We start from the raw sequence: 51,885 nt of genomic DNA, 5'->3' as shown, positions 1-51,885 counted from the left end.
GCCGAGGGGGGTGGGTATTGATTCAGGGGAGAACCTCATTACCTGCTGAATCAACATATTATTGCCTGGTTGCACCCGGGCGAATTGTTTACAAGTGTCTTTAGCGCGGGCAAAAGCCTGATCTGGCGGAGCCGCGGCCGCATTCATTAGTCCCTGACCCCGGTGGTTATGTGTTATCCGATACGCTGCTAGCCGGCTTGGCCGCCTGACCAGGGGCCACTGGCCCGCGTTCGCCCGGGCCCATTACAATCCCTCCTTGTTTCTCCGTGCCTGCCCGCCATCCCTCGATCCCTTGCTCTCTATGAATCTATCCATTAGCCTGCCGATGTGTAAATTGTTTTCACCTGCACTGCGGGCAGATGGGGAGCCGTGTCTCTGACGTGATTTCCTATGCATGAGCTTTCTAATCAGTCGGAGGGTAACACGACTCCCCTGCTCCTTGCAGAGGGGAGGGGGAAAGACAGGCTTTCTTGAACGCGCTATACACACACACACACACACACATACACACACACACACACACACACGCACACACACACACACACACACACAAATACACATATGCAGGCTTGGGAGTGCACAATCTGCAATCAATATGCATGCTGTGTTGCAGGGATATTGGTGCAGTGGCGGCAGTGGCAGGGTTCATTATATCAGCCTGCCTCACATCACTATGATGGCTTAATACAGAGGAGAGAGATGGGGCTCACACTGATCCTTGCCTCCGCCATTCTCTATGCCGGGCCAAATTGAAGGATAATTTGACCTGAAAGACTAAACTCACATAAGCACGGCGACATCACAGAAAAGGTGTCAACCGGGCGTGACCCAGCGAGGATGCCCCCGCGTGCAAACAAATAAAGCGCTCCCTAATGCCCCAATGTGGATGAGACAGGTGCCCTGTGGGTCTCCAGTCGATGAGGTCAAATGGCCCATCCATGGCTGGATTGGCCCTTTGGATGTGGGGAGTGGTGTCCGTAATACATCGTCTACTGCTCTGTTAACAGGCAGACATAGGGCTGCTAGGCTCCCCTGGACATGCCACGAAATGATAGAGCCTAGGACTTTTAACACAGTTTGTATATATATATGGTAATTGTATTTCCATGTAAATGGAACAATATTACAATCGGAATAACAATACATCCCGTTGATCTCAAAATCCATAGTCACAGAAACATCTTCTCACTAAGGTGACATCTGCAAAATATAGCCTATTATAGCCCATTTGTTAGAGCTTATATATAAGTATTCCAGAGCTTGGACTTCTTCGAAGCTAAGATCCTACACGCTTACTGCGGATGTATTACCAGCACCAGTCTTGTGCTGTGACCCACTGCATGGTGAGCGAGAGGAGGTTTGTCCCTGTGCTAACGGGGGCCAGGGATAAGTCTGGCCGACATGACCCAACAGCGAGCGATCAGGTGTCAAATCATAACTGCCAACGCGCACATGATCCAAACACACTGCCAATCAGGGGACAACCCGACACACGCGGCTGTAATCCGCACTGCGCCGCATGGCGCCACACCGAAGCCGCTATCAGCCGTCACTCAAACTCCCAGGCGCACAGCCTCTTGTCAGTCTGCTAGTTGATACCGCTGTCCCACTGCCACCAACCAGAGCGTGGCGGCCAGACCGCGAGTCAACAAGATGGGTACGAATCTGGATGACACCAGTTGGGTCCGGTCGAAAGCGGAAGAGTCACATTTTAGAATGCTAATGTGGAACAAAGGATAAGGATGTGAATGAGTCCCACTTAGAACAGTGTGACATCGCAGGGGTCTGAGGGGGCAGACAAACGGACACTGTGCTCCCATCCCCTGTGGGCCGTTTGTTCGCGGGCGCCACACTGGGCCTTTGTCCGCTCAGACGGCACTCGAGACTGCCCTGATGTTTTTGCAGAACAAACAACAACAAGTGCAACCTCACAGTGCATCGGGTCTCTGATGGCCACTGATACTGGTACGCAATGGATAACAGGATACACAGTCATTCTGAACCCTTGGCCTCTGGAGAGATAACCTATAGCCTATGAATGAAACTACATTGGTTGATTTTTCACAATAGCGTTCCAGATGGTTTGGCATTCCGCAGAGCGTATGCCTTTAGAACATCCAATCTTATCCTAATAAGCTACAGGGACATGCATTTCAAAGTAAGGCTCTCAAATTGTCTTGAGGCAATGCGCCATAGTGTCTAGGGTTGCCCCTCCCTATATTTTAGTATGACGTTTTTGGTCGTCATCAGGAACTCAATCATGTATACCGTATCAGTCCATTCTTTTAAACCCGAAAGGCAAACACTGGAAACTAGCTTTCCCTCTATCCAATTTTACTTTGTCAGCTTTCTTTCCCATGAAATTATAAATTGGATTTTGTTGCACATTTTTATCCACTTGACAGCACTTAACTAATTGCGATTATCTTGACTGATAATCGCACATTTCCGAAATTAGACTCGGAAATGTGCATTAAGTGCCAACATTTGGGAACATGGATGCAAATGTATCGAATCCAGAAATCCCAGTCACAATGGTGTATCCCTCAGTTATAGTCTACCAACACTAACGTACATTGTGAGCTCAAACATTTTATATTGCTGACATCCATTTGAGAGAGCGAGTGGGTAGCTGATGAAATGGAGAAACAAGCGTGGTCGAAAATCTTTCCCTGCCAGTATCAGACAATTAGAAACAAGTGACCATTAAAATAATGCAAAGAACTTCAAAGCTTTTACACTCTGATGTCCAATGCACTCTGGGATCATAATGTCATAGCATGATTTGCATGAATACACTGCCTGGAATCTATGCAAACAATATTACAATACTGCTACTAAATGCAATATTGTGTGGTTGAAAAGCCTTTATGTACATGTGAATGGAAAATAAAGGCTTGAAAAATAAAGGCAACAGACCACCTTCCTATGCCTGGTTTTATTTTGACTCATACTTCTAGATGGATGTCAAGAATTTGAATTAACCTTAATGAACCTTTTCACTTTTGGGTGAAAAGAGTATGAAAGGTATAAAAACACAGAAAAAACGAGACTTATTAAAAGGAAGAAACCCTGATAACCCATCATGTTGGTCACCGTTAAGCCCAATGCTTGATTCTCCTCTGAAAATGGGGAAATTGGGTTTCTATCAGGGTAAATTGCTATTTTTGTGTAAGCTATTTAACAAATTATCAACTGCACAGATGTTTCCGACTAGCTTGCGGGAGAGAACAGGATCTGCAGGGCAGGCGAAGAAAGGTCTGAGGGATGCAAGGGAGATGTGCACTGAATATCAATTTAATTGACTAGCTGTTAATTCTCATGCAAATCATGACCTCTGTTAAAGTGCATCAAGAGCTGTGTGTGTGGGTGGGTGCAGTGTATGATTGTGTGTGTGTGTGTGTGTGTGTGTGTGTGTGTGTGTGTGTGTGTGTGTGTGTGTGTGTGTGTGTGTGTGTGTGTGTGTGTGTGTGTGTGTGTGTGTGTGTGTGTGTGTGCGCGTGTGTGTGCGTGTGTGTGTGAGAGTTTGAACACTCACAATTTGTCTCTATTCAGAAGGAAGATGAAACAAAACAATATTGCTGTATTCTGAAAAGAGGTTACGTATTTTAAAACCACCATCTCCCTGTATAATTCGAAAAATAGAAAGTATCATAGGTTAGTGAAGCTAATTTTTGGGGGAAATTGTCTAGCTGGGATTTAGGGGACCACAACTATTATACTCTGTGGTTTCGATACTCATTCCTAATGAAAGCCATTACCAATCTAATTGTGAGAGTGCCTAGTATTATGACCAATGATGTTGAACACTTAAAAAAATCTTCTTTGAGCGCATGCAGAATGACATATTTCCTTCATTAACTCAATGCACTGCCTATCAGCCCTCTGCTGAACAAAGAACCCTGCGACAATATCAATTATACTTGTAGGATGCAAAAAGGGGGATTTATTTCACAACAAATAGCCTCACAGAGAGATTCTGAATAGGCTACATTAGCATGACAAATGGACAACAAAACTCCCCAGTTCAACAGCTAAAGAGCTTTATGATGGGAATTGAATTGAGGAAATTGCTTGATTAGGGTCTGCATTCTGAGGACATGCCAATTACAGCACCCTGGCAAAAAGATAGAGCAATGACAAGTCGACAAACTGCCGTAAGAAGGACAAAAAATTACATTGAAAGAGCTGTCAGTAGTGAACTTTGGAAAATAAGATAAGCTAACCGAAACAGGAAATCGAATCGGAAAATGTGCCTGATAAAGTTGTGGCATAACAGACCAATAAGCGTACAAAACTTGAAGACAAGTAGCGTACAGTAGGTTTGCATTTAGCAAGAAATCTGTAATCCTAGGTCAAACTAATCATGGGGTTGTGTGCCCTTTTCATCGATATAGTTATTATAGCCTACTTACGAACGGAGATGTCATATGCAGATCAAATATTCAGGTAAAAGGCTTCAGGCTGAGGGCTAATTACAACAACTGTATGCTAAAACTTCTAGATTCAGCTTATCAGTTATTACATTTAAACAGCAAAATTATTAGAAAAATTGGCAAAGTTGTGCTTTGGAGATAACATTCGAGAACTCTCCCACGTGGTCCGTTTGTTTACCACTAGGGACTTCTGGGTAGTCGTTCTCATGGTAACCAGTGTAAACACATTCTGCCGCCTCAACGTAACACGGAGCATGAATTTAGAAAACAGCACGCACAATGAGAATCGGTATTATGCAAAGATTGGATCTATTCAGCAAAGTATGCACGAAAGGTACGTTTTTACGTTATTATTCGCTTAAATGCACGGGTCCATAACACATTCTTAGATTGTCCACCAGCCTTCTGAAGTGCGTTCAGTTAGCAAGGGGATATGGGTGGGTGCTGGCTAGTTAGCAAGCTAGATTAGCACAGACAAGTTGCTGCAACTCTGGCGCTGTGCAGCACAGCTAAACGTTAGCTCTCTCTAGAAGCAATCATCTTTACTAGGGGAAATGATTACAACATTGCATGCACGTAAAATGAATACGCAAGCATATATGCTTACATAACGTATGTATTCTACGGAAACACAGTTTACCTTAAAATAGCCAACGCATAGCTAATGACAGTTACATTAGTTAGAGCTATTACCTCTCGACTAGGGTTTTGTTTTATGATAAGCCTCGACCATAACAACTTCAAAGAGTCAAAATAAACACAAAGTGGTTTAAGGCTGTATCGTGTACTGCTTAAACAGTTCGTTTAGATGATTATCCCGCTGACTTCTCCATGCAGGGAAAAGCGGAGGCTGGAGTTGGAGAGGGAGCTGTTTGCCTACTCCCTATCTGATACAAGAATGTAAGTCAATAAAGTTATATCAACCTCAGTAATTCAAGTCAACTGTATTGCAAATTCACTCATCTAGGTCCTCTCAAGAATGATATACAAAACTGTTACTCGATTATATGCCAACATACTAGATTCTCATCTGATATTAGATATAAAATATATTTATATTTTACATATTGGTTATCTTATATATGTATCCATGCATGATGTGTTTATAGATAATGTGAGTGATACTGTACATAACTAGAAAAGTCTAGTCCTTGTTTTTGACAAAGCTCTTAGATAATGTTTCTTTTAAGTAATGGTTCTCCACCGCCCTCAGCTCACAGATAAAGTGTGCCAAACTGCGCAGCTATCTCAAAGAAATCTGTGAGAGGGAAAAGCGTGCAAAAACGAGAAACCTTGAGCTTCTGAGAGATGTGAAGTGCATAGAAATGAGCTTGAAGGAATATGGACCTTCCCGTGCCACTCTACAACAACAAAAGGTTCAACACACTCTCGCTCACTTGCAAGCGCACACACACATGCGTGCGCACACACATAAACACACCCACACAGACCCACACACATCCATAAAAACAGACACACAGAACCATACACACCTGACTGTGGCACTCTACAACGACAAAAGGTTCAACACACTCACTCATGCATACACAGCATGCAGACACACACCCACAGACACACATTCTCTCAAATGTGCATGCACACACACACACACACACACACACACACACACACACACACACACACACACACACACACACACACACACACACAAACACACACACACACACACACACACACACACACACACACACACACACACACACACACACACACACACACATACATCTACACACACGTATGCATGCAAAAAAAATTTTTTTCATTGATTGGAACTGTAGTGTGTGCAATGTGAGCCATTTGTTTGATTTGTATAGCTTATTTACAAAGGTTCAATATGAAGTTCGAACAATGTAATTGTATGCAATAGTTAAACTCAGGCATGCTTTAAAAGTTCTGTGTTTGAGGCTGGGAATGTGTAATTATCATTTGTAGTACGTAATATTGATGTTTCACATGGTTATAAATAATTGCATTGCTATCTTGGAGTAATTTTCAGTTTTCCTACACTACAGGAATATTAACCAGCTTTTGCTTAGTGTAGCATTAGCACCACTCAAATGTCTCTATTTATCACTGCAAGCAAATGAGCAAAAGAAAAAAACAATGAGCGAGTCAGCTTATCACTTAAAACTCAATGGCAGTGCTTGACAGCTTAATATCGAATTAACAAAATTGGTTAATTATGACTCAGTGAGATAATTGCCCAATATAGAGACTCTGAAGTGCTCCAGAGGTTTACTCCTCTCCCCTCAAGCAGTTGGTTTGCTTCGTCTTAATGCTTTTATGAGTAATACATTTTATTTATTTTTTCTGGTCTGGCTTTTCCTTATCCATGAAGGTGTATCTTGCAAATTTGTTTCATTTTTTGGTGTTTACATGTTTCTGTGTTTGGAATTCATGTAATTACATCCACAAAAAACACTAGTGGATGTGAATACACACACACAAACACACACTCTCACACACACTCACACACACTCACACTTACTCTCGAAAGCAAAAACAGGGTCATCATTTTGAAGGTAATTGTTGTAATTCCTTTTAATTAATGATCCATATTACTAGGGTTTGGGATGGAGGCATTCTAAATGGTTAGCCGGAATAGTTCTTTGACTGATACTGTACTAGCTATTGTCCGGAGAAATTGACACGAAAAAGGAAATCTCAGTTGAAAGGTTAGTTGGTTTGTTTGAGTTAATCTCGCCAGTGCAATTAAGACTCTTTGATTGGAATTTGGATTAGCATGGTCAGTCTGGCCTATCAGATAATTAATTAAGAGTGTTGACAGCCTCCTTCCGGGGGGGTGGGGGGGGGGGGCATTCATGAGGGAATACCGTTTCTACTGACTTGATCCCATGCCAAACGTCCCTCTGTTGGCAGATGATGTTCACCACGCAGCATTATCATGTAGACACAATCCCTGGTGTTTGCGATTGGCATGTTCAATAATGTGAGGCCCTTTTGGGAATATCGTAATCACTGCGTTACCGTTGCTAAATTGTTTAAATTATTTGGCGGCTATTTGATGTGAACAAATGGTTCGATAATGAACCGGCCGACAAAAAAAGCGGTTTTATGTGTTTTTATTTTTGTATACAGGCTGAACACTTGGATCGCATTTCCAATTTCATGGCTGGAAGGAAAAAGAAAGAACAAAAGTCAAATGAGCAAAAGGTAACCATAACCATATATACATAGCTTTAAATATAAATATGCCTCTGTTCAAGTCAAATACATTTTAAGAATTACTAACCCACAGTGAGTAGAAATATCAGCTCAAATGTATTATTTAACCACACAAACATTAATTTGTTAGTCAAGCTAAGGGCGTCCCTTTATTTATAGCTGGCTTATAATGGCTTTGTGTAAAGAGTCTTGTTGTTATTCAAATGTTCTGGTTCAAATATAGTCACAATTGAATGGAAAAATGTTCTTTGTTCTGCACAGGCCTTTTGTTGAGTGATCACACAGAAGCCGGCTTCCTGCTTTTGGTGATCAAATTTGCACTTAATACAAGGGGCAATGCAAATCTTAAACAAACTGCCGCTGTTGTCTTTGTCGCCGTTGTTGTTGTTGTTGTTTTGTCAAGGTTCAGCACAACAAAGAGACCGTATGGCATTATGCAGGAGAATGTGTAAGAAGGGGCGCATACGTCCAGGCTGTGTATCTGGTGGTGCGCAGGTGCCTAATCCTCGCCGGCGCCGCATCGGAGCCAGCAATGTAGTTCAAGCCCATAGCTGCTTCCTTTTTCTCCCTTCACTTAAAGCAGTTAAAGCTCTTTCAGATGAAATGTCTCAGGCATCTCATAATAACTTGGAGCATGCTGTCTAGAGCAGTCACTTGTAACTGTGTGCACACCGCCCCCCCCCCCCCCCCCCCCACCCGACCACCCCCCCCCCCCCCATCCCATCCCCATCCCACCCATATCCCCTTTCTCAGCCTGCCGGTATTGTAATGAGCAAAAATGGTGCCGTCGCTCCATTATGCATACAAGCCAGTGGCTGGCAGTGTGCATGTCCCTCAGGCTGCAGCATTCATTAAGGGAAGCTTACCGGGCTGAAAGCTGGAGACGGACGATAACGGGATATGATTTTCATATTTAATACATTCCTTGGAAGAGCACACGCGTGCGGCAGATTGATAGAAGAATCAATTGCTACTTTAGTGAAACACTTTCTACTTTGCCCTGCAGCTAGCGATGGAATCACTCAGCCAAGAAATTAACTTTTCCTCTTTTTTTTATTTTTTTACCTACTTTGTGGATCTGCTGGGCAAGGCTGCATTGGTTTACAGTGAATGTTATTAAGCAGCTAACTGTTTGGTATTTAAGACTCTTATCAGAAAAGAAACAGAAGCTGTGTTTTTTTATTTTTTTATGATGTTTGGAAGGGGGCTGTTTACGCCGCTCTTCCTCTCCCACGGTGACATTGCAGACACAAATCAAAACTTGCTAATAAGATTAAAAGTTAAAACATTGATCCCCAAAACAATCTTTCAAGAGAAAGGGTTAGGAGGAGTCTGACCTTGGCGCGGAAAAACCGCCCGTATTTAGGAAAAATGTGAAATGGATAGTTTGAGACACTTGAGTGGAATATCTGCTGGACTAAGCTCGTAGGTTTATATTTCAGTAGGAAATCTACAGCTGTGGATTCAATGATTTTAAAACGCTTGCTGCGTTCTTAGCCGACTTGTAGGAATGGTCTCAAGGGTTGTCAAGAAACCGACCGTTTGGTAGCAAGTACTGCGGCGCAAGCTGCCGCAGAAGACACCCTCATAGCCGTGCAGCCTTTTATGTCCGCACAGCGTTTAATGGATCTCAATGAATCCCTATTATTTTTACACACACTTTCACAGAAAATTCTCAGTGCTTAGTACCACTGCTGGATAATTGTATTAAAGTGTGTCATCCTCATTCACAGGTTGATTCTGCACACACACTAAACAAGCGATACCCTGACGCTCAGGTCACCGAAGACCTCGACCGCGTCCCACCGGGGACGTCGGCGGGACCCCTCCAGAGCTGCTCTGGCGGCGCCAAAGCTGTCGCCGCACGTGCGCCCTCACACCGAGCCTCAGCATCCTCAGCAGCGGCGGCGGCGGCGGCGGCGGCGGCGGCGGCGGCGGTGCATCACTCCCCCACTACACACGCACCCTCCCCCCAACGCCCCCCGAGTGGCCTTTTGAACGACCATAGAGTCTGCCGAGAGGCTGCCACCGTCGGACCGGCAAATTTATCAGATGACATTTATCAGGGCAACGGAGTTCACCCCGACGGCTGTGATCCAAGTGTCAGGCGTGAAAGGCCGGCGCCCGCGTCCGGCCGCAGCGTGACTAGCGAGGCTGCCGGTGGTGGGGATGAGCATTCACCGTCGCCGCCGGCAACCGCCACGCGACCTCAACCGAGTGCTTTACTCGCCGGTGACCTCAGCCCCGTTTGGTACAAGAATCCCCCCGCAGACGCTGTCGCCCTTCAATCCCCGGTCTTGGAGGAGAAAGACGTGACCCATTCAGTGGCCCACGCATTCACCGGAGAGGAATGGCAGGAAGTACCAGGTTTGCAGGGTGATTGGAGGGGTGTAATCGTTTTCCTGCCTTTCTAGGATCAGATCTATATCTGTATAAGAGTGGAGCTGCATTCATGTAGATACTGATATAGATAAAGAAATATTTATTCATGACGTTGTATATTTTTGATAGATACACTTAGCCTCTGACACTTACATGCTCATACAATAAAGATGGAGGTCCTGCGTTTACATGGGTATTTCAGGTGAAGGCGAGGGGAACCTGAGCGTGGCCAGCTCTAGCGTGTTGTCGGTGAGCAGCGCCAGCGACCTGTCCATCTCGCTGACCGAGTCGGAGCCAGAGGACGAACTGGCCGACGACGGGGGCTACCTCCACGACCGGGGGTCCATGGCCAGCCCCTCCCCCGCCAGGCGTAGCTCTTCCCCTGTAGCTCCTCCACGATCGTCCACGCCCGCATCGCGGTCGGACGCAGATTCACGACCTACAGATCGCACCGCAGAAAGGTATGGTTGAAAGGAAGAAAACACATACGCTGCGATGAGTCAGTGGAGAGATGCCTGATTGATCCTGCAAGGTCACATGCACTCACAAAAAGGTGCTTTATTCACAATATGGTTTAAGTAATTAATGTAGAGCAACTTGATTGTGACTTTTAATTGTGATTACTAAAATTTGCTGGGGGGGGGCAATGCTGTTGATGAGTCGCCTTCTTAATGGTGAAAACGAGAATAATAATTCTGCGACACGCACGGTGGTGTGTATGTATGGCAAATACCAGGAAGAGGGTTTCTATGGTAACGGACACAGTGAGGGGTTCGGCTACAGCAGCTACTGGGAAAGAAGCGCATTTTTAAATAGTGAATAAAGAGATTCAAATTAACATGATATAGTGAATATGAAATAAGACCAATTCAAATATATTTGTTATATAAAAAGATATATGACACTACAGATAAACTGAGAAATCTGCATCGGTTGCATTCATTATAACATTGAGTGTTCTCAATCTAACAGTAAATGTTGCTTTGTACCATTTGTAACTTGGTTATCGCAGCCTCAGCTTTCATTGACAAACATGCATTTGTTTTGTTTGCGCAGTGATAGATTTACTGAGTGTATCCCCTAATTGTGAAGGCATCACAAAGATGAGGGTTGAAGACCCCTACATTGAAGTTAATCTTTACCAATCCGAGCCGGGCGGAGGTGGATTAAAGGGGGAGGGCTGAACGGCCCCTCAAACACAGCAGTTTATGGCATTGATTGGAGGGCCAAGCTAATTGCCAATGAGCTGCTGACAGGTAGCAATTGTGATGGCATGACATTTCATTAATGGGCTGCAGTTTATCTTACACTTGATTGGGATAGAGAAATGGCTAATAGGGTTTTTTGTTGCCACGGCTTTGATGCTTGCTCTGTTGTACTGACTTGTAAAGAGTACAGAGCTGCTGTTACAGTTTTTTTGGAGTTAATAATTAGTGTTATTGTTGAAAATAATGACAATTCATCCTTTTACTATAATCTTCATGCCAAATCTGCATTATGAACGCCTAAGGTAGATTGATAAATCTGATGTCTATATTCAAAGGTTCATTGCCCACCTACTATGGTCAATAATACACGATTTAGGACAAGATTCAACCTTCAACCAAAGGTTGATTCATTAAATTTAATGAAATAAACCTCACCGTAGTATAACACATATATTTTTTACTGATAGGACACTATTCTTTCCAACAATAAACATTACAGGATGTTTTGTTATTTTGTAATTTAAAGCTGGTGCACAGCTGTTTCTTTAATCATTTTCATTTGACTTGTAGTAGAACCTGGTAATGGTGTAGGCTTGCCACTGATATGAGTGTTTCTAGGATGTTTCTAGCAAAGGAGACCCAAAGCACAGCATTGGTATTATTTATTTATATCTTCATTTTTATCAGAGGTGCGAACATTCACTGGACCACCACAAATGCGTTGACTCATTCAAAGTCTTAATGCAAGAATATATTTGTTGTGAATAAAAAAAGCTGAACATTTTACAGACGTAGTAACAACACCTAATGTATCACCTAGTAAGTAACCCAAAGTAGTAGTAGTATATAAATAAATACTATGGCAGGAATGTGAGAGAAAGCATTACGCTGCCGCAGTGCTAGCATCAACTTTGGCAATAGCCGCCGCCGCGGTGGCAGCCGCGCACCTTAAACTGAGCGCTCAGGGCCCGTGACCGACAGCACTGCCATAATCCAAGATAATGCCCTAGCTGCAATTTTCTGCTCCAGAGACTTCAGGAAGTCCTCAGCGGAGGAGGGGCAAATGTGTGGCGCCACAGAGTGTGTTCTGGAAGGTGGGCGATGTGGACAAGCTCTCACCGTTAGCTCTTGGTTAGCATGATGGAGGCTTCTGAGTTGGAGGATCATTTTGAATGGTGTTTGACCTGCCCAGAAAATACAAACTAAGAATATCCCTCCTTTTTTCCAAATACAAGCCGGTCTCTTTCCAAATACAAGCCCTCTAAGCCCTTCAAGAGAATAATAGAAAAAATACTTTTAACGAAAAGCATTACATTTGCAGGGTTGTTGACTTGCAACAACCCTGCAACAATATCTGACCCATTTGGAATTTGATAAAAAAAAAATTGTGTTTTATAAAGGTAACTGGTATACTGTGTTAATATATAAACAGAATATATAATAATACATACATCATATATGCTTTTTATAGTACACAGTGTAAACTGTAACTGTGGCTACACAGTTTTTGGTGCGATTTAGAGGGTGCCAGCAACCTAAAGCATTTCACTCCTTCACCCTCTCTTAGATGCTGTCACATTTTATGTTTCTGAACATTACACGGAGGATGTTTGTGTTGCCATAATGATGTGGAGAATCTCTCTCTCTCTCTCTCTCTCTCTCTCTCTCTCTCTCCCCCCCCTTGTGTGAAGTGTGAAGAACAATGCTTGTGGCACAGGGCCGTGTCTCTGTGTGGTCTCGCTCCACCCATACAGTGTGACCTCAGGAGGGGCCACCGTTAGCCTGTGTTTGGGAGAAAGTGGTGGTGGTGGTGGTTGTGGTGGTGGTGGGGAGGCTGCAGCTGCCATTGTTAACACCAAGGGTCTCCGACCATGGGGAGAGAACAGCGAAAGCTTTGATGTAAAGCTCAGAATGCATGCAGTCTTCAAGGCTTACTTTGAATCTGTGCCCCCACTCCCTATCTCTCTCTCTCTCTCTCTCTCTCTCTCTCTCTCTCTCTTATCCGTGTCTCTCTTTCTCTCCCTCCCCTCTCCCTCTCTCTGTTTCTCTTTTATTTTCCTCTGTCAAGGTTATAATTTATATTGGTCTTTCCATTCAGCTCACAAGCAGTAAAAAACCAAGCCTGGTCAATTCATTACGTTATCCCATTATATTTCACCTCCGGCATTGCCCTGGCTGGGGCTGACATATCCCCCAGCTTTCTACAAGGCTCATCATAATAAGGCTGCACACTTTCCTCGTTTCCAACACGTTACCCCTTAATAGATGATGGTTGAGCTATAGCTGGTGTTGTTTTTTTTACCCCCATCTCCATGTCGCTTACCGTCCATGAAAGGCCTGTTTTCTGCGTGCTGTCATTGGCTAACCGTGACAATGGAAGGCAGATATTTTTTCGTTATTCTTTTATTGCACCGTATCCAGATTTTGTGTAGGCAGGGATGGGGTGGGTGTTGTTGGTGTTGCTGCGTTCAATCTGGCATCTGCAGTGCTCTTCTATTATCACTCGCTGTCTATGGGCCCGTTCCTATTGTGTGCTCGTGTTTATTTGTTTTTTTTGGGGCATTTTTGTGTCTGCACTCGTCGTGGTGTGTAAAGATCTTCCCAACCCCTGACACCAATCACTCCAAAGATGAGGCCGCGGAGCGTGGGGAACCAACCTGCGACGGGGCGATGCACCCTGCAGGGTAATATCACAGCCGAGCAAGGATGACCCTCTACCACTCTTACCGGCTCTCTCTCTCTCTCTCTCTCTCTCTCTCTCTCTCTCTCTCTCTCTCTCTCTCTCTCTCTCTCTCTCTCTCGGGCTCGCGGCTAACAATACACTCCCCAGCCATGTCGAGATGCTGCCAAACAAGCGAATCCTAAAGTGAGGTTGCACACCCAGTCACAAACTCTCCCCCCTCGAAATAAAATGCACATGAATCAAGAGAGACCTGCAGGAGCACGCGACATATTCCATTTCTTTCTCCCTTTTCTCTAAAGCTCTCATTTTCAAGGGCATTGACGTGCAAAAGTGGAGGCAGAAAGATGATGACTATTTCAAGGCCCACTCTGGAGCTGTCGAAGGGGAAGGGAAGGGTGTGTGTGGGGCTGGGGCCGCGTCCACCTGCGCTACTTCAGCCACACGGACTCGGCTGTAGCTGGCACCAAGGCGTAAGATCATCCGGCATGCATGCAAGTTAGCTACCGGTTAGCGACCGGTGACCACAGAAGCTGCAATTGTCGGCTGACCCTCTGACCCATGCAACCCATCTAAGATGCAACTCTTTTTTTATCTCCTCTGTTATATGTTTTTGTTGACGTATTTGCATTTTTTTGTGGGCGGAACTAGGCGGAGAACGAATATTTACTCACATAAGTCCTCTTCTTCGTTTTCCCTTCTCCCCTGCTCTCCTTTAGTAGTAGTAGTAGTAGTAGTAGTAGTAGTAGAACTCCTTTTCAACAAATTGTACCAGCTGTTAAATTGAACTCAAACATTCATCTTTTTATGTGGACCTTGCAAGTACAAGCCGTCATTCCAGAGGCATCAATAGATATTTGAATAGTCGAAGGCCCAAACTGTGGCACCGGCACTCTAACCGCCGGATTCCTCCGGCAGGCCTTGAGAACTTCAAGGAAATCGCCTAAAGAGGGTTTCAATGAAAAAAAATGAAAAAGTGGATCGCACAAGTTTTGATCATACGCATCCTCCAACAAATAGTTGGAATATTGATAAAATAACCTCTTTTCCCTTTTTTTTTGTTGTATAATTTCCTTTCAGCCCTCTTAATGCGTAATGCTCTTTCAGACTCACCCATGAAGGACTCTATTATCTGCTGGAGAGCATCGAAGGACGCCTGCGGGACTTCCACGCCGATGCCTACCTGGCCTCTTTGATTGAGGACGGCAAACTCAACGCAATCATCAGGTGCATATTTCGCCAAATGAAATCGCCAGTGTCAACGTTTAGACGTTTCGTCCGCCGTCACGTCCTTTTCCCTTCATGCGGATATTTTGATAACGCACGTTGTCTTTTCTTCTTCCATCTCTATGTTGTTATTTTTCCCCCGGTGATTATTTTAGGGTGCAGCAGTGGTCATCGAGCCAATCTCACGCACGCAGAGGGATATGTATTACCCTCGGTGTGGAGGGCTCTCACTTTAAATGAAGTGTCCTCACTCAACACTGATAGCAACGAGACAGACACACACACACACACACACACACACACAAACACACACACACACACACACACACACACAACAAATAAACACTTGGTCTCCGAGGGGGGTTATAGTGTGCAGTCTCTGCGGTGCCATTGTCCTGGTAGGGCGATGTTGGCTCAATGAAGGATGGGGTAGGACATCGGTTTTCATTACCAGATCACGGCTCACTTTTTCTTCACGACGGTCGTTCAATAACCATAATTGGATCTCTGCTCACAAAGTGTCGGAGGATGAAGTCTTCCTTCTTTCGTCTTTTCTTCACCTAATTATATGAACATTAAATTTATTAATCAATGCCAAGCTTGTAAATGCCAGCATGTTAAGTGGCATAAAGATGAACATCCTAAACTCAGTACATTACTGACGAGGACTTTGATATCATTTGTTGTTTAAGCGTAATGTAATATATGTATAATAATAATATATAATAATAATATATGATACAAGATAATAATGTAATCCTATAAACCTAAAGCATGTCGACATGCCTAAGCGCAAGTTTATGTCGGTACATGTGTGAATGCTTGAACATGGGTGTTTGTGTGTGTGTGTGTGTGTGTGTCTGTGTGTGTGTCTTTTAAATGTGTTTGTGGGAGAGAGCCGGAGAGGGTCGTTTAGCCCAGGCTCTTAGCCTAGCAATCCACATGGCACTATCTGACTGCTCTGTGTGTGTGTGTGTGTGTGTGTGTGTGTGTGTGTGTGTGTGTGTGTGTGTGTGTGTGTGTGTGTGTGTGTGTGTGTGTGTGTGTGTGTGTGTGTGTGTGTGTGTGTGTGTGTGTGTGTGTGTCGGTCAGCCTCTGTAACAGGGGAGCGCTGAGTGTGAGCGATGCAGACCTGGAAGAATGCAGCGCGGTGGTCCTACGCGAGCTCCAGAGGTTGTGCTGGAGCACGGAGAGGGGCTGCCTGCTGCCCTGGGAGCTGGTGGGGGGCCAGAGGGGCAGCCCCCAGCCGCAGGACATCAGGTGCAGTGTCCCGGGCTTTGGGGCAGCGGGGGGACGTGGACGCATGATGAAAGACGCATAGCAAAGACACATAAAAATATGTTTTGTCTTTTGTGTTTTGGGTTTGTTTACATCTTGTACGTTCATGTCCTGTGGTCATGAGGTGTGTGGGATGTCATGAGGGTTAAGACGTGTGTGTGTGTATGTGTGTGTGTCTGTGTGTGTGTCTGTGTGAGTCTATGTACAATTCAAGATTAGGAGATTGTGAATAGGATAGCTGTATTAAGTTGATACTTTTTACGATGCTGAGTTCATATTTGAGATAAAGGAGTTTGATGAGGGAAAAAAAGCAATTTACCAAGGTGGCAGAGTTATCGTACATCACGTCGTCAGTGCGTTCCAGTCCTCTATCGCAAACCCTCAGCTTTTTGTATCGACCCAGCAAGAGAGAGGACCCCACGTTTACGTGAGTGCGAGTGTGTGCGTATGTGTGTAGAATGGGGACATCTCTCCTGCTTCTCCCATAATGAATATGCGCCATAATAGAATGATTCACAGCCCAGCTTTTAGCTGCTACAAAAACTGAGAGAGTTCAAGGGACCTTTTTCTCCTTTTCAAAGTCACAAAAAAGAAAACACATTTTAGGCTGATTCTAATTTTTTTCACACCGTTTATTCAAGAGAATGTGTTTTTATTCCTCACATTCATTTTTTTTTTTTTACACAGCAGTTTGAGAGAGGGCGTCCAGACCGGGCATTCGCTATGAGTGCCTCAGACAGCAGGGTCTGTTAACACGGCCATTTGATGCACTCCTCTTCCTGTGGCCTCCTGCGTGGAGTTCACGGCTGGGCTGGACAGGGGAAGGTCATGGGTAAATTAAAAGGCCCTATCTGTGACTCCCTAGTGCGTTTGGGTAATGAGGAGGCGTGTTGGCGGCCTCCCTCCGCTCGGCCGCCTTATTGATTCTCAGAGCGAGACCTTACGGGCATTACATGCACTCAAATCCAATAAAAAGCATTCAGCAGAGGCCAGCTAAATCCCTTCTTTTCTGCAGAGATACCTTTCTGGCTGGTGCATGTCTTTAGACTTATTATGGCGGGGTTTATATATATTTCTCGACTGGACTTCATAGTCTACTGTGTTGAAAGGGTATAATAAAACAGCCTTTTGAGGAAATACAATTATTCTTATTTAATGTGTTTACTTATTAAGAAGCAGACCAATTAAAAAATATATATGTACATGTATGTGTGTGTCTGCGAGCCTGCAGTGTGTGTGTGTGTGTGTGTGTGTGTGTGTGTGTGTGCGCGCGTGCATGGCTGTGTTTGATCTCCCGACGTGTGTATCTAATGAGACACCCTCTCTTCTCTTCCTCTGTCTCTCTTTCTTTCTCCCTGGGTCTCTCGCTCGGTGCTCCGTGGGTCTTCCCCCCCCCCCCTCCTACCCGCCGCCGCAGCTCAGGCCTCCCCCCTGACGGCGCTGGCCTGTGGGATCGCTGGTTCAAGCACGCCCTTCTGCTGAAGGAGCGCCGCGTCACCGGCACCGAGCGCCTGCTGCAGCTCTTCACGCCGCTGCTGCTGCCGCGCCATGCCACCTACGGCCACCAGGTAGCAGCAGCACACGCACACACAGGCACACACACACACACACATTAGGCACGCGCACACACATGCGCACGCATGCGCACACACACAAGCGCATGACCACACACACACAAACACACACACACACATGCATAAATACCCCCTCCACACACACACAGACAAATACCCACACACAAAAATACCCACGTACACACACACACAAATACCCACGTACACACACACAAATACCCACGTACACACGCACAAAAACAAATACCCACGTTCACATGTACACACACACAAATACCCACCTACACAAATACACACACTGACATGCATGCACTCACTCTTATACCATTAGCACTCAAAATATAGGCACACAACAAAACTCACAAAGCACCCACCCACGCACACAAACACCTAAATACAGACACATACATACATTCCACACACACACAGTCAAAACGCACACACATACGAAAACCATACCCACACGCACTCAACGCATCATTTTGGGTGTTGTTAACTCAAGACTGGCCTGTGGGTGCTTTTACCTGAGCCATTATAGGGTGTCGGGTGTTGCACGCCTGCTCTTCAGATTGCGGCGCACGTTGACCCAAAACCAAAGGGAAAGCCGGATCCCCCTGAAAAATCCCCCAAATAAGCGGCGTGTCGGGCCTTTAACGGGTTATTAGGCGGTGTGTCATGCCGTCGCCTAGCTCCCATTTAAACCCTCTCTTCCACAACACACATCCTTTTGATGTCCTCCCCCCGCTCATTGAACCTGTGGTCGGATAACGGACAATTAAACACGAAAGGAAATCATGGGGAATATTAGCACGGCCAAGCACGAAGATGACGCTAGGAGCTCTCTGCTTTCGCTCTGAGCACGGGGTCTGCTTACAAGCTAAACCCACCTTTTATAATCTTCTAATCTAGATGACTATTGGCTCGGGGGGGTTTATGTCATTTTGAATGTTAATGATCAACAGTCTTGGAGCGTTATTTTTCTTTGGCCGTTTGTTTGTTCATGAGAAATCGGTCTCCCTTGCGGCGGGGGAAGCTGTGCGGAAGCAGTTTCCCTGTGCGAGTAAGAGGAGGGACTGTAGAGGCTCTTGAAAATATGAGCTGACGAAGGAGGAGAGGGCGCCGCAATCTCCATCATCGCATCGAAGTGCAAAAGCCTAAGCAAACTCTCTGGCTATCTCTAGATACTCACGATCTCTCTCTGCTTAGATATACCTAACTCTAGCTACCTCTCTCTCTCGCTCTCTCTCCTTGCTCGTTCTCTCTCTCTCTGTTTCTCTTTCTCTTTCTCTCTTTGTCTTTCTTTAACTCTCGCTCTCTCTCTCTCTGTACTCGTTCTCTCTCTAACTCTCTCTCTCTCTAACTCTCTTTCTCTCTGCTTACTCTTTACCAGCCAGAGCATGCAAAACATTCTGTTCACGTCTCTTCTCGCCGCCTGGCCACTCTGGCGAAGGGGGGCAGGCACACACACACACACAATCACATACTCACACACTCACACACTCTCAAAGACGCCCTTTGAATATCCAAGCGTTAATAGTTGTGTCCGTTGATATTTTAAAATGCAGTGGGTTGACCCAGTGTCCTCAAGGCCCCTCGTCCGGGGGGTCGGGGAGAATCAAAGATATCAAAGACTATGATCAAGACCATTATAGAATTTGATTTATAAGGTATTTATTTTGTATTGCGCAACATCACAGTGCATTGGCGAGTTTGGGGCGTTTTGCATCCATTCCTTTTCCACTCCTTCTTCTCAGATCAACAGAAACGGCGCCCAGTGCCAGTTTGGTACGGCGGTTGAACAGTGTGTCACACTGTGCACACAAAGTTTGTTCGCCATCAAAGACCCCTCCTGATCAGTCCCCTTCATATTGGCGCTCATTAAAAACCCAAAAGTTGCTAATGAGGCGCTCTTTGATGATGTCGATGCCTGGGGTTTTGATATGGCGGGGGGGGGCTGGAGAGAACGCAGAGAGTGAGAGAGAGAGAGAGAAATAGAGGTGAGTGATGGAGAGGAAGGGGGGGAGAGGAGGAGAGAAGGATGGGGAAGGAGAGAGTAGGAGTGAGGAAGTAGGAGAGAGAGAAGGGGAGAGAGAGAGCGGGGGAGATGGACGGAGGGTGGGGATAATGGACAAGCGGCACCTCCCTGCTCCTCATGTCACACACCACCGCTCCTTGTCCCCCCCCCCCCGGAGATGCAACAACAACAACAACGCTAGCTAGGAGAGGTAGCGGTGAGCGGGAGAGGGGGGAGGGAGGAAGAGGAAAGGGGAGGCGTTTGTCTCCATCCCCTCAGCCGAGGGATGAGGAGATCTCTGGAAGGTGTTGCACATTAACACCAGGCTGATTGCATTCTGTAGGCGCTTCAATAAGCTTATGGATGGCAAGAGGAGGGGGGAGAGAGAAAGAGAGGAAGTGGAAAGTGGAAAGTGTGAGAGGATGGAATCATCTATTTTTTTTTGTACTTAAACAGGAGACTGCATAATAGAGAGAGAGAGAGTGCGAGAGCGTGAAGTTATATTGTTCCCCTCACCAGGGGGTGGGCAGGGTGGTCTTCAGTGGCGCCACCAGCCAGAGCAGGGGGGGGGGGGAGGGGGGGGAATGACTTGGCTAATTGGCGGCGCTTCAATTTGACGCTACCCTCCAGAACGGGAAGGCAATTAAGAGAGCTGCTTTTAATTTGTGCTCTGCGCAGGCCAAAGTGCTGCTGAGGACACTTCTGTCCCGGTCCAGAGAGGAGTGTGCCAAGGAGGAAGAGCAGCAGCCGCAGCAGGAGGAGGAGGAGGAGGAGGAGGAGGAGGAGGAGGAGGAGGAGGAGGAGGAGGAGGAGGAGGAGCGGAGGAGTGATTCTTCTTCGTCGCATAGTCGGAAACTGGAGGAAGCACCGACGTCCAGACCGCCACAAAACCCGGGAGCACAAGGTCACTGAAGGCTGTTGTCAGATGTTTGTTTGGGCTGCTGGGTTTTATAGATTGGTTGCATAGAATGGGACCAAGGGGGGGTGTTATTATTATAAGCTTACTATCTCTTATATTGGTGACACATTATGTGGCATTGAGCAATACTGTTCTCTGGTTTTGTCAGGAGTCACATTAGATTCCAGCATTATCATTACAAAGATTATAAACCAAGAGTTGTCAATGGCTCTATTACTTACATCAATAATAACAATTTGCTAGAATCTTTATCCCCCTCCCATCTAACATTATTATAAATCGTGCGATGTGGAGAAAGGCTGGTCGTTGGACATACTGTATTTAAACCTCTGCCACTTATAAGAGGCCTTCTCCACCCAGCAATTCAACTTTCCTTTATCTTTTTTTACTATTTCACTGAGGAAGAAAAAAAAACGATTTCAGTAGAGACGCTTTTCCTCTGTCTCTCTTTTAATGGCCGTTCCATGAAGCCCCAGAGTGTTCACTGGACGCTATTCAGAGGCTACGGGGGAAATGAGTCCCCCCTCAGCCCTTGCCCCCTCACTCTGTGTCCCCAACACCCACCTCCCTGGCTCTGCCTCTCACTGTGGACGGACGGTCTCTCTCTCTCTCTCTCTCTCTCTCTCTCTCTCTCTCTCTCTCTCTCTCTCTCTCTCTCTCTCTCTCTCTCTCTCTCTCTCTCTCTCTCTCTCTCTCTCTCTCTCTCTCTCTCTTCCTTACAGCACTACAAAGTGGAGGAGAGGACAGCCAGGACGAAAGCCCCGTTGAAAGTATTCCTATTAGAGGTAAAAAGGCAGCTCCAGGTTTCCCCCCGGATGTATTCAGCGTGCGTTGTGTGGTTTTGTTTTCTTCTCGCCCTGCTGTAAATAATGGTATCCCCCCCCCCCCACACACACACACATACACACACAGACACACCCGCCCACCACCCCCTTTTGATTCATTTTTAAACCCCGGGAAGGATTATCAAGGTGAATCCGGGGGTCAAAGTCCCACCTCAGAGCGCCACCACGACTCCTGCTAATTATCTCTCAGAGAACTCAAGGAAAAAAAATAAATTTCAGAAGCCCACATGTTATTATTCTTTTGGGACATTGTGGAGAAAAAAGGGATGATTCCCAGGTCTCCCCCTGGCATAATGTGTCCCTGCTTTAATTGTCAGAACACCGGGGGGCTGCGGGTGCCCGAGATCTGTCGTCGGTTCTCATTATTGACCAAACAATGTCCGGGGCGATGCTGGACATGAAACGGCCCTAGATATGAAGGCATGCTGAATCCCCCCCCCCCCCCCCCCCCCTCTCCTTTAGTTGACTTCAGCCGTCAGATTTCCCGCTGAGCGTTTCAAGTCGACTACGCGCACTTCCCAAGGTGTGTGGAGCGAACAAATGAAGCCAGCTTCCTATCGCTATAATTAATCCCCCCCCCCCCCCCACCACCCCTCCCAAAAAGAAAAGGGACAGGGGACTGATGCTGCGTCCAGCGTCTGCGTCTCATGGCGTGTGTAAATCTTTAGTTGTCATCAAGCCTTCGATCTTAGGACGGACTGTTATCCCTCAATTTAATTTCTACCTGGAAATCCAGCTTGCCTGCTTTAAATGAAAGCAGTTAGCTTGAAAGCAAAAAAATAAAGAACAACGGTCGATTGATGCGTGTGGGGGTCAGACTACAATCACACGCAAACGTGTAATGTAAACACCACAGTGTTCAGGGCCACATTATAAATGTTGAATACATTTTGGGTATAGCTTGCGTTGCATAATTCAGCCGGACGTTAAATGTTACCATAACATAACGTCCAAAAAGTTGTTTAAATCCACTACAAATTTGTTCAAAGATATTCCAAAAATGTACCAGTTGAATCCACATCCTCGCCTCGCCATACTTTGATCAGTGACGGCGTGTCCCGGAGAGGACTGTGGGATTTATTGCCCATTTGCCCCTCCGTGTTGATTGTTTAGCCAGTGCTGGCGTCTGCGTGCACTCCTCAAATACGACACCTACTCTAGGACAGCGGGTGGGGAAGTAGTCAAGAGTGTTCTTAAAACCGAAAATCAATCCCGAGCCCCCTTCCCGGCAGCAGCTGTAGTGGCGTATAACGCACAGAGGTGATTGACCGTCTCGTGGAAACTGCTGATATAAACACTGAGGGCTTGAATCAACAGCTTAGCGCCACTGCCACCGGGTTACACCTCCGTCTCCCTCCTCTCCCGCCTCCCAGGTCAGCGCTGGAAAGCCAAAGAAGCCAAATGAAGCGTGTTGTTTCTTCAAACAGAAACCTCTGAAAGTTGGAAACCTGGGCTCTGAGCAAATATTTGACGTGTGTGTGTGTGTGTGTGTGTGTGTGTGTGTGTGTGTGTGTGTGTGTGTGTGTGTGTGTGTGTGTGTGTGTGTGTGTGTGTGTGTGTGTGTGTGTGTGTGTCTGCTTGTGTGTGTACCCTTTGAAAAGAGACGAGAGCATATCAGCTGCTTAAACAATCCGCCGCGCAGAAGTGGCTGCCGGCTTCTGGAGAGGTGGAGGATGAGGAGGAGGAGGAGGAGGGAGAGGGAGAGGACAATGCACTTCCAGGTAGGTGAAGAGGTCCGATCACACGTAGTTAAACACCGGAGCCTAACCATGGGTAAACATTGGCCTTATGTTCCCTCACCACCCCCACCACAGTAAAACAAATCTAACCGCAGAAAAAAACAACATATGGGGTTAGCACACTGTCTGGTGATTCCCGGGTAAGAGCAAGCTGTGACGGGAGTTCACCGTGGGGGTCCGTGATGTCAACGCGAGCCGTTGTGTTTTTTGGTTTTGTTTTCATCCGGCCGTGTTCGCTCTTTTAAGGAACAAACGACGGCGGTGAAGAGGACCCAGGGTGGGCAAAGCACTCGTCACATCAAGACCCTTACCCCTGGTAAGAACACTGTTATTATTCTGGCCGGCCACCAGCCACCAAAGTGGCTAATGTACATTTGCATGGCACGTAATTCCCCGTTCATTTACATCAGATCAAGGGGTGCTCCCCATTACCTGGTGCACAAAGACAAAAGAACCCCCCGATCCCCTCCCACCGCCCCCCCCCCCCTCTACCCCTCTACCCCTCTACCCCAAAGCCCCCCCCCCATCTCTCTCTCTCTCTCTCTCTCTCTCTCTCTCTCTCGCACGCTATTTGATAATAATATTTGGGGGTTACATTTTTTATGATATTTCTTTTTTTTGGCAAAAATCGAAGGGGGCTTTCTATTTGTCGAATTTAAAGTGTTTCTGTGACAATGAAGGATGCCTCTGTGCGCCGAGCCTCGACCCTCACACTTTCTGTGATGAATAAACAGAAGAGATGTGTGGAAACAAAATAAACCTCAAGTAGTGAAGGGGGCAAATCCTTTTTTTTGATATTCTTGAACCGCGTTTAGGACGCTCAAATCAAAGCCACCGAGTGGCTGTGCAGAGACCCAAGATCTTAACACTTATATCGCTTTTGGCAGAGAGGGCCCTCTCTCTCTCTCTCTCTCTCTCTCTCTCTCTCTCTCTCTCTCTCTCTCTCTCTCTCTCTCTCTCTCTCTCTCTCTCTCTCTCTCTCTCTCTCTCTCTCTCTCTCTCTCTCTCTTGCTTTACCTCTTTCTCTCTCCCCCTTTCGCCCCCTCTCTCCCCCTCTCGCCCTCCATCTCTCTCTCTGTCTCTTGTCTCTCTTCCCGTCTCTCCCTATCTTTCCCTCTCCCCCTCTCTCTCTCCCTCTCTCCCTCTCTCCTTTCTCGCTCTCTCTCACCTCACATTTGAATATGAACATGACGACTTCATCAAATTTCCAATTGCATGTTTGGTCCTGGGAGCGGCTCTTCAGCCAGGAGACCGTTTGAAACCCCGGTAATGGGTGGGTAAACGTTATGAGGAATAATCTTCTCTGATTTCACCTGATTACCGGGCACCATGCTGACACGAGGGGTCCGCGTTACTCCCCCTTTACCCCCCCCCCCCCCAGCCGGGCCCGGGCCACATCCCTCCCGTCCGCCTATTAGACCCAGGGAAAAGGGCATAATGGGCCCCCGATCCATTGTTGCACTCGTTGCCGCTGACGATGGTTGTCACCCCCCCCCCCCCCCCACGATGACTGCCCCTCTTTAATAAACATGAGCCAATTTTGCAGAGAGCCGGTCTCTCTCTCTCTGCGGCGGCGCCCCTGGTCGTGCCCGTCATTAGGGGTGCGAGGGGAGAAGCGACGGGCCACAGCTTAGGTGACACAATGGAGACACAAACCCTTCACCGAGCCACCAAGAAACCCCACAAGACCACAGCACTGGATGGCATGGAAACCTGAGGGTGAGCAGGGTGGGGGAACACATGAGGCTGGATGGGGAGGCGGGGTGCTAATGAGTTTTAGGCATGTCTGACACAGAACTCTTATGGCCTCGATACACAAAAGGGAAGGGATATCGTTATGAGAGCTATGTCGGTCACTGTATCCCAGGTCTCATACGTTGATATGCTCCTCGTTCTTTTCTTTGGTCTTCTTCCTTTATGTTCTACTGGTGTCTTTTGTTCAAGCGCTCGACCACAGTCTCTTCTTTATCGCTGTATTGCTGCCACAAGTGGTCTGCAAGCCCTGCACTCGAGGAGAAACTGAACGCTGTGGCATTGCTGGCCCTCGCTCCCTCCCTCACTCTCTGCTTACTCTCTCTAGCTCTCCCACTAACCCTCTCTAACCCTCTCTAACTCTCTCTCTCACTCTCTCTAACCCTCTCTCTCACAGTCCCTGGTTCTCTCTCTCTCACACAGTCTCTCTCTCTCACAGTCTCTCTCTCACAAAGTCTCTCTCTCTCTCTCTCACAAAGTCTCTCTCTCTCTCTCTCTCTCTCTCTCTCTCTCTCTCTCTCTCTCTCTCTCTCTCTCTCTGTCTGGCCGATCCTTGCTTGCTGTTTGCTCGCCCCCTCTCTCCTTGCCCGCCTGTTAATTATTTGCAGTATTTTGTCAGTGAGCTGATGAGTGACATCAAACGGAAAGGGGGAAGGAGCCGGACTCCCAAACACAAAAAAAAATGTCTTCCTCTGTGTTGTCTTAGACAATAATTATGATTTTGCCCGTTAAGCCCAGAGACTACAGCCCCGGGGATTGTAGTTTAAAGCAGAGGCTTTGGTGCAAAAAATGCATTTATAGCCCTTTGTGTGGCTCCTCATTATGTGTGGGCTCGATTCATTAAGTAATTGGTTTGCAGTTGTTTACATGAGTATTAAGGCCCTCTATTCAGGGGTCTTTGAGAGATACATTGTGCAAATGTTGCATGTTATGAATGCAGAATGAGAGGCGGGGGGAGGCAGGGGGGAGGCGGGGGACTGGGGGGGGCACAATCCCAGTGGCCAAACACTGCACTCGGCTGAAAGGCGAGAGAAAAGCGCGGGGCGCTGCTTTGCATAGCAATGACGAGAGGCTTTAATAAGCTTTACAGATTAAATACATGCAGTCTATACAAGATGCAAAGAGATACTCTTAACACATTTATATGTGCTCATTTCTCCATTATGGCCCCGGGGAGAGCGGATCCTATAGTCTTTCATATGTGCTTGTTTCTTGTTCGTCTTTGTTTCTCACCCTCCCTCCTCCCCTCTCCCCTTCCCATCTTTCTTTCTCACAGACTTAAATATTAATAATCATGCCGGATCCCTCTAATAAATCTAGCTCTTTTTCCAATTGGGTTCCAGGTACCGGGTTGTATCGCGGGCTGCCGTCCCGGGCAACATCCGCAGAGGATGCGTCCATTAGAAATGTCTCGCTGCCTTTTGCGAAGCAGCAAACAAAATCACTTTGTGGCTGAGTGGGGATGAAAGGAATAACGCACGACGGAGCGAGTCTTAATAAGCAGCTGCACTCCATGTAAAGACCACTTGTTCCCCCCACCCTTTCTACACCCCCCTCACCCTCCCTCCCTCCCCCCTCCTCCACCCCCCCCCACCCCCTTTGTAAGCGGGTGCATGCCACTGCTTCCTCCTGCGCAAAGCGCCATTGTGCGCCTTTTATACTGTAGGCATTTCATACGGCACGCCTTTCTTATGCCATTATTTTCCTTTTTACTATTTTGTTAAATTGTGTCTTTTTTGGTTGGGGGGGATCTTTTGGGGGCCTGACAACAGGGTGAACTGTTCATGTTCCCGGATTTCAAATTGCACACAAACGTCTTCTCTCTTTTAACTTGTTTTTCCTGGATGGGCCCTCGCTTGACGAGCCCTTGACTGAACAATCGTAACTTTATAAGCAACAGGACGTAGTCTCAGGGCCATGTGGCCCTCTGTCGCTGCCAGACAAGATGTCATGCTCAGAACTGGGGCTCAACCCTGCATACAACCGCCTCTATAATCACCACCCGCGCTCTCTCTCTCTCCCTCCCTCTCTCTCTCTACCGTCCCACATTGGGCCGGGAGGGGAGGACACAAAATGCAACACGCTTGGGCTGAAGTGGGTTGCATTCTTTCAGCTCGCCAGTAGGAGGGATCGAGGTACAGGCAGAGACCGTGAGGGGCGAGCAGGGGGGTTCAGCCAGGATGGAGTGTTGGGAGCACCACAGAGAATGGAAGCACGAGATAGAGGGAGACAGAGAGACGGTGCAAAACAAAGAGGCAAAGAGATGGAGGGAAGAAGGCACCCAGTATTTGCCTAAGGCAAATAAAAAATAAAAAAAACACAACCAACACTGATGTTTACAACAACGAAACAAAAAGCGATTGCTGCAACACACTTGCATGGGAAGACCTAGTTGTGCCTCACGGGGAGAATTGAAACAATGTAAGGATCCCATATGTTTTGAAATGGTGAATCTATTAGCCCCACTCCTGTATCTTAAAGTATGATATAACTAGTGCATATTCTGCAGTAAGACCTGTAGATGCATGCATGATCCATGTTGAAGTATGATATAACTAGTGGATGTCATGCAGTAAGGCCTGTAGATGCATGGTAGTCCAAGTAACAGACATTGACTCCAGAAATGTAGGCAGCATTTATAGGACCCTGCCAGTGGGGGTCACTGTCAGGCTCTGGATTGCTCCAAACATTAGCATCACTGATCTACGTTTATCCTATAGGGAGCATGGGATGAAGTAAAGCACCACCGGGTCATACATGACTACCGCTACGTTTTACAATAGTGATACCTCTTCCTGTTTCACTACATTTGATGACCATTGACCATGGTCGGACTCATCCTGCATTACCTCTTTCCCGGTGAGTAGCCTCCTCCAGTCCAGAAAACCTGCCTTCCCCTTTGAAAGCCGTTCCCCTTTTGCCTGGCTGGCTGGCTGGATCTCTGGGCTGCAGTACTGCCCTACAGCCAGCAGAGGGCACTCACATGTTAAAGAGGGTCTCTCCGGGCTCCTCCTGGCTGCCTCGCACTGTGAGTGGGTTGGCCCTCCCCCTTCCTCCCTGCTGCTCTGCGGGCTCCACCCCGGAGCCGTTCAGGCCTGTTTGGAGACCAGCCTGAGCAGTGCTTATGTCGGGTCGCGGCAGGGCAGCAGTAGGAGTTGATGGGGACCGGTGGGGTGATGGAGCTACCTGTGCCTTTAGACAAGCGCCGCGGAGCCAGAGAGCCATTGTGCTATTAGCATTTTGCGTGTGGGTGGCAGGGAGATGTAATAAAAAAAGACAGGGTAAATAAAAGCATTGTACCGACTGTGAACTATGCATCTGTATCGACGGGGCAGGACTAATATGCTGGGTAAGCATTCGCTGCTCCGACTGAATCCCCTGTTGGCTCGGTGGTGGGGAGTGAGACCAGAGGAGGTCCAGTAAGACCAACGGTTGATACTTCATGACATGTGGTGTGTCTCTTCGTGTCGGACTCCAGATCTATTTCATGACCAACTCTGAGGAGGTAGACGGTTGAGTTGGATTTGTTAATGTATGCATTAAATATATTGTTGGTGTATCAGCTACTAATTTGGAAAAGTGGAATAAATAAAGGTTGTTTTCTTAACAATCTGCATGGTGATATTCGCCAGAATAATATAATGAGTATACTAATATGAGGTTTGAGTAGTACTTTAGCCATACTTCTGATGAGTCCTTGTGCTTGCAAGGTCATTCGCCTGAGATTTAACAACTGAATGCACTTATAGGCAAATAGTAATCAATAATTCCACCAATGTTCCCTGGATATACAGGCACATGCATGCAACAGCCTTTCCTCCACTGTGGCTTTAAATATGTAAATGATTGCAGTACACCTGTACTGCGGCATCCATAACACATCTCCTGCATTACCACATAACGGGATGAATCAGGCAACAATCTGAATAACTGGAAAAATGCATGGGATGAGGCTGAAAAATGTACCTTATGTAAAGCAAACCCTAGAAATACTGCTGTTTCGCATGCAGATATGCAATGCACACAGTTCTGTTCAAACTGTTAAAACGAAAATAAACAACAATATCCAGCAATTTACCACCACCCCCCCCCTCCCAAAACAAAAAAGAAGATGAAATGAAACAGGCGCTGTGAAATAGTGTGTGTGTGTTGGGGGCGGGGGGGGGGGGGGGGGGGGCGGGGGGGGAGGCATTACAATGGGCTGTAATTTGCATCATTTTTCACATTACGTTCACCCCATGTCCGTCGGAGTCTGCGAAAACAGTGGGCCAGCCGAGTCTTACATATTCAGATCATTGCCTCAATTAAGGGAAACTCAGCAGAAGATGAACTGGCATAAATGTTTATAGAAACAGGATATTAGATTGGAGGGGTCACATCCAGATTGGGCTCTCGTGGTAATAGCCCCGTCTTGAAATCAGCCCCATCCCAGCGCTCAAGTGGAACAGCTGATAGGCCATTCCCATCCCAGGGGGAAGTTGGAGAAAAGAAATGCCCAATTTACTCCCTTCAACGGCTATTATTGTGACCACCGAGAGAAGTAATTGTATGGATTATATCGCGTTATTTATTTATTTTATTCCGGGGGATTCGCAGAGATATGTTTGCCATAACAGTTGTAAATGCGCACACTTCTTCCCCCAACGCTGTGTTTGCACAACTTCTTTACTCCTGTTACCAAAACTTTTAAATGACGTGATTATACGAGAAGCTAATGGCTGGTGCCCTCGGTGCCAACTTGATGCTGCCATCAAAACAGGGACGTTTCTCAACATGCCCATGCATTGATGTTTTGTAGGCTGACATCGCCTTTCTCTTGTTACATGATGACAGGTCTATTATACCGTTAATGCCATGCATACCATTCATATTATGATTATAGCATGAACGATACCTCCAAGGTTATATTCATGTGACCTGGGTACATTTTGTCATGCGGGGCGGCATGCTGAGAGACTTATAAGCTCAAGAGCCTGTGCGTCACGTCACTCTGAGAATTTGATCAAGGGAAAAATAAGTGAGGCTGACATTACCCATGTAAAAGCCCAGGGTTATTAATGTAAATCCACCTGCATATCTGCTCTAATGAAACCTCAAACACTGCAATTATGTAGTCATACATTACGCTGTTCGGAGCTCAAATTCAAATAAGCATTCTCTTGCATATGTGAGCTAAATGTAAGAGGTAAAATATGAGGATCGTTTTTCAATGTATAAATATTGGTACACCCAGCATGTAATCAATCGAGTAATTAATCAACGCATTTTGCGGCAAACATAATCCAATGTTTGGTGCAGGCGTCAACAGACAGCGATTCTCACTCTCAACTAGCTGGTTAATGTTTTACCTGAATGGCTGGTTAATTGAAAATGACCCTTTTTATCCTTAACTGCTGCTTTTGGAGGATAGCACGTTGTCTTGTTGACATTTTCGAGCTTTTTCATTTAAATATCATAGAAATATAAGAAGGAATCATCCTGTTATCCTGTTGGAAACGTAGGACCGTATAGGGACTAAGGACTATCAAGGTTAGCCTGCAATGACTCCCTTGTCTATACGGTGTCACGTGTCACGAAGCAATCTGTGCACAGTTATGATGGCGGCCCGCGACCCACGTCGTCTCATTGGTTCATGTCGCCTCGAGTGGTTCATGGTGGCAGCAACCTATAGTTTGCAAGAAAGCAATTGGAATATTGCCTGGGTCATTTACTGGGGATACTGTTGCATATAGTCACGACTCACACACACACACAGACACACACACACACACACGCACACGCACACGCACACGCACACGCACACGCACACGCACACGCACGCGCGCGCGCGGACAAGGTCATCCGGGCCAAGCGCAAGAGATGGGAGGGGGGGGGTACTATCAAAGAGGGTCTTGGGTTTGGAAATGATGTAGATGGAGGCAAACAATAGGTGATTGTTTGTACTGGAGCTCATCTGTTAAAAACTGTGTAGCAGGCTGTGCCCCCTCCCTCACCCACTCGTCTTTCCATCTCTAATAAAAGCATTTCAACTCGCCTCTGAATATTAAATAAATAAATACGTCCAAACAAATGAGCCATATGGATGATGTTTATGCTAACCTGGGAGGAAGGATAAGGATATATTGTTGGGCTTTGAATGGACCCTGTGATGATGTAAATGAAAGAGCAGGCCTGAAAAAGTAGATGTAAGAGGAAGGGGGTGGGGGGGGGCTTATTGCATATGCATTGAGCTAGATCAAAGCCGTTTCGGGGGTCACACATTTACATAGCGATATCGCCGACGCTATGGGAACCTGGCAACCCGTGTCTTTGGACCACTTCTATATAAAGAGGGCCTTGTGGAAGTCCTTCAGCACGATTACAACAGGAGTCAAGGAAGTGGCAGCAGCGGCTGTCTTAGCTCGGTCCATCACAACGCTGTCTGCAGGGGAGCGGGTAGTGCATCTTTTACACTCAATGATGCAGATGTGTGTGCATGTTATTTGTGTGTGTTAGATGTTCGCCTGTGTGTGTGTGTATGAGCAATACTTCTCAGAAGTTTTAAAGAGAATGCATGTATTGGTTTCTTCATTAAATGTGTATGTTTGTGTTCTAGGAAAAAGATTAACAACACCAAACCTGGACTATCAAAAGGTTTGATTTGAAAACGTCTTATGAGTGTGCATGTGTCTGTTATGTTGAATTAGCATTACAATGGAGTAGTTTGAAAGAATACAAATTTAGTAGTAGCCTTTTAGACCCCATTACCAGTTTTAGGAGAAATATTTTGTCAATAGGTAGCACCCAGTCTTAAAGATCTGGTTACAATTGTCCAGAATGAGTTAAAGTCTAACTAACTGTGTTTAATTACATAGAGCTATGTATTGGGCTCTAAATGAGTTGTTGATTTATTCATGTATTTAATTATTTTTTTTTTTGTTACATCAAAACCATTACTTACATTAAATGACGTTGAATGTAAGTGACAATTATTAAACTGGTACTTAACTAATATTAGCATATACAGGTGTGGATATATAAAATCCTTATCTTTCATTTCAATCACAGTAAAGGGAATGACCCACATGATAATATAGAACCAACCAGAGCCGTTCTAATATGGATATGTTGTTGTTGTACTCTGTCTCACACACAGCGGTCTGGGGAAATTCTGACGACAGCAACTCAGACATCGAAGTGGCGCTGCGTCCTCCAGCCTTCAACGCCAAGAACAACGACGACGACGACGACTCAGATGACTTCTTTGACTGACGACTGGCCCGGCGTGTAGCTCCTCCACCTGTGCATACATGCTTCATGCATGCTGTGCGTTCCATCCTGAAGCACTCCCTTCTCACTGTAAAGCAGACACCCGTTTCCATGTAACGGGTGTTTCATGGAAACGGGTTTAAAAAAGGATTCCATTGTGAATCCTTTGCAGTGTATTGTGAAAAAAAAAGAAGACCACTGATAAAGTTGATGGCTCTCACGCCTGCTAAAGTGTGCACAAGAGTTGTCCAGTGCTTTGATGTTAACCCTGCTTCAGTCTCTTTATCTGAACAACTCTTGCGGGGCTCACAATAACAGCTTGAAATAGATTTAACAGATCTTTTAAAGCGATTTGTTTGCACCGGGCTGAACGTCAGGCATTGTGAACGCCGCGAGCATCTCCGAGTGCGCCCGGGCTCTGGCGTGCTCGAGTATAGTGATGTGAGTCACCTGTAAAAAAAAATGACAAAGCACAATGGCCACTCTGGAGGCTAGCGGGCGACCCGTTAGCCCGCCGCTGAAGAGCCCCTCTATCTCCTAGGGCAACACGCACCAAAATATAAAAAAAAAAATTAAGTATTCTGCCATTCTCGCCAACTCGTAACGGAGCCAGCAGCAAATTCTAACCCCTGAGGATATTTTTGGGGGGATTTTCTTCAGCATGTGTCTCCTCGTCCGGCAGGAAGTGATGGAAAAGGAACGTTTTCTGACACAGTGCACGGTGTGAACATGTGGCTTCCTTGTCTCTACACAGCACAAAAAAAATGTGTGACAAACTATTTGATGTATTTAGATTTGAAGTATTTACACACCACCGCGGCTGTAACCGTCACACGGTGAGTAGGGGACGGGCCATATCGAATGTCTATCCTCTTTTGCGTCGTTGCACATTACATGCCCATTAATTAGCCAAACTTCCTGTGTAGGCGGACACGGTCTGAAGTTTACATTTACAGTTCATTATCTCTGCGCGCAAGCAGCCCCTAGCGTCCCGGCGTGTGTCAGCAGCAGCCCATTAGTTAGCTCTACAGGTGACTTCACATACCTGAACCTTCTAAAGTAGGCCTCCACACTCATTACCAGTAATGGCACCGGCAGCCACCACTGACGCACACCACCAAATAACATGCACCAAAAAACTAAAACCCAGCAAAGGACTGGGGTAGAATACATTTTGGTGTTAGCTAAAAGGCTCCCCTAGCATAATACCCATGTTAAGGAGCGTGTCAACAGACACTTGTGTGTGTGTGTGTGTGTGTGTGTGTGTGTGTGTGTGTATGTGCGGACGTATATGAAGATAATTCCTAATGCTCTTATGTTTAACAACACAATAAACATTTTTTAAAGAACCACACAGACATTATGATGTGGTATTCTGCTTTCGCAGACCTGTTATGTAGGCACAAAAATATAAAATATATCTGCGACGGTGACATCACACAATACCATGCGACAATAACAAACCCAGTGACATCTCCTGTTCGTGACATCAGAATACAACCCTGTGGACATGTGTAGGAAGGAAAGGATTTATATCAGTATGTAAATTGCCTGAACAATGGCAACCCTAGCCAGCACCACTTCTGATTCACATTCAAACTGTGTATTTTGTTTTGGTGTAGAATGAGCTATCTTGTTGTAGATAGGTGGACCCTATCAGGGTCCACTGCTAGTTTATCAATGTACCCTGCTATCATTCAGCTTGCAAAACAGCCTGAGCTGTCTATCCCATGATATTTTTGATACTATTGCTAAAGATCTCATTGTATACATTTCTGAGGTCACATTGAATATTGGTGCATATTAGGTTTTTTTGCATTCAATATAAAACTGAAGTAATTTTTCAATGACCAGTGTACGATCACACTATTTTGATGTACATTTGTAGGACCTTCTCCCTCATCATTCCATGCACTATACCTGCAGATCACACACATTCAAACCGTCTCAATTGTACAACGCCATATCCTCTCAAACTAAAGAACGGAAATTCACTTATAACTTCAAAATTCAATGGACACCGAAAATTGTCACTTTTTTCCTCTAAGAAATTGAGCTGACATTTTAAACACTTAAGCATTCCGGTTTAATATGTCTCTTTGAACTCAAATTTTTCATTGAATATGAACCTTCCGAGTACAAGGCGTGTAAAGTTATCTGACCTTAGGACCACTTTCTGATACCTTGAATACCAAAATGTTTATTCTTTCATTATTAAGTGCAATAGTAGCAGACACTTATGAATATGAAAAGCGACATTATTAAAATAAGAGGATGCTAACAAATTGTGAAAATAGATGAGAGCAATTTTCTGTTGTTATCATTGGCTCTTTGTATCTATTAACGCAACTCAAGGCTCTTTGTCTGTCTTCCTTTGTCAGCAAACTGGTCATTACAAAGAAACTCAGAGTTGCTCATGATCAAAGAGGTAGTTTCCATTTTTTTATTTTTACATTCTGAAATGTGTTATGTTTTCTCTCCATGCATATATAGAAAGAAAGAGACAAAAGCATTGCGACGTCTGTAATTACCTTTCGGCTGGATGAAATAAACCCTTTCTGATTGTTACAGAGAAGGGACCCGCCAGACACAATTATTAGATGTTATTTTATTCAGAGATGCCCTACTAAGTTTTAATGTATTACATTAAAACATTGGGATCCGGTATCACACACTGGCTTGATTAGCCAGTGAAACCTAGACCTACCCTAGATCTCCACAGTTATCCAGCCTCTTTAACCTGTGTTAACTAGCCATTGGTTACTGGAGGTGTGTGTAGCCAGTCATGTTATATTTATGTGCGTTAGCATAGCATTGCATTCAGCCTTCAACAGCCGCCAAAGAATGCCTTCCACAGTGTAGGCGGTAGCAGACACACACAATGATCATGTCCATTGGTAATACAACTATGTAGGAATAGTTCTCATCTTTGACTTTGAGTAAGGTTTGTCAGAATATGTTTTGTTAAAGTGGTTGCTGCAGCTGAAGACATAATGGCATACCAGGCATTACATTCCAGCCTTTCAAAATCATACAACAGTGAGAAATGTTATCATTACAATGGGATGCTATTACAATAGTTGACACTTGAACTCAAGACTATTAACAAATAAACCGCATATAAGTTCCCACGTCTCTACCTCAACTTTTGGTCCTCATTACTGCCAGACAACACCAACCGACTGACTTCCATTGACAAGCTTGCAGTTTAAACAAGCTGTATAGTACAATAGTCAGAATTTATAAGAGGTACATTATCTAAGTTAAGAATTTGAAGTGAATTTGGTTCTCGGTACGCAAAAGCATGTTGTAAGCTATTTATAAATGTTTTGTTGCGTGCTCTGTTGTGTCTTGGTGCGGAGTGAGTGCATACAAGGGGGAAAAAGCTTTCTAGCCCAATGAAGACTTTAGACACATACTACCACATTATCACATTCAGGGGGGTCAAGGGAGAACTATATTGATACTTTTTTTATTAAATTATATTAAACTGAAGAACTTAATTTTCCGATAGGTTCTTTGTATGCATGCTACAAAGTAGATGTTAAAAGCCTTGTGCCGTTTCTGAATCTGGTTTCAAATGTGGTGCAAGGTCCACTAAGTGGTTTGAAAACGTTTCACTTACCCAAATGCCTTATAGGAGTGGAGTAGTATGACAGAAGTTTGGACCAAAGTTGTTATGGCACGATTTGTTTGGAATGGGAGTCATCTTAATTCCCGATGGAATCTAATGGCACCTCTGTGTACCTGATAATTAACTTTGTTTGAGGACCTTGGACACAAATTAGTATTACATTTTACTCCCCACTGCCATAATTTACGGCTGAACCTTCAAAACCCAATCCTAGTTAAACAATGCCGAATTGCGATTTTCTATTTCTGTCATTACCCAGTGGCCAAGGTTATGGAATAGAGTGATATAAATACTTTTGCTTTGGGTTGCTTTAATTAAGCACTAATTGTTTCTTTATTGGGTGTTATGTGTGTCAGCGTCGGGACCTTTGACCTCTCCCCCTTTCAGGTTGTGAAATGAAAGAAAAAAAGAAATATGCCTCATTTCAATGTTTCTTTATTTTTACATCAGCTATCAAGTATTTAGGATTGGTTATGGGTAGTGCATGTGAATGTTTGAGTGTGTGCGTGAGTGTTTATGTGTGTGGGTTTATGTGTTTGCCTGCCTGCCTGCACGCGTGCGCCTGTTTGTGTGTGTGCGTGCGTGTGTGTATATTTGTGTGTGTGTGTGTTTTTGTGCATTGTGGTTGGCTAATCCTCAAGTGAAAAAAAACGCATTAAAAAAACAAATTATGTTGCACAACTGTAGCCCCAGTCTGTACCCTAACAATTGGCTAGATGTGCAGACTTCCTACCCTGCCTGCACACATTGAGATCATGTCAATGGGATGCTATCTACATCCCAACCTTACAACGTGGTGTCATTTGAAAGCTTTTAGCAACCCCTTTTAGCTTGTGCCGTTTCAGGGCGAATAGAAGAATTCTGAGGTTGAGCCTTTTGTTGTTTTTTTCAGAATAATTTCAACATTATCTGTAAAAGGCAGTCGGCAGATGAAAGCAAACTGTAAAGGTAAACGCAATCATAAACAACCATATGGTTTTGGTCTGACATTTGAATACTGGATGTTTTGTTGTAATGTATTCTTGCTTGCTGGACAAGCTCTGGTACTTAAGTGTGTGCCCGCTATTCTCTCCCGCCCCCCCCCCCCCCCCCTCCCCTTGCACCATTTTTATTTTTATCGAAGCATGATTTAAAGCAAGGTCATTTTGATCCTCTGGCTCAATAGGCCTCAATTAAATATTCATTCATTCCGGTCTGGCCTCTACGGCAGCTTCTTTGGGTGTGTACGTTCAGGAGACAAAAGACTGCACTTATGATTATACACGCATGGACATTTTCAAAGACACCGGGCCCGCCATCATTTTCGAGTTAAACAATCTTTTTCTTTTTTTTCTAAATATTAAACAGTGATTTTTCAAGAGTTGTTTGTACAATGCTTACTTTGGCAAAGGGTTTTTCTGTTCGTGTTTTGTCCTTGAAAGCTGAAACAATTAGGGCAGTGTGAAGAGCGTCTCCTCCGAAGGGAGACATCTTCCCAAAGTGTTCTGGAAGTGTCGTGGAAGGTTTTTTATTTATTTTTTATGCAACAGATGGTTTTTATTTGGAGCCCATGTCTGCAGTAATTGTAGTGGCAGATATGCAAGACATTGGTGGCTGATACTGTGATCTGGAGAATAAAACAAGCTCCGTGGACACAGATCATCCACCTTAACACGGATGAGACATTAGTGTACCTCTCCTTTTTCAGAATGAATCGTCAGTATCAAATGATGATCAAAAGCCCAATAATATGTTGATTAATATAGTTGTATAAGCAGCCATTTCTATGCTACAAACTCACTGAACTAGCGATTGCAAAGTGGAAGGCTGCTAGGCCCTTGGTTGCATTGGTCAGCAAAACAAACCCATACAAAGGACTAGGAGTTCTTCACCTTGTGTCACTATGGTACCAGTCTAAGGAAGGACTTCCCTCACAGTAATGAATCAATAACGCTGAAATACAGAACACAACATACGTTAGTTAGCTGCTTGCCACTGAACCGACCTGGTCTGATCACTTTGCTATACGGAACATAGTCTTTTTTTTTACATGTGTCGGCTAATTTAGCAAAGTATCTTGAAATGCATTTTGGATGAACAATGGTCCCTGGGGGTAATTTGCACATGAATGGCGTCTGTGAATGAGAGCGTGGGTTACGGAGGAAGGCCGTCTCTCCCTAAGCCGAGGGGGCGCCCGGCCAGGCCAACAAGGTTTCCTCGCCCCCCCCCAACCCCCCACCAACATCCCCCCTCTCCCTCCGACCCCGATCCCCCCCAACCACCACCACTCCAAAGCCCAGGTGAGATTCTGTGACACAAAGGGCCCAATGAAACTGTGTTTGGCGTGACGTCTGAGCTCGTTATGGCGCTGCGGCGCTCTATAGAGCTATAGAGGACTTCATGGAACGGCAGCGAGTCGCCTCTCTATACCGCTCTGAATACCTCGTACGCAATCCTGTTGCATATCAATCCTCCCTGGGTACGATAAACAACCAACGTTTTTGTCATGTCTAACAATTGGGCCGCAGAGAATCCTGGCCCACGTTTTCAGGGCCTAGAAAAAAACAAAAAGACATGTATGAGGCCCCAGTTTAACCTCTTAACCACCACTGTCCGGTATTGTCCATGAAGGTAGGGTAAGCAATTTGGGGGAAATATAGCCAGGGTAGACTACATTTTTTAAAATTCCAACCGAAAACGATCCCACCCCTCCCTAAAGGCCTCCCTCTAAAGCCACCCCCTTAAAACACACTTGGAAGCTTTTATAGGTCTGCCTACGGCTCTAGTCCTGCTCAGTGTTTCCATGGGCAGGGTGTGGTGCATACTGGGTAGGTATCAGCTATGCCGTCCAATCATGTCATTCGGGCCGAATGAAGTGAATGAACAGGCTTATTACAGACCTGTGACTGTTATAATGATTGCTGTGTGTTTGTAAAGAGAGCAACAGAAAAGATGACTTCCAAAAATGCTTCTAAAATAAATGGCCTACCCTAACTTTAAGTTGGCAGTCAAGAGGTTAAACCAATATCCATTTAATCAATATGTCATTAAAAAGTAAATCTCTCCACCCGACGTTTGTCACTCACATATTTCCAAAGGTGTATTTACGAGCCCTTAATTTCTCCTGGAAAGCGTCTGGTTAACATTATCATCTTGGTTAGTGCAGTGCTGGGGTTGAGAGGAGAGGGCTTTGTGGGCCGCCGTAATGAAGAGACCCAGACTGGAGCCGTAGGCAGAGAGCTCCAACTGTCGCCTGCCAGATTCCAGCTTGAGATGCTTCAAATCACATTATAATTAACCGTATTTAGGATGGAGCAGAGAGTCCCTGCTTAAAGCGATTCCCATGATGCAGCCTCTCTCTCTCTCTCTCTCTCTCTCTCTCTCTCTCTCTCTCTCTCTCTCTCTCTCTCTCTCTCTCTCTCTCTCTCTCTCTCTCTCTCTCTCTCTCTCTGTCTTTCTCTCGCGTTGTCACTCCCTTTCTTCACTTTTTCTCACTCTGCTCTCTCTCACACTTTCTTTCTCTTGCTCTCTTCAATCTCTCTCTTCTCTCTCTCTCTCTCTCTCTCTCTCTCTCTCTCTCTCTCTCTCTCTCTCTCTCTCTCTCTATCCTCTCAACTATTTCTGTTTCGCTCACTCTCTTCTCTCTCTCTCGTTCTCTCTCCCCCCCTCTCTATCTCTCCCTCCCTCCCTCATCCCATTTCCATCACACACCGCGTGATGTGTGGTGTGTGTGACGACGGGGTAATTAATATGGAAAGGCTTCCTATACAGCCCATTCCTATGAGATGGGCTTTCCAGTGCTGTTAAAGCCAAGTAGGGGGAATTAGTATTCATGCCGGTTTTTCCCTGTTGCAAGTCACTTTTCCCGCAGGGACCGCGGTAGTAGATTGGGTAGCCAGGCAAGCGCTGATCCTTCATTATAGGAGCAGAATGCCACCACATTGCCCAAACACAGTTGGGTGGGGGAAAAAACCTTCCTTCGGCAGTAAATCAATTTATGTGACCTGCTAAGTGGAATTGAGTACAGAGTCGTCCTTTGACCCCCTCCCTTCCCCATGTGTGAGGGAGAAAACACATCCAGGGGTGAAATGATTACTGGTTATTATACAACAGATCCATGCTTTCCCTATCAGTTAATAACCTTTTACAGCGGAATGATACGCGCGCCGCGATTCAGCCTCAATAAACAATTGCTTTAATGCACTAGTCATGTCTTTATTTAGACAATTAGCCGTATCTCAGATAACCCAGCTATTATTTAAAATGGGAGGGAGGAAATGGCTTGGTAAAGAGTTTCTGCTTTTAAATCCATGAACATTTTATGTAAATTGTAGATTTAATGTTTCTGCTGGTAATGAACTGGGTGTGTGCTTTAATGTTACAGTTCATACGCCATAAAATTCCTGGGCACGTTTCATGTTGTCACCGTACACAAAGTGCTTTAGGCGGATGGGTCCTCCCCATTACCTTTCAAATCAGAACATAAATACAGGCAAAGCTTTTAATCCATGTATATTATATTGTCAAAGGTTTGTTTACAGCCAGGTAATCAACAACTGGGATGTTGATACCCATTGTAGTGGAGCGAGGCAATACCTTGAATGAATAAATCCTAATTTTCCTTAAATCGTATGCACTCAAACTACTACTGTGCCAATACCTTTACCCTATAGGTTCAAAAGTAATCAAAAGTAATGTTCTGACCATCCACTGAGATTCCAAATCATCTGAATGCACACGCATCTCCCTTTCCAGAAAAATAAAAAAGTTATCCCTGTTCTCAGACCAGTGTTCGGGACTTTGGGGCCGGACTAATTAACAGTCCATCTCCTTCATCCAGTTCCCCCAGACCTATTAGACCCCTTCTCAGCAATCTGGCAGAAGGCAATTCGGTGGTCCGTGCATGCGGGGCACTGCGCTGACACCTTATGCTTCCTGATTGAAGGCAATCTCCCGGGGAGAGAGGCAAATTTATTCATGGTGTGCTCTCCCGTTCGGCAAAAAGAGACATGCCTCTGCCCGCCCCGACACACAAACAAACAAGCGCGCGCACACACGCAGGCACTCGCATGCACACGCACACAGGCAAGCAAACACACACACACACATGCACGCACCCATACGCACGCAGGCACATACATACATGCATGCAGACACGATGCAGGCACATACACAAACACACGCACACACTTACACTTGCAGCACACGCGCATGCACACACACGGATACACACATATCCCCACTCTGCATCTTTTTCTGAATGCACAAATACTAATGCTAAATGATCCGAGGGAGTAGCCACACGTCTTGCAGTTTCCCCTACCCCTATGTTGTGAGCTGGTGGGCTTATGGGGTGGGTGAGAGGCACCTCCTTCTGGTCGGGGCCTCTGATGAGGAAGAGATGGGCTGTTAGGGGGTGACAGGACGGGGGAATGTTCTGCTGCATTTAAACATCTTCACCCTCTCAATACATCATCACTTCATCCCTTGTCCTGAGAGAATTACTGCACATGAACACACGCACATACGTGCTCCCCCTTGAACACACGCACATACGTGCTCCCCCTTGAACACACGCACATACGTGCTCCCCCATGAACACACGCACATACGTGCTCCCCCTTGCACACACTTGGACTACACGCATTACTCATGCACGCACAAACATGAACGCATGCACGCACGCACCCACGCACCCACACACACACACACAGGCCCATGCACGCACACAAACGCACACACACAGGCTCCTACACACACTCCCACACACACACATATGCTCCCACACACACACACACACACATACACTCGCGGACACACAGCCGCTCCTACACACACATATGCCAATGAGGCATCGAGGTTACCCTGTTGATGGCTGAAATCTGTTGATGATGAGAGATGTTAGACGAGGTGATTAGTCGAGGATTAGACCCAAGACACACCGGGGAGATTGATTTGATATTTGAATCATTAGCAGAAGATGTTGCATGTGGGCCCGGCATGCCTGTTGGGCCTTACTATAGGAACACAGGGTCGGCCATTAGGGCAGAGGAGAAAGGCTAATACCTTGACTTAAATTAACAGACACACAACTGCCTGCCGCCATTCACTTAGCAGGTTTGATGTCTCAAAGCCGTCATTAGCCTATATGTCACAGAGCATTCTCACATGTTCACCTGTGTGTCTCCTGTTAGCACTGTAGAATGAATGAAGGATGGGCATAGGTAGTCTCTTTATTGTGTTCATCACAAATTTCGGTTCATGCGCACATTCTTTGTAATATATAAATCTTTCCACCAAATTGTTCTCTCAAGTATGAAATGAGAGTCTCACCAATGTTTTAATATCTAAAGTCTGATCGTAGACAAGCCCAAATCTGTGTGGAATCAACCACTATTCATTACCTCCTCACCCCAGAATCCTCTTCTTCTAAAGCCAGACACAAGTTCAACGCTTCTCTTTATTGGCGTATGCCAGTTACAATGACAAGTCTCCAGCACCATCCACATTGCAGTCAAGGGTGTGCAGTCAGTGTAACGTCATGATAGTATTGGCGAAAGGTTTTATGGATCGCTCTGAGCTCTCACCGTGATAAAGACAAGCAGCCAGCCAAGGTACAGCCACACAAGAGCCATTACTCCTGGGGCAGAAAACTTGTTTGGAAGGCATTGTATCATCCCAGCAGAAGAGGCAAAGAAGTACCCTCAAGGCTCGCTGCGCACGGGTGAAAAGAGGCGTTGTGGCAATTAGCCCTACGGATCTGCACTTCCTCTCCCCCCCACACACACCCCTGTTATCGAAACATGAGTGCTATCAATACCTTGATGTAAAATACGCAGACATGCCACACAGAACACACCAACCCTCACACAGGCTGCCGGCGACACACCTCAGTTGATCACCCGATGGCACTGCAGAGAAGCTGCAAAAAAAGCATTTTTTGGCACAGAGGGAAGATGCTTTGGAACGACACTGACATTGTGCCGCCACCGCCGCTTAGCTTCAGTAAGTGTAGATGTAGGCTGAACTATAGTCGATGACTGGAGGAAACAATGCCCTTGTTGCTACTTTACACATTTTTTAAACTAATATGATACGGCGATTTTTCAATAGTCGAGATACATACACCACATTAAAAACTGGGCTGGGCTCTGCAGTTCTAGGAATATTTAACCTTGTGACCTTGTATTGTACTTTTGTTAATTTATTTCTTTACACTAAATGTTGAATGCTTACATTGTGCCATTCATCATTAATGTTGTCCCTCAGTGATAATTAAAATCACTTCATTGCAGTGACATTCAAACTCATATACTTCTATCACACTGGGATTTGTGTCAGAGGGGATTGAATAATTTGTTAATATTTCCACCCATTTTGTTTTGGTCCCGCCTGTATTTGCGTTATCAGATTCAAACAGGGAGAGATTCAGCTGGTATTTGGGTTCGCTGGATGAGGCGTTTGAGCTTTGAAGCACATCTTTTGTGGCGGCTTGTGAAAGCAGACTCCAACTAAATTTGTTTGGCCAGCGGCAGAATCAATCTAGCGTAGAAGAATTGTACCTCTTTGTATGCAAACACTGACATGAGCACAACGATGTATGCCATTCACTTCTCTTTTCAAAAGCCCCGCACTCTGCGCTTGAGTGAAGGAAGGCCAAGCAGCATTCATTAGTCCTCCACTTTGACTGGCATCTGTTACTGTACCGGGATAATGCCTTTCAGAAAACAGTTTCTATGGGCACAACATGTTTTTCCTCTATTTAATCGTAGTCGTTCAATAGGAATACAAAAATTATTAATCCATTCCCAGTTATCGAATAACCATTCACGGCTTCTTTGAAAAAGTGTAAATTTACGCCTGTTTTTTTTTTTACCATGGGTACCACTACCCACCTCTGTAGGGGTAGTGGTAGCTTCTCTGTTGTCACACTCTGATTCACAACCATCAACCCATCCATTGATCAACCATGTCGACAAGATTGATAAAGATTAGGGCAGGATAGGCGCGTAGGAGGATAACCACCGCAGTGTCCACATTGTTGATAAAGCATGCCTTTATGAATGAAAGATCACTTTATACCTGATACCTGTAAAGATGGACGTGCATTACATATATTGCCTTTCAGGTTCATGGAAAGTCCTGGACATTTGTGAAAGCGCTTTATATATTTGTTTGATAATTGTTATGGGGGTCAGGTAAATCTTCACGAAGTAAAGAGAACATTGCTCCAAACAAGATAAAGAGGCCTTGGGCTAGAGAGGCAATGGTAAATGGACCTTTCCAAATGTCTTTCATATAAAATAACTAGAATACATCTAGATCAACACATCTTTCTATGAATGTCGTTTTAAAATGCTGACTAACCTTTTATGCTTGTGGGGAATCGTGTCATTGATGTGGGAAATTACGTTTTTTGACAGCACTATAGCAACAAATCATTATTTTATTAAAATGGACAACGAGGAGAACACTTATGAAGCATGATTATTGAGGAAGGCCTCTACAGATCTCACATGTGGAGATCAAACAAACCTTAAAAAGTGATTCTCAAATATCAAGGGCAACAAAGTGAGATCATCAAATTCAAGCATTTTTGTTTTCTTCTGTGAAGAGAGAGAAAAAAAGTCTTCCTAACTTTCAAACACTGAAACACATCTGAGCTGTCTTTTGTTCCTTCAGATTCATATCATCTCTCTAGAAAGGAACATTGAGTGTTAGGATTCAAGATAACATTGTTTGCACAATGAGCACTGAGTCATGCTTATGTAACTGATCAACTCAATGATATGCTTCTGTCTCTGTATTTTTCCCCATGCAGCTCCAAGAAAAGATACATATAAATATTATTTCTTTCATGCATATACTTAAATGGATTCAAGGGAAGTCATTTACACAATGCTCTCATACAGCCAGAATATTTATAAATGAGTGGCTAATCTTCTTGAAGTTCCCTAAACATTAGCATTCTGTCTTAACCTCTCATCGAGAGGGTAACCACCAAATCGCGACAACTATCGCGTGGTGGAGGGTAACCACCAATCGCGACAACTATATTTTCTATATTTTCAACATAAACAAGTGTACATATTTATAATTAGAAATTCGCCCCAGCCTTTATACCACTTATACTATAGGGCCTATAGCATATAACCACGTTTTCTGATTACAGTTTAATGCATTTTCCACAATGTACCAGCTCTCGTTTTGAAGGCTGAACAGACGATTTGACTGGAATTATTTAGTAGGTGTCCATATATCAGGGATTAATGGACACGGTATAATTAAAGGATATGCAAACATAGATATCCTATATCATATATATATGATATAGGATGTCTATGTATACAAATGCTTAAAACTTATATATATTGACGCTACAAGTTGATGTCGGCAGGGTTGCTATTGCCGGTCGTTATGCGGAAATCGGAAGGACGTTGTCAGTCCTGTGTGTTCAATGTTCGCTACGTCACAGCTGTTTCGAAAAGTGTTTTTCCATCTCCCATTTTTCGCATTTACTCTCTTTCGCATGTCTCAAAAATCCACCTCAAGCGAGCGGAAAAACTTTTTTGCGAATTAGAGGATTTTTATTCGAATTTTGGGGTTTACTGATTTGATTCTTCAAAATTCGCATTAAATCAAGGGGATGGAAGCGCAGCTACTGTTACACTAAACTGTCGTCAGAAAACGCGGTTATATGCTATACACCCTAAAGTATCCGTGGTATAAAGGCTGAGACGAATTTCAAATTATTATCTGTACACTTTATGTTGAAAGTATAGACCATCGCGATTTCCATTGAAACGAATGGCGCGGTGATTATTCTTCAAAACGAGAACTGGTAAATGGTGAAAAAGGAATTAAACTGTAATCAGACAACGCGGTTATATGCTATAGACCCTGGAGTATCTGTGGTATAAAGGCTGGGATGAATTTCGAATTATAAATATGTACACTCCATAACGTTACTTCCCTCTCTGGCTCATAGCTCAGCGTTCTAGAATACCTCCTAGACTCATTGCTTGTTGGCCAGAAACGGAAAGGGGGGGCTGTTTACGTTTGGTTGTAGTCTTTTTGCTCGGTTCTCCATCTCAACAGTGGGGCTAGGACCGAGGGAAAAGACTACAACCAAACATGAACACCCCCCCTTTCTGTTTCCGGCCAACGAGCAATGAGTCTTCCAACAGAAATCAATGGGATTTACAAAATGAAATAAATGTGCAATAAAACACGATAGAAACTGTATTTCGCTACGATACTTGATTCAACCACTCTATTTCATCCTAGACAAAACAGAAAGGGGGCTCAATGTTAAAAATACCGGAAAAAAAATAATAGCTCACAGCAACATATTAAAAAAAAGAACTATGAAATAGTTCATATTTGGAACTGTGAACTTAGTTCAAAATTTTGAATTATGAACGTTTAACTGAACTAGTTAATTTTAAAATTTGTGAACTGAACTTTGAACTAGTTCACGTAGAAAGTGAACTTTTCCAACACTGATAACATCATCCAATAATGCAATGCAGACAGGACTTTCTAGTTGGCCTATTGTTACAATATTTTCCAACATTCCTTTGGATATAATTTAATTGATTCCCTGATGCATGGCTAACATCTTCAGTGTGTCCAGAGCCTTTTTAATGAACTGTAGAGAATCAGAATAAAAATTTACGACGGTGAATATGAATATTGAAAACGTTATGTACATTGATTCCATTTTTTTGTTGTTTTAGTTATGTTTGTACTTCTGATATCTGTCAGAGATAGCCTTTAGCGCAGTTGGCATCAAATGGAAAACGCGCAAGGCTTAGGGAAGGGTAACGCGGTCAATCAAAGACCACCTTTCTTCTCCAAGCCTCTCGTCGCCAGGGTCTTCCATGGCGGTAAGTCCTCTGATTTGACTTTGATGTGCCAATTTGTGTCTGATGAATAATTGTCTGGTTTGCTGATAACTTGTGGGAGTCAAGTGTATTCTGGTGGCACTCAATGCAAATGGCAGATATTTGGGTCCCTCAAATCACGATAGCGGGCTCTCCAAGTTTCCCTCTTGGTTCCGTGGGTAAACTGGCCAATTAGCCTCGTTTGAAGAATCCATTTTTGATTAGAGCAATCAGTAAACAGCAAGGCCTCTGTGTGATTGTTCCGCTGATTAGATGAGTTGTCACTTGAGAAGTTGGTAGAGATTTTAATTTATGGCCTTATATCTGTGGAAAGTATGGTAATTACCTAATCCCGTCTCCATAGCTCACATACTTGGATTATAATGCAGCCATACTGTCAACGCCGGCAACCTCATTTTGTGACTCACAACTAAAGTGTCTAAATAGCATGCCTCCCGTCGCAGTGAGTACATGTAGTGCCATGTGTTTCGCAAACACCGCCAGAAAGAGATTGCAAAGACAGCCTGTGAGCCTGGGATGTCAAGATGGGTCGAAGTGGTTTTGGAAAAATTAGCCGGCAAACCACAATCTGTGGTTTGTCCGAACATTTTCTATTTATTCCTGTTTATTCTTATGCCAATTAGTGAAAGGAGACTCCTCTGCCGTGTGAGAAATATGCAATATACTGTATATTGTATCTATCTAATGATTAAAATTGTATATATATATATATATTTATATATATATATATATTCTCTCTCTCTCATCTGGACTCGATGTATGTATGTATACAAAGGCCTATATATATAGAGAGAGAGAGAGAGAGAGAGAGAGAGAGAGAGAGAGAGAGAGAGAGAGAGAGAGAGAGAGAGAGAGAGAGAGAGAGAGAGAGAGAGAGAGAGAGAGAGAGAGAGAGAGAGAGAGAGGGAATAAGAGAGGGTATATGTTGTATGTATAAATCAATATATATTTATGCAGCATCCGTATGATGGAACAAACCTAGTTCACTCATCTACCACCTCTTATAATTGCGATCACATTATGCCACATTAAATGTTACCTGCGGGCCATGCAGACCTCTTCTTTATCCTAGATGCTATAGATTGCTGTGTATTGACCACCAAATCCCACAGGATGATGGCGTAATCAATATGCCAAACAGAGTTAGTGAAAGGCCTGTCTGGGCGCTGGTTGATGACACAAAGGCCTGATTAGGGCAGCTTTAACATTTCCGCGTGATTAGGCTGCGCTGTGTGGGAGCTGACCACTAATTAGCTGTGAAGTGTGACCAGTCGGACAGACAGAGGGGGGGGGGGGGGGGGGGTGTAGGCAGGAGGGGCAGGCAAGCCACTGTGGCGCCTTAGTCCCTCGCTCTCTCTCTCCCTCTCTCATTCTCTTTCTCCCTCTCTCGTTCTCTCTACGTCTATCTCACACACTCTCTCTCTACGTCGCCCTCTCCCTGCAGTCTCTCTCTCTCTCTCTCTCACTCTCTCTCTCTCTCTCTCTCTCTCTCTCTCTCTCTCTCTCTCTCTCTCTCTCTCTCCTGCTGCTCTCTCTTCCTCCTTGTCGGGCTCATCACCGACCCAACAAAAGGGGTCTTGGGGGAGATTCTTTGATTGGAAGTTGTGCTGCATTCTGGAGAAAGAAGTTTTGGGGGAGGAGGGGGAAGGCAGGGGGAGTGTGGTGGGGGGGAGAATAAAGGGTTTCTTTTCTCTTTCTTTTTGGTTGGGCCACTACCCCCTGCGGAGTGGAGTCAATGTATCCTTTCTGGATCTTCGTATGGCCAGCTGGTTAAAGAAGGGCAAATAAACACTCCAGTATATTCACTTGCCAATATGGCTGCCATGCGAAACACAGCCTTTTGTCCCATGCGGATTGAGCCCTAAATGGTGTCCCAACACAAATGCTTTGTCCTATTGTGATTCGTATTGATGAGGTTTTAATGAACACATAATAAGGCAAATAACCAAAGTTACAAGCCAAGTGATGGTCTATGTTATTAAATCGTGTACAGTTTCTGCAACTGTATACGAAGTAATAAAAGTATAAAGTAATCTTTAAATCATAATGAAAGGATTGCTTTCAAATACGATTTACATGTACCGTTCATTTCGTACTTAATAAACCACTGAATCCATCATTTATTCTTAACTTCAAATGAGTTATAAAATCATTCAAACAAACATATTTTGCAGTGTTAATTCTTTCATAGAGCTCCCCTACATTGTAGCCAAACAAGACGAGTGACCACTAATTCTGCAACCACTACATACACAAGGGGTACAATGTGACAGCTGACACGTTCTGCTCCTCTTTCAGCCAACGTGGTAGGGAAGACCCCTGACCGGAGGGACTCAATACAAGGGTAAAGGGAACGTGGGATTTGGGACGTAATCCTGTTTGTCCTCAGGATCGCATGCTCCGCAGACTGCTTGCTTGTTGGCTACAGTCTGGAAGTTTATTGGGGAGAACAACAACGTGTCTAATTGTTACCACCCCCTGGAGTACCGTCGGTGTCTGGGGCTGAAAACTGGAGAGGAGACAGGTTGCTGCAAGATGATCATTGAAAAGAAAGTGGGTGGTCCTCTTTGGCTCTTTGGCCTTCTGGGTCAGCCATAATAAGACCTCTCTGCTTTATAGTGGAAGGGGACGGGGGGGGGATTATCGAATGCTATATTTGTAGAAATGATTAACCCTTGGGCTTGATTTGACAGACATTACTATCGGCCAGGAGCTCGTTGTTTAACAAGTGAGTGTGTGTGTGTTCTTGGATTATTGCCTCTACTTAACTAGTTTAGTAAATTGTTTTTGCATCCCCGGGGCATTTTACAAACTGATCAAATAATTGTCAGAGAAAGTCTGCCTCCGTGTGTGTGTGTGTGTGTGTGTGTGTGTGTGTGTGTGTGTGTGTGTGTGTGTGTGTGTGTGTGTGTGTGTGTGTGTGTGTGTGTTTGCGTGTGTGCGTGCGTGCCTGTGTGTTTGTGTGTGAATGTGTGTGTTTGCACACAGAATACTGATAATCATTGATACACGTACTGTCACACTTTTCTATACTTTTTTATCTCATGCACACAAACACACACACATACACACACATATACACTCTGTCTCTCAATCTCTATGTCCCTCCCTCTCTCCCACACAAGCATACACACACACACACTTACATGCACACGCACACTCTCTCTCCATCTCCATCTCTCTCTCTCTCTATCACACACACCCGGACACAACCATGCACATTGATAAAAAGCTTCCTTTAGCCACCACACCTTATCCATTGCCTGCCTTTATTGAGCCACTCTCCAGGCTCAGTCGTATTAACCAATAATCCAAAGACCTGCAGCCGGCAATTACCTTGGTAACAGTGAGGTGAGAAGGAGTGCGAGGAGGCTACTCTGCTGCTCTAACTGTTACACACAGTGTTCTGAAGGACGACAAACATAACTCCATTCATCTAGCCACACACACGCACACACACACACACACACACACACACACACACACACACACACACACACACACACACACACACACACACACACACACACACACACACACACACACAATAACTACCAAACATTTTTCAAATTGAATGGGCTTTGCGGTTGAGTCAGATATGAGGCAGAATTTGAAGGACTGAAATGTTGACACTGCTCTTAACATTTATCTTGGCCGGAGGTAGGTTAACTTTAGATGAAATTATGACTTTCATCGTCAATGTGTATTTAAATCTCATTGAATGATTACATAGAGCTCTGAATAATGTGTTAAAAGCTTTATCCTTCAAACTTGATATCCTAACAATTGTCAAGAGGGTTAAACAATCAAGATTACACAGACATAAAGTTTAAAAAATGTCTGCATGCTTTTTTTCTTCTTTGATACATTTTTATTCCAACTAGGATTCATTGTTGTATGTAAATAATGTATTTACATACAACCACTAATTAATCACTTTCTACCTTTTCCCTCTCTTCTCACTTCTCCAAAGTACTGTCTGGTTATGTCAGATCCAATCAGGCTTCGTCTACTCCAGCCACTATGGGACTCCCTGCTTTCCCCCGCGCTAACATGTTAGCTCTAGTGCCCCAGTACAGCAGCAGAGGCTCTGCTGACAGTAGTGGAGTTCAGAGACATGCCGGGCTAAACAAACCTCCCCCGGGGGAGAGTTTGCGGTACTTAATGAGGCATAACTAATGGAGGTCCCACAATTATCAGCACCATGCTGGAAGCACCATGTCGGGACAGAGCCGCCATTGATTCTTGCTTGAAACCCCTTGAGTTGCTAATCAGCTTCTTTGGCGGAGCGTCGCGGGCCTGACAAACCTATTGAGGCGCCGTGTCACCGGGGGTCACTAGTTATTAGTGGCCACTGAAAACAGTTTCTCTAACTACTTACGAGCAAACTAAATGACATGCATAGGAGGACTTACTGCTGCTGTTGGTGGTGGTGGTGCTTGGTGGTGGGGGGGGGGGGGGGGGGGGGGGATTACTGACAGAACCGTGTGCCCGGGCCCAGCACTGAATAGAATGTGACATGGTTCTCTAATAAGGGATGCTCGCCCGCTCTTCTCGCTCTCTCTTCTCGCTCTCTCTTCTCGCTCGCTCTCGCACCCTCGCTCTCACTCTCTCACTCAACACCCCCCCCCCCCCTTCCTCCCAGCCACTTCTACTGATGACATAGAATACATCTTCTAAAGGTTGCTCTGAAAGCCGCACATTGTGAATATACTATTCATAACGGGCAACGGAATGAGTCGGTTTAAAAATAACACCTTATTCTGTGTGTGTGTGTGTGTGTGTGTGTGTGTGTGTGTGTGTGTGTGTGTGTGTGTGTGTGTGTGTGTGTGTGTGTGTGTGTGTGTGTGTGTGTG

At 45.1% G+C, this 51,885-nt stretch overlaps 1 protein-coding gene across 1 annotated transcript; it reads left to right on the top strand.

Moving 5' to 3' along the window:
- Positions 1-4,654: 4,654 nt before the first annotated feature.
- kiz (kizuna centrosomal protein) lies at positions 4,655-37,125 on the top strand. Its single transcript, XM_056589714.1, has 16 exons — positions 4,655-4,770; positions 5,274-5,336; positions 5,650-5,812; positions 7,557-7,631; positions 9,377-10,010; positions 10,228-10,486; positions 15,021-15,140; positions 16,233-16,400; positions 17,836-17,986; positions 20,685-20,765; positions 20,841-20,910; positions 21,648-21,710; positions 23,372-23,491; positions 23,756-23,825; positions 31,857-31,894; positions 32,397-37,125. The coding sequence occupies exons 1-16, from the start codon at positions 4,691-4,693 to the stop codon at positions 32,510-32,512; spliced, it is 2,271 nt and encodes a 756-aa protein (XP_056445689.1). The 5' UTR covers positions 4,655-4,690; the 3' UTR covers positions 32,513-37,125.
- The last annotated feature ends 14,760 nt before the right edge of the window (positions 37,126-51,885 follow it).

Source organism: Gadus chalcogrammus, chromosome 5, assembly GCF_026213295.1.
Source record: "Gadus chalcogrammus isolate NIFS_2021 chromosome 5, NIFS_Gcha_1.0, whole genome shotgun sequence".
NCBI lineage: Eukaryota > Metazoa > Chordata > Actinopteri > Gadiformes > Gadidae > Gadus > Gadus chalcogrammus.
This window is presented reverse-complemented; position numbering and strand designations above follow the sequence as displayed.

Excerpts from the sequence above, each read along its gene's own strand:
- kiz (XM_056589714.1), top strand. The coding sequence starts at position 4,691 with ATGAATTTAGAAAACAGCACGCACAATGAGAATCGGTATTATGCAAAG. Across the intron at positions 5,337-5,649 it reads TCCCTATCTGATACAAGAAT|CTCACAGATAAAGTGTGCCA; the intron begins GTAAGTCAATAA and ends CACCGCCCTCAG. Across the intron at positions 10,011-10,227 it reads GGAATGGCAGGAAGTACCAG|GTGAAGGCGAGGGGAACCTG; the intron begins GTTTGCAGGGTG and ends TGGGTATTTCAG.